The following is a 53,717-nucleotide window of genomic DNA, read 5'->3' on the forward strand; positions in this document are numbered from 1 at the left end:
GTTGATGAACTGCACAAATCACTAAAACAGTCCAATGGTTCACAAGTATCAAAGAGATCAGGGACTGGAACAGTCAAGTAACTGGGTTTTCTCCTCACTAGCAAGTCCTTGATGCCAAAGTTCTTGGGTTTTTTTTCTTACTTCCAATCCTTGTTAGCCTGACCAACAAGCAAACATTTCAATCTGTAAGTAAGAAATGCTTAGTTCCTACAAACCAGATTAATTCAGACCTGCTCAAAGAAGCACAAGAACAGTTGATCATCTCATCTCCTTTCTGGAGAAATCAAAAACCTCTTTACTTGAAACTAAATCAGACCAAATGCACTAACCATTTCATAATCTAGTAGACATGAGGGGTCACTCGCTCCTGTTCAGTTTAGCAATTTTAGAAACTGGATTTTTTATCTAATAGCAACACATTTTTCAGCCAGCTCAAATGCTTATGGAAAGAAGTAAATACCAGCCACACAGGTGTGTAGAACCTCTGCACCACCTATGCCAACAGTCACTGTCTTAATTTTCCACTATTTTTTGCCCATATTTTTCACACTGTAAGAGCTCTTGTTTACATGTAAGTGGGGTAAAACTTCCAAGGATAACCAACCAAGTTTCAAATTTTGTGGAGCCTTCCAGTCAGACACTTCTTGGAACAGTTACTTACTTTGCTGATGGATTATCTAATAGTCCATGCACTGTCAGACCTCAGCTACAATAACAGCAGCTATTTCAGAAGCTTTAAAAAGGAAGATACCAAATACCACTGACATTGATTTCAGAAAGTTTATTGCACCAAATGCTGTAAAGAAATTGACCAAAATGATAGTGTACATAAACAGCTATAGGAAAAAAACATGTAGTTTGACATTGGTGTTCAGTCATTCCTAAAAAAGCCTATGTTCTCCAAACATGCAATAGCAACACACATTTTTCTACTATGGAAAACTTGCCATGTATGTCAAATTACCTCATTTGACCTCAAAGCCCCCCACCCCCCAAAAAGAAAAATTAAAAAAAAATAAGGAAATCGTCTCGACTAAATTCAGTAGTTCAGACTTGATTTTTATTTGGGTCCTTTTAATTGAAGTAGAAGTTATCCTTTAAGGGTAAGTGGTCATTTTGCATAAACCTTATATACAAGAATTTGATGCATCTGAAAAGAGGCTTTGACTTTAAGAGTAAAGATGCTTATAACATGGAGTGGGGAAAAATCAATCAAAAATTCTGGAAGATGCCATCAGAAATGTGAATTACAGAATCAGTGTCTATTAGTTTTTTGGGAGCAAAAGAAAATTGTATAAACTAGTTCAGAGTGTACCTCATTTAAATTAAAATGTTCCAATCTTGCTATTGTTTGGGGTTAAAGAATTCATTTCAATGAAATTCTACAATTTAGCAGTTCATTCCTCCCCTATGTTTAGTCTTGCCTGAAAACAGCATACATTCTTTAAATTTCAGTGTGTAAACTGCATTTATGTGGGATTTTGGAAAGACTGTGCACTCCCACCTAACCAAGAAAGTATGTATTTAAGTTTACAAAAAACCTACATAATACTGATAAAAACAACTTTGGAATATTTGAAAATTAAGCTACATTATCAATTTTCAACACAGCTGTACATTCATATCACTTTTCATCCTATTAAAATAAAACCAGAAACATGCCCTAAAAATGTCTAAAAAACACATCTGTAAATACTTACTGCCCTGTCATGCCACACCAATTTACATAAACATCAAGATGCTACCCAAAAAAAGTTAAAGACTTCGAGTCAAAAAAAAGCCCTAGAAAGTGGAATCCTGTCAACTGAGGTAGTACATTTGGTGGAGGGGAAATATGTAATTAGCTTTCATTAGTCTAAAGCCTTTTAAAGGTAATAAAGAGCTTTTATTTTGAATTTTCTTTCCCCCAAAACTAAAACTAGAGTAAGAATAAAATAGTTCAACATGTAATTTCTGAAGAGCAGCAAAATGTTAGAGAAAGCAGCAAGAACTATAAAGTTTTAGCCTGGGCTGAAGAAAATTCAAGTGCTTTTGACCATCGGCTCACATGCCAACACAAAGCTAACTGATGTCTTGCCCAAAGGCAGATTTTTTTTTTTTAATAGTTGATGTGGTAAAATCAGGTCTATTATTGATTATGGTATTAATCTTGAAATCACTGAATGCCTGCAGATCTTTGTCCTCTTTAGTAAACCCTGTGACAACACAAGTTAGCATATATTTCTTTGAAGAACTGTCAGAGACTGTTCAGATAAAAACCCCACTTTAAAAGAACTGGACTGACTTTAAATGATGTCAGCTACTATTTAAGAGTGACATGAAATAGAGAAAGTACATGTTCTATATACACTCAGAGAAGCAGTTTCATAGTCTTACACATGCACACACACATTCTCCATCAAGAGGGTAGTTTAGGAATACGTGACTTGCTCTATGGTTCGTTCCTTGTTTTAACCTTGTGAAACAGAAAGTGATATCTGCTAAAAGCCATATGCAGAGGCAAATTTACTTTCCAGCAGATAGGATTCACAGACCAAAGATATGAGAAGTTTGCTCAGCTATAAAGCAGGAGAAAAAACCTGAACCATAGAATGATTTTAGCCTTTTTAGGCAGAATACTAGGGAGAAATATGAAAATGCAATGAAAGAAATATTTGGAATGTCAGGCCAGAAAACCAGCATAGAAGGAACAACTTTAGAAGTGTTGTATCAGAATATTAAGTATCCCTCCACGTGGAAACAACCTCTTTTCACAGTAGGCCAGTCTACCTATTTCCCTCAAAAAGCAACACAAGGTTAATCAAGACCCCATCACATTTAAACAATTCACAATAAGCACATTTCATTATTTTAAATAATTGAAAGTTTACTGTAGAAAAGTCCAAACATCAAGGTAGTAGGAAATAAAAACACTTTTAATAAAAGTGTGTCCCTTCAGTGTTAAAAATCTGTAACCACCAACAAGGAGAACTCACAACCGGTGACCAGGAGTTTCTTATTAGAATTCACTATTTTCAAGCAATTGTGTTGCCAGAAATTTGCTTGCAAGATGACAATTTCAGACACCGTATTCACAGTGGCTCACAACAGAATGGTCCAACATTGAATTTTCCATTTAAGAATGTTTTGATCCTTTGTTCTCTCCTCAGTCTGGTCCATAGTTTCATATCCAGCTTAACAGTGCTTTATGCAAAAAAGTATTTTTTACATTCATTTTAATCAACCACGTGAAAACAGTGAAGTACAAAATTTTATTTTGCTTTCTAGAAACACCAAAGGCCAGTATCAACTAGTGGACAAGTAGTTTCTGGTGTCAGAATAGATAAACTAGTAAGGAAAGGCACCTGGATGATAGTTCAAGATATCTGTAGAATCAAAAAGGGTAATTGCAAACATTCAGAGTAATATCAAATATTGGGGTTTGCCCCCACATGTCGTTTTACTTCAAACAACCTTTCTCTTTTATTCCTACTCAGAGTGATAACTCATAGCTGGAAAAAAGTAATACTTTTGACTAAAGGTTTGGTGGGGGTTGTTTGATGTCTTGTATTTCCCCAATCCGATTGTCTTCAGTTTGTGCCAATTGTTTGGTGTATGTGCACAGGGACACATGCTCACAGCACTGGCATCGTTCAGCAGTTTTTCAAATTCATACTCCTTGGAGATAGCAATACTTGATGACACCAAGACAAGTTTAGTTCCCAGGACCACAGTCATACAGCAAATCAACAGGTACTGAAGTTGCATCAGCAACGAATGTAAACTTGTAGCAGAAGTTCCATAAGGCTTTCCCACAAAATCCCTCTCTCAGAAGTCCATTCCATTCCACTTGTAGCCATGGGCCCATTTGAATGCCTCCTCATTAAAACAGAAGCAGCCACAGCTTCCAACCTCTTGTCCTTATAAAGAAAAGTCACACCCACCTTATGCACACCTCCATTCCCACATGACACCTGGCTGCTGAATCCAAGTTCCTTGTTCTGAGCCCATCACTTCTATGATACAAAACCACACGTATGATCTGCAAGAAAATCATGTCCCACCAAATACACTTTTGTATAGGAATGCTATATACAGAGTTAACAGCTACTCCTCCTCCTCCCCAGCAAAGAAACATATACCACACCACACCACACTCACAAGCATAGCATTACAAAATCCATTCTAACCCACTTGTTCTTTTAACTGGTACTTCATGGTTTTGAGCAGCGTTTTGGATGGCAGAGCCCAGTCTGCCACATAGTGTTAACTTTTGTCCTTTGAATAAAAATAAAATGCAAGGATGCAGTCTCTTGATTTAAGTCAGAAGTGAGATTGTAAGAAAAACCTGAATGCCTTTTGTGTTATGTAAACTGAAGTCCTCCGATAAAACATCCGGTTGAAATCAGAATCGGAAGGTGGCAGAATGTACAGTCATCGCCTGCTTTCATCAGTGCTCTCCTTTACCAGTGTTTGGCACCTCTGTTCTTCAGTCAACATTCCCATTTTCATAATTGTACTTTAAGGGAATGACTATCCTGAGAATTTAATTTATAAGAGTATTTGAGCAACATATGGGGAATGAGTACTTGCTATAGCAGCCAACAAAGGCAAGTCATTGGATTCAATCCTAGAAATTAAAAAAAGAGACAGACTTTAAAATAATATACAGTCACTTTCACAAGAGAAATACAAGATGATACTTTTCATCCACTTTAAAGAAACTGGAAGTGTCTTGCTATTACTAAGTTCATAGTTTAATTATTATTTACTGTCAGTAATCATGTACTACTAGTAAAGGTAGATAAATAATGCTTAAAACCAAGAACCATGTTAGCACTTAATTTAAAAGATAGCAAGTAGTATTACATTCTGTGCTATATAATCTTTTGTGGTTTAAATAAAAGATCTTTTATGTATTTGCTAAACCATAAGCCTCAGCTTGTAGTCTTACCAGTGAGTAGGCACCAATAAGCCCAGTTTAACAAAGTACTAAGTATCAGCTTATGGAAGATAAAGCATTTCAGGTTTTGAAAATGACTCAGTTTGGTATATAGCAGCACTTTCTTACCAAAAAATGACCAAAAGCTGAAATTATTAATTATTATGCAATAACAGTTCAAGGAACGTCTCTCAAGTGCAATGGTCAGTTTCCAACTATTTCCAAATGTGAAGCTGCTTAGAGGCCAGGATGTATGTACATATTTATATGTATATTTAACACGTACACACACGGAGAAAAGTGCTTATTTCACGGTTTCACTATTTACAGCTATATTTCTGAGTATGAGATCTTGAACAGTCTGGAAAAAGATAAATTAGATTTAATCTACAGTGCTAAAAAACATCTTGAGAAAGTGTATTTACTTCTTCCCTCTTTTCTGCTGTCAGCAGGCAGATCCATAAAGGTTATATGCCAATCAAGTACTATTATTAGAAGACAGCTGCTGAACAGGACACCTGTTTATTTTTCTACACCTGGTCTTTGAGACCCTCTTGCCCCTTAAGTACAAATGCACCCTTTTCATTGCAAAAATTCGGAAGTACTTGTTGGGATGAAGCTCTCATTAAGAAGATCAAAACAGAAAAGAATGTGTATGAGTGCTTGGATAACTTCCTACTGACCAAAATCCAAACTCTCTTAATTCTGAAGATTTAAAAATGACAAGTATTTTGTTGTTGCTGTATAAATGTCTCCTCCTCATTTTGAGATAGCTCAGTAGAGCCCATTTTTGCAACTTATTAGGCACATGAAAGAGGATGTTAAATATGAAGCAAATCCTCATGAGAACAAGCTGTCAACACTCAGATCAAAAGGAAAAATAACTGCCCCAGCTTTTGCCGTTGCTTAAGACTGATACCTGCAATACTCACCCCAACACAATTCCTAGTTCTTTTACATGCACTCTTGTATGTCCTCGCAGATATTCTGAAAGCATTTTGCTTTTGAGATACATCTCTTGCAGTCTATCCTCAAGATGCATTATGCACTGTAAACACAGACCACAAACCTCAGAACAGCTTTTGCAATCACATGCAAATATGACAGAAATGTAAGCACATCGCTTTACCTTCTATCTCAGAAGATAAACTAAGCCTCCACTCCAAAATCTAGAATAGGCCAATTGGATTTTTTATAATTGTGCTATAAACATAAAAAAGTTACACTACCCCACAAAGAGGAAACCCCTCATAGAGCTGGGGCATTCCAGCTCTCCTGGGAAGCAAGTTTGTTGTACAAACTGCACCTCTATTTCCACTCACGTCACTGCATTTCTGCCAACCTAAACAGTTTTAATGAGGTTCAAAACAACTCAAGATATCTTACTAAGAATTAAGGCAGTGTTCTTGGATCAAGATGTCTTTGTTATAAGTCAGTACTATTTTTCTGAAAGACATGGTTTAGACAACAGTTTCTAAAATGATCATTCTAGCTCTAAGGCTCTAGTGCCATTCAAGAAACTAAGACTCAAGAAGTGGAAGACACCAGTACCTTATTGGTAAGACAATTATAACTCTTTTGCTGACTGCTTTTCTGTGGCAACTAAGTTGCAAATCCATTTTAGGCATTTGTTTTCATAATTCCTAAGTACTTCTAGTTTAAAATTGCTTAAACATTTGATGCTGATTGCCAAAAGGTAATAGTTCAAGTTGAAACATCAGTTTAACCATTCCACTTTTCTTCCAGCAATGGAATGCTAGAAATACATATAATTTTTAAATACAGTCATGTGACTCATGGCAATTTCTCATATACCAACTACAAAAGAGCAGATGAACCTTGGCTTCAAGGAGAGAGAGGGGTTATTCTGGCAAGACAAGGTCAGCAGGCAGCATGTCTTCACAAGCTGAGTAGGTAGGAAGTCTTATCAGGTATTTTGTTGTAGGACAAAGGTACATTCAATTTGATATATTCCTTCTTTTCACAAGGATGACCACTTCAAAAAAGTTAAATTAGGTCAGCTCTCTGAAATCAGGAGATGAAAGCAGGAAGCACATACAGAACCTCACATTATCAAACATATAATCATCCAGCAGGCACAGACAGCAATTAGAAACAGTAGCAGCAAATAGCTTCAGGCCATCATCCCATGTGCTGGAGCTGAATGAAAACCCTAAGCATTAGAAGTGAGATCTGGTGAGATCAGTTTTGTTTTGTTAATTAAAAAACTAATGAGAAAAAGACTCAGGCTTGTAGGTAGCCTATTATGTATTTTTCTGATCATCTGGAGCAAGATGAAGATGTTTAACTATTCTTTCAATTAGCTAATACCGAGTCTTAATAATTGAAAATAAAGAGGCATTTTAAAAAATGTGCTTTAGTAGAGTAAGATCACTGCCACCAATGGAGGAAAGACAGAAGGTTTTTGACAATAGTTTGATCAATTTGCTTCAAGCAAATTTTCACTCAAGTCATTATAATCATAACACTTCTGATTCTGGCCAAAAGGGAAGCAAGCACTCTTATCTTTTCCATTACAGGTAACCCTCATGCAAAAAGCCTATGAGCACTTTCTCAGTGGTTATGAGGGGCATGCAGCATTCACAAAGTAGCAGCTCAATCTGTTTCAATTCCAGTATTTGTGTTAAGGATTATGGATTTTTTTAAAGTCATGAGGGAACAGTAAGGAAGAATCCCACATTATTTTAAAAGAAGGGTTGTTTACATCATATGATCTATTCCTTCTGAACACCAGCAAAGAATCAAAAGATATTTCTGCCCACAGGCTTGGTACATTAACCCATCTTGTTCAGTGTCCACAAGTATTTTCTTTTTTTTTTATTTTAATATTAGCTTTCTCTGCAGATTTTCTCATTGACCAAATGGGAAAAAAGTCAAGTAACTTCTAAAAACAGAAGAGTAGCTTAAACCAAGCTTAAAGGCACAGGTAAAACTTCTGACATATTGCTGAAATGCAGCAGTTGCAACCAGTACTTTCCTCTCACCAGGGCATACTGCAAAGCTCTCTGCAGCACGACTACCAGTCTGAAGTGGTACAACAAAGATATCACCACTTGCCTTTCACTTGGTCTCAAACTGGGTTGTTTTTTGTTGGTACCACAAAACCCCAAAAATACTTAGTCATCTGAACAGTAACTGCATGTAAAGAGAGATGCACTCCTAAAGGAAACTTCAGACATACTGCACTGTGGTCATCTCTGATTGATATGAGTACATCAATACATATGTTTCTATCCAAATTTAAATCAATAGAAATACTACTAAGAAAATGTCACACTTCTCCTAGAGTTTAGGAACACTTAGTTTCCATGCACTGATGTTGTTTCAGCAGAGTTTCAAAATCTCCTGACAGAAGGATCAATGTATTTCTAGAACAAATGATGAAAAATTTACAAACAACAAACACTGTCAGTTCACAGTTCCTTTTTGTAAGAAAAAGGAAATGAAAACCCCTGACAATCATTGTGCCTCCAGACACCTCCCAAACCACACAAGCCATATAGAAACTGCACATACAAATCCTAAGGAAATACTGGAAAGAACACTTCAGTTGCAAAATCAACTACTCAGTTTAAAAATGCCAGGATTTAAGGTGTGACTGTGCTAGTGTTAAGATACAATTTCAACCACAGTTGCATATTTTTCAATGCCCAGAAGAATCCAGAGAGTAACACCAAAATGTACCCATGTATTTTGCCTAGCATTTGACTTGAAGAACTTAGTGTAATCAACACCACCAATTTAACCCAAAAAAGTGCCAACTAATACTATTTAGAGCTATTAGTGTTTAGCTCTATCTTCCTCCTCCATCTGCTGGCACAATCAATACATGGGATTCCGACAGAATTTCTCAAAGCTATCTGCCGAAGGACAAATCAATTCTGTTTATTAGAAAAGGGGTGACTACTGAAAAAACCCTCCATCTCCCCTCACTAATAATCATGTGCTAAAAATTGAATTATAGTTATTGCACTCAGACTTGTGGGTAATTTTGTTGTAATCAGCAAAACCAGCATTACTGATTTGCTCTGATGAACTCCACTACAAATGAGGACAGGAAAGGATGCTGCGGCATAGGCAGTATACCACATGACAAAGTAACGCTCCCTGCTGCAACCCACCCATTCCCAGGTGTCTCATCCCATCAATCCTATGAAGCCATCTGCAAAGCTACCCAAGACAGCACTTGCAAAATTATGTATAAAGCAGAAGGGTCAAGTAAACAAACAGAGGCGCAGTTAGATGGAGGGGAAAGAGAAGAGGCATCGACTGCAAGGAGTTGAATAGAAACCCCAAGAATAGGAAGCTGTTTGCCAGAACCAACTTGGTTCCCATTGGTATCCATTAGTGGACTGTATCCATTACTGGACTGTAGCATGGATTCTTTTCAATATGTTGTAACAGTTCTGCATTATATCAGGCATTAGTTCATTGATATTGCAACACAGTGTACAGAACTCTATGCTTGCTATCTGAGCTAAGCAATTTTCATTAGCTTCAGGCTTCAATAAAGAAATACTTACAAAGTCAGCTGGGACGTTCAGTTTGTAAAGCTGTAAAATAGACTGCAACAGACTGGATACTTGACTCGAAACCAGAACATCCTTGCCTAACTTCACACTGTCCATCATCTTCCTCTGGCTTGTAGCTACTTGTACATTCCACTTATCTGTGTCTGCAATAATGCAGACAGCTTCTGCTATGGGCTCATCTAGCACTGGATGCTGCAACAGAAACAAAATATAATTATGTGATACTTTCATATACATTTCCACAGTTCAGTTTGAGGTTCTACTTTTATTCACACTGATGCAGCAAATAAGAAAGTGATTCAATGCATGGTTTTGTCCATTAGGGAACCAAACGCATCTCAAAAATAGACAAGGAATACCAACTTCAGTGACAAGATTTACATTCAGCATTAAGCAGCACTGCATCTGCCAATCTGAGACATTTAATTTTCATTAGTGCTTGAAAGTCATCACTCCATTTTATTTTTCTTCATGTATTGCCCCTACCCTGAAGAGATTAGTTTCTTTCAGAATGTAATAATTACACCAATCCAGTGATGGTGAAAGTACATGAAATGTTTCAGAGATATGTGAGGGATTTTGCTATGCACAATCAAGAAGGGTATAATAGAATAGCTAGGGTTGGAGGGGACCTCTGGAGATCCTCTAATCCAACTCCTTGCCCAGGCACTGTCCCCTAGAGCAGGTGACACAAGAACAAGTCCAGGTGGGTTTTAAATGTCTCTAGAAAGGAAGACTCTCCAACAGACTCCTGGGCAGCTGGTTCCAGTGCTCTGCCACCCTCAACATGAAGTTCCTCCTCAGAAGCTGAGGTGGAATTTCTTGTGTTTTAGTTTATGGCCATTGCACCTTGTCCTGCTGCTGAGCACCACTCTCTTGGCATCTGCCTTTAGGATATTTATATGCATGAATGAGATCCCCTCTCAGTCTAGTCCCCTCTGAGAAGAGAGATGTTCCAGATCCCTAATGATTTTTGGGGGTCTCCACTGGGCTCTCTCCAGTAGCTCCTCATTCTTCTTGACCTGTGGAGCCCAGAAGTGGACACAGCCTTCCAGATGTAACCTCACTAGGGCTGAGTAGAGGGGCAGGTTCACCTTCCTTGACCTGCTGCAATGCTCTTGCTATGCACCCCAAGAGAGCATTGGCTCTCCTTGCAGCAAGAGCTGCGCAGGCTCATGGCCCACTTGTCATCCACCAAAGAAGAGCCACACTATCACACCAGACCAATCTCATGTTCCTCAAGGAATAGACAGATACACACCTTACTGCTCTGGACAGTACATGCAGTCATGCCAGCAGAATCATTCTTAATTGCTACAGGGAGAAGCTGCTGACAACTACTAGATAAGCATTTTAAATTGCATACTGAGGTCACACAGTTATTTCAGTGAAAGCTTAGTTATAAATTTTATAATTTAGGAATACTTAGAGTGGAGAAAGAACACAGCAAAGTTCTTATCTGTATATACAATAACCTGCTGTAGTCAGTTATTTCTGCTACAGACTAGCATCATACAGGCCTCAACACGACTTTACCTCACCTGCAACACATGCCACTAAGTGGCAAAAATAAGATGTTTCAGCTTGCATATAATTTTTCTGAAATACAGGTAATTTTGTCTGCTATTGTGATGGAAAAGAGAAGCAGCTCAAGGGTTTTTATCCTTGTTTGTAACTTGAAGTTGCAAATCTTCCTTTGTGTTAATCTTTGAAGAGAAGCCTTAAAAGTAATAAAGGAAAGCACATGATTCTTGCATGAGCAGGCGTTGCATATAGTAAATTAAGGGCTTACATCTTTCAAAAAGGCAGACATGGCAGGTGTGGCTGTTCAGAACAGGTAAGTAAAAAAAGTAACCTACTGAAATAACCTGCTTCTGTAGATTTTAGTAACATCACAAGTCTGACTCAGCACTTTAACTCACATGCATTGCATGAAGTAGATCTGCTAGTAGACACTGCTTGAGTTTTTCATCATTATTTATTCCATGCAGCACTAGATCAGGTATATATGTATGACAGTAACCACCCAGAAGTGATCTTCCGAAGTTTTTCACACATTGACTGCTGATGGTATTTGACCTGAAATACAGAAATACAAAGCAGGTAAGACTCTTGCTTGACAACCTGCATTCAGATTTTATATGAATGCAAAGTCATGCCTCCTTCTACTGTAAATATTAATTAACAGTTGTATTACAAGTATACATAAATGTCCACACTAGTAAGTATCTACTGCTGCTCTTTGAAAAAAGAATTTTAAAAGCTAAAATTTAACAGAGTATTGATTTCTTCAAACTTGTACATAAGCAAATTTATATGCATTGGAGTTTGTGGGATGTATGGGCTTCATGTTCTGCAGCTTACAGTTTTGCTAAATTTGAGTTTTCTTCAATTCTCATGCTTAAGGTAAGTCTAGAGACTGACCTTAAGCACCATCAAGCTCCATACACACCTGGAATGCTCAAAAATTTTCAAATAGCATGCCCATGTTTATTCCAAATCTGTATTTGACTTAAGAATTATGTCAAATCTAAACAGTTTTCTTTTTAAGCAAAGTTTTGCTTGTCCTCAGATGTTCTAGCTACATGTCTACAATAAATGTTTCAGTCAGCTCACATAAAAAATTTGATCACCCTTTTTAGGCATTTGAAGTACACCTTTGACATAAAACTTTATTAAATCTGCTCTGTCTCTGTTTCCTTTTTGCCAAATCTGCTTACAAGAATTCTAACTACATCACTGTCTGCTACTGATTTGTTTTCAAGGAACTTAGTCAGGTTCCCAGAAGACTTCAGACTTGAAACTTTAAACAACTCCAAAGTAGTTCAGCTTTCGACTCCATTTAGTTCTAAATAAATCAGACTTCTTTACCTTGGCAAAGGAAGTTCCACTTCTGCAAATTCTTCAAGCCGTTTGCTGATGTTATCATGATGCACTTCATCAGGGATACAACAATCACCTTCTTCATCACTAGCTCCAAGAGCACTGTCTGAACTCTCGTTCCTTGGAATGTCCCCTTCAACTCTGAAGGAGGTTTTCCTTCCAGAATCCCCATAGGGGACATCTTTAGCACCTACTTTAGGGGAATCCTGTTTGACAGCAGAATCTGTTTCTACACAGTCAGAAGAATAGTTCTCCAGATTGCCAGAGCATAAAATTCTATTTTCTTTCATGTTTGGCAATTCTACAGTTTCTATGTTATCTGTGGGCAAAAGCAGCTCACTAGATATTGAGTTAATTAAATTCACTTCAGTTCCTTTACTTTCCCTATGTTGGTTAAGTATACTTTCCTTCTCACATGGTGGGATTTGTGCATAACAAACATTATGTTTACTGATGGGTACAAAGGCAGCTTCACAACTGTCTTGACTCTGAGAAGCACCCACGGTGAGATTTGTGGAAGTTGAGGCACAATGTATCACCTCTGGATTTTTAATTAATGCCTTCAGATTTTCTTCCATTTCTCTTCTATGAGTTTCTAAGTCTGACTCTGGTGATGCTGAACTTCCAATCTGAAACGTGACCTTTTCTAAGTGTGAACTCCTGCGGCCAGACCTTTCAGGACAAGGTACAGCAGATGACCTACTAGAAAACTGCTTCTCCACTTTTCTCTCATTCTGGTTCTTGTTCTTCTTTACATCCATTACATCCTCTAATTCAGATGATTCTTCAGAGTGGTAGGATACGATTCCTGTATCAGTGACAGTTCTTTTCCTACCATCAGCTGCTCCTTTACGGAAACTGCCAGTTAGACAGTCAACAGATGTTTCAGAGGTCTGACCAGCCTTTTCTATTGCTTCCCTCTTTTCTTTTGAAGAGACTGGGACAGCCTGAGTGCTTTCTGGTTCATGAACCCACTCTGCAGTACTGTTGTTCTTACTTCCATCATTCTTTGGAGGTAGGATTGGAGGCACAAGAGCAGGGTCATTTTTAACAGTGACAACCACATAATCAGATTCCTCTACCTCTCCCTTTTCTAGTGCAGTTGTGATCTTGCTTCCATTTAGCACCTGCTCTCCTTCCGCAGCCTTCTCACTCCACGTCAGCTGATTCTCCTGCAGCTCAGAGCACCGGATGAAGTAAGTGAGAACATAGAGCAAGCGCTGCACCAGCTCCTTGCGCTTTCCAACAATCACAGTCCGAGTCAATCTAACTGGAGAGCCTATGGCACCGTAGAGATCACCTACGCAGGGAAGCAAAAGTTTCACAGGTTTGTGTTGCATTGTAATATAACTTATACTGTTCAACACATTTTGAAACAGCATTTACTATGGACACAATCAGACAGTTAATTTCTTCCACAGTGAATTCATAAAAGTCTTAAAGAGTAACAAAGGAAGTCACCTAATGCTTCTTACACCTGGCTTTTGTCCAGAGGGACTTGTGTGAGGAATCAGCTGCAATTACTCATTTGCTTTTTGTTAAGGGCCACTAAGATTTAATTTACACAATGCTTACAAGACATTATCACCTGGAACCTGACACAAGAGGGGGCAAAGAAGACTGTAGGTCTAGCAACTCTGAAGCCAGCTATACTATTTTCTATTTTTCTACTAATTTTCTTTCACAAAGTCTTTTTGCATTAGGGAAGTGACCTTTCTGTTAAACATAGGCATTTTTACACAGATAAAATCTTAATTACATTTTTCAGGGCTAAGATATTAAAAAAGAAAAAAAGGAATAAATATTAGCTTAATAAATAAGGTTCAGAAAAGAGGCATGTGACTACCTTATTGAGCAAGGCACATGCTGTGTATGTGGGAGCCAACCTCGCTCACATAAGCATTTAACTTTGGCAGAGGGGAGTGGAGAAGCAGAAAATCAAAATACAACTGCAATATGAAAGGTAGGCAGTACTACATCATCATCTGAGTCCCCCCAATTTGCTATTTATCCTGAATAACTGCTTTTTTCACAGAACTAAGGTTGTGCATATTCACATGCCCTATTGGTAAAAGATCAGCTAACTCAAACAAGCGTCTATTCCGTGGATGAGTTAACCCAGTTGTCTTCACATGACACCCATCAGAGAACACTCACTAAGTTGTCTTTGGTTAACCAATCCATGTCTGATCCCACCAGCACATGGGAGACAGCCAGCAAATGCTCAATTTTCTTCAGCTACCTGAAGTGTGGAAAGTAGGCTTCTCTACCTTGAGGCTTGATCAGCTACCTGCTCCTTTAACAGACTGCTTTCAGGTGCTAAATCCTTCCTCTGGGCCGCTCAAATTTTGTTCTGGACAGAGCTTGCCATCAGGATTTTGTACTAGACCTCAAGAAGCAATACTATATTAAGAGTTATAAACAGAGCTTCAGAAAGGCTTCTTCCAAGGCAAGGGGGCCTCTGGTTTTGACACTAACACAGCAAACAAAAACCTCCCAAAAGCACATTTATGTCTAGCCTCCTCCTCATAATACAGAATATACAAGGAATAAGGCCCCCAGCTCCATTCCTACAAAACAAGGATCAATGAGACAGTCATTCCATGGCTCTCTTACTGTCTCCCCTGCTAACATCTTCCATTTCCCACAATGCCAGTGGATGCACTGGAGAGGCTCCTGGGTGGTGGCATCAGTGGTGCCATCCTCCTTCAGTCAGGGACACCCTTGCAACCAAGCCCAGAGCCTAACAAGCCAGCAAATTCATTCCTCAGGAACTAAAGTGGGCTTCAGACTCCTCAATTTAAATTAGTCTAATCAGACTCCTTAATCTAAAAGGCTGGTAGGCCACACAAGGACAAGCACTATGGAAATGAAGCTGGAATATATTGTTTTACTTTTGAGTTGAACACATTTGCTATGGAAATCAGATTCTGGCTTCATGTTCATTTGTACAATTGGCTTTTATATAAATACTAATAAGACAGTGCAACAAGTCAAAATTGTGATCTTCAAAATGTACTAATACTTGTTAATACCATTAAATTGAAGCTGGTGTTTAAGAGACAGAACGTCTTCATGACAGAGGGACTTACAATTGTATTAGTACATAATTGCAGTCGATATGTAATATGTAATGAAAATACAGGTCTGAAGGTGGAAAGACAGGTACATCAAAATCCTGACATTTCCATTTTTAAGCACCAAGATTTGATTTTTTTGTTTTTCTTCCCTCTTCCTAAAGAAGAGGACCAGCAGAGGGCAACATCTCCCTTTCACAATCAGCTTTTGCAACCACAACAGGAAAAGCTTTTTGGGTCTTATAAGAAAGAAAAAAATCAGAGAGCATTTTGAGTTCAGGCACTGAGAACTTGGCAAGACAAAAAGAGAAACAGACTCTTGACTAGTCACCAGTGGTGACTTCTGGGAGCAACCACAAGAGCTACTACTGAGCTTACGCCTCCAGTCCAGCTGGTTTTTGCAACTCCAGGCCTGGCTCTGTCCTCGACACCATGAAAACACTTCTAATTTCCCCTTCAGTCTAACCTCTGCACAATGTCTAAATGACATCTTAAACCAGGAAACAATTCACTACAACTACATGGCTAAAATAGCAAATCTTTCACAGAGCTTACTGAGAAAAAGAAGCTTGAGACAATCAGGAAGAGACAGCACCAGCATCACAGAGTAAGTCACATCATTGCCACAGTGTGCACATGTGTTATTTTAAGTGACAGCATAGTACATCAGCTAAAGTGAAGGGCTGTCTGATGTCAGATTTTCATCTGCTGCCAAGAAGTAGAGGCATTTTCAAATATTTACCACTGACAGAATAACTTTCTCAGCTTTCATTCACCTACTCATTTGACATCAGTTATCTAGTCCCTTGTATCAAGATAATTTACAAGCTATAAAATATTTGTCAGAGACCAGCCTGAGACACAGAGCATAGGAGCCAGTTGCCAGACTTGTAATCTATTGCCCTGCTCTCTATTGTAGCTATGTGAGAAAGAGAAAAAGAGAGGTAGCCAATTTCAACTACAAAAAGGTAACTCCTCTCAATTCAATTTATTTTGTCTTGTTTTTTTCCCAAACTGCTCAGACCATTCACAGCACTTGCACCATCTTAATACCTCTGTAATAAGTTAACCAGACAGTGTAACAGAGGATGCCAACAAGGAACAAGAATAAAAGCAGAATATCCAAAGAGGCCTCCAAATGCTCCGATTAATGAGGCAAAAGACACCTGATGGTAGCAGGAAATGTGACCTGGATTACAAGTAGCCCTTATCTAAAAGGAGTGGATGCACTAAGGTGCTTGTTATAGAAAAATCTGAAGCTTTCCAAATCATACTGACCTAGCTGTGCCCAGAGAGGGTTATATGGGTGGGATTTTGCCAGCATGTTCACAGACTGGGATGTGCGCTTCTCAGAGAAGGCCTTGAGGGGAGGATGGTCAACTGGCATCACTGTTGGGACCCACGCCAGGTGATATGTCAGCACTGCGGTCAACAAAGCAGCAAAGAACCTAGGAGGAAAAAAAAGTTCAAAAAAGCAGGTCCAAAGTAACAGCAGCAAAAGAACACCCCATTAAGTGCTTTAGCATATTCACATGCACCGGGAAGCACAAAAGCTTTTTCTTAAGAAAATGGGAGTGGGGGAAGCTTACTGATTTTTGTTGATCTGTTCTATCAGAAAGGTAAATTCTTTAAGAAAACGCTGGCATAGCTGATTCTTTTCCAGGGTGCTGGACATCATATTAAGCCACACAGGTTCTGCGATCCTTGGAACAGAATATAGGTTCCAGATGGTAACTCTGCTCAAAGAAAATTCCCAAAATGTCAGTGTTAACATGCATTTTCAATTCTGCAAATAAATATAAGTAGCCCCTTTCCTCTTCTGTTGTCCAGATTTTAATCTGCTACTTTTTTTTAGTAAGATCTAGGAGACCAAACAAACTGGAAGTGTTTCTACTCTTCCAGTAATTACTAGTGTTCAGAACATTAGTTTGTTTATTTCATATTATCAGTAACCCAGTGTCTTCCTATGAGTTACATATTTGGCTTCCCTTTTTTGCATTCCCATGTGAATTTTATTTAGAGAAACCATTCAAAAATAAATTTGAGGGGAAGAAGAACCCATTCTATTCATTGCACAGATTTGATTCCACATTCCAGATATTAGAGAACCTCTCATTCCATTAAAGCCTTCTCCCTCTCCTGGGCTGACTTTCTTAGCCTTTGACCATTCCTTCCTTTCTCAAGTACAGAAAAGAGAGCTTTTGACTGCAACTTTCTTGCCAGTCACATTGTTCAACATCTATGGCTAGGAGTAGACACATCTATCTGCATGAGTACATCAATCCACCCAACCGTACAGTCATCAGCAGAAGCCAGCTCTTGATGAGATGTTTAGACTTTAACTGACAATCCCAGGAACACGTGAGTGCAACACAACTACTTTCATTCGCATTTGGAAAACGGCTGAGCTGGTTTTGCAAAGGTTTTCTGAAAACATTTCCCCAATAACCAATGCAGAAAATTCATTCACACTAACTGCAAGACTGTCTAAAATACAAGACCTTACATTCAGTTACTTATAACTGTAAGTGACAAATATCTTTCATGGGGCATGAAAAGTGCTCTCCTTGTAATTCAGAATTCCATCAACTCACCTGAATTCTCCCAGGGCATCCATGACACGGCTGATATAAACCTGCACTCTCTGGCTGGATTCTGCTATTTTTCTACATGAGATCATGGCCTTGATTAAGAGTTAAAGACACAAAACAGCTGCTTAAAGGATTCACATTCTTCATCTTTTTAAACTTCATTAACATGTCAAAATAACTAAGATCTAGCCCCAGTCCTATACAGCCACTCAGGACAGCAACAAATGCCAACCTCCCTCCATCTCATAGGAGACCAATTCCTAATATTGGACAAGGGGAGAGAAGAGAACATTTCTGAGAGGAAGAAGACAGCAACAAATATTTTGTGTCTTTCTTTTAGACACTGCATGAAAGGACAGAGTACCATCATTTCCACAGTCTCTAGGGAGTCAAGAAAACCTCACAGCAAAATATGGCAGGAATAAAAGAAAAACCACCCATAGCCTAAAACTCTCCATTCTAACTTGTCTAGAAAAGAAACTGCACCTCTTTCAGCAAATGCTGAGTTCCTACACTGGGCTCAAGCTCAAGACTGCATGTGTAAGGAGGGAGGCAAGCTTGAAACCACGCACCTTCTCCCACTCTTCATCTATCAGATTCTAGAATACTTCATTCTGATTGACATTTTTCCACATTATGCCAAATTAGTATTCTGTACCTTTTCTATTGCATATTTCAGCTTGTTCATGTGAGACTCGAAAAGAGGAAAGTGAGAGAAAAAGAAATCCTGGAAGTTTCTCTGTGCTTCTTCTTTTTCAGGCAGAGAAAAGATGATGCTGATTGCAATTTTTTTCCTCCGAACCATTGCAGGATTGGAGCTGCAGCTTTCATCAGCCATACTAAACATTTCTTCAGTGGACCTGTAAGACAGATTTGTTAGGACAGTTACCTGTATACTGAGAGAGAATTCAGCTTCTATCCATAGCTCTATATAGTGGAAGGTAACTCATTTGTAAGACTCCTTTGACTGACCATATAAGGCTTTGCTGTCACACGTTCCCGAACAGAGGATGCCTGATATTTTGATAGATAAGTCCTGTGCTTGTTAAATAGGAAGAAGACAATCCCCAGAGAGGCCTGGTGTGAACACTTTCCCCTTGAAACGGAACTAATAGATTCCTTCCTGGATTTAACTTTGAGGGAGATGAAGAAAAGGGAACAGAGATACATCACACAAAGTCATAACCAAAAAAGTTTCAAGGTAACTTTGGAGCTGTAAACTGCATCCAGCACTCAAGCTCCTCTCTAGGTGCTCAGCTGCATATCTATGATGCTCTTGAATCTGGAGTGTTGCTCATGAGGGAAATTGGGAAACATATAACCTATACTATCTATAGTGTTCTGGCATCTTAGGATGGATGTTTGCAGTTAACCATACAAATACATGTTTGCCCAGCTCAAAATGGTGTAGACTTCAGCTTAGAAAGATTTGTTTTCTGCTTAAAACTATTAAAAAATACCAGAAAGAAAACAACCACCCATCCAGTGGCTATTTTGTAACCATTATTGTTTCCCCAAGTTCTGTTTATTTCCTTGATGGTGGTGCCACATTTCTTTCAACAATTATGTCTCTTCTCAATATTACACATGGATTGCTACTAGGATCAATACTGCTCAATGTTTTATTATGAGCCTGACCTGTGGACCAAAACACACCTTCAGTGAGTTTGCAGATAATGTCAAATGGGGGGAAAATGGTCAATCAAGGGGATGGCAGTGTCCAGAAAGGCGGTGGAATCTCTATTCTTGGAGTTTTTCAAGAGTTACTCAAGAGTCAAGTTCCACAGACATCTGATGTAAATTCCAAGCTACCGCTTTGCACAGGCAACTGTTTTGGATGATACCTGCAAGTCTCAGCCCAGCATAATTTTTACTGTAATTATACAAAAGGGTGGCAAACCTCTCACCCTGTTCTTCTATAAATACTAGCCTAGCAGTGCAGTGCTAGATATTGATACTGCTGGATTTACTATTTTTTTTTCTTGCTAAAGAGTCTTGATCAATTTCACTGAAAAAACACTATATATATATAAAATATATATATAGAATAGATATATAAAATATATATTATATACATATATATAATATACATATACATACATACATATATATAATATACATATACATACATACATATATATATAATGGGTATACATAAATAAATAAAACAGTATGGAAAAAATGTTTGTTGGAATGAACTTCACCTGAATAACGGGTTTTAATCTACTGAGAAATTATAGGAGAAAAGAGTAAGAAAGACAAAAAAAAGCCATGGAGACATTCTTAGCAGCAGCTCATCTGGAAATAGCTTGGTTTTAGTTTCTTTCAAGTTAAGACTGCAATACCAGTGAGTGGTAATTAAAAGTTTGAAGTCTTTTCATATCAGAATTATCTTGAAATGGATTCTGTCATATTTATAGAACACTATGAAGCAATTAACAAAAGGAAAGACTCAGGGCTAAGCATTCATTCTTAGTCCATTCTAAAAATAAGTGGTTTACAGTTTAATTGGTTTGACAAAGTTAAATATACAAAAAAATTCTCATCACAGAGGTATGAGTCCATGAACACAGGATAAAACACACAATTAAACCCCAGCAAAAAACAGCTTGTGGGAAAACAGAGTACAAGACAAAAACATAACCTCATTTGAACTTAGAAACTTGCATACAGAGACAGAAAAATTCCCAAGGAAGTTGGGAAAGGATGGTCAGTCAGCATCTAAGAAACATTACAAGCTTTTGTACTGCTTCCCAGGAACAGAAATTGAGGAATTTAGGTCTGAGAGAGAAGCCTTTTCAACAAAACTGCTAATCTAGCTTGCTTGCCAATCAACTATGTGGAGTTCCAACCAGACATCTCAATTTCTTTGAGCTACTGGCCTAAAACATCAGTCACAGAGACTGTTACAGCCAAGATTCTACAATCTGGGGTGCAAACTGTGTGGCACTGAAATATTCAACCACAAGCCTACTGTTTCTCTAGCAAGTAACCAGAAAACAAGTATCTGAAAAGGCTTTTTGGCTTAGAAAGAGTCCCAGTTCAAGAGTAATTCTAAACAGTAAAAATAATTACTGTTGGTGTGCTGTTTCCAGTATCTTTCCCCAGCACAGGTTCTCCAGTGGGGAAAAAAACCAACAACCCTGCTCCAGACAGCAAATAAGCAGCCCAAAGAGGCTACTTCCTTCTAGACGATTTGTAACTTTCAGAACACTTTGCAGAAATTGATATTTGTGGAAATTTGGCTACTTCCTAAACTGGGCTGAAATGATCTTATTTACCCTAGATGTTCTAAACTTTTCTACATGGGCTGCTCTCAGCCTTTTTTCTTTAGCAAACTAGACTAAAAAGTTTACTTAAAGCAAATAGCTTATTCTCAACTGCAAGTGTGATTTAGAAAGCACACTGCTACATTAGTACTATGGCACAATTCTTCATGTTAAAAATTATCCACTAAGAATATCTAGAAAAAATGCTGCAAGTGTTGGTTGACACTAGAGAAGTAAGTCTTCAAATGAGGTTTAATTTTTATTTTTACTGACTACATATTTTAACTGGCAGCTTTTATTCTTCTCTTAACTGAAAAGGGAGAGAGGCCAAATAGCATGAATTTCTTGTAGGCTCTCCACTAATTCCATTCTGTCTCTGGGTACAGGTGAATGAGTACAGAGAGAGGATAATCAAGACACATTTGCTATTTTGCAAATTACAGGGGAAGAATTTGCTTATTAGCTATGAAAAGTCTGCTGCATTCCATGCTTTGTTATGCCACTGAGCTACAAAAGCCAATAAAATTCCAAAACAGAAGCCAAGCATTTTGATCACAGCTTTTTTTTTTCTTCCTGTTTTGGCAGAAGTCACATCAGGAACATCCTGTACCAGCCAAGAGAGTCGTCATGGGCTATTACTCCAAAATTTCATTAACTGCTCACTAGTAAGACTTCATCATAGTATAAAGTCATTATGGCAGCAGTGCTGTTACAGTCCCTTTCATCTCAACAGAATGCTCTGCTCCTTCAGAAACAATTTATTTTTCAGAATATGGCTTCATACACAGCCTATACATTCACACCATATTAATACACAGCCTATGTATTCAATAATTATATTCCAAATTGGGCTTTGAAGTTCATGTTCAGCCAAAACTTCATCTTTTTTTATATTGGCAATCTTGTGTAACACGCACAGAAGATAGACTGAGTCGAGAACATTTATAACAGGGTTTGTGCTTTTAAAGAAAGGAGGCTTAAGCTCTCTAACAGTTGTTGTAAGAAGAAAGGTGCTACACTCACCACCTTGGAATAATTCCATTCTCTAAACTGGTTGTCTGACTTCGAAGCCAGCGACGTTGATAGCTGCTAGAAGATGATGATGAAGAGCTTGGAGATGGAAAAGGAGTAACCAGAAGACTGCTCAGAGATGCTATGAAGGAAGCAAGAAACCCCCCACACAATGAATGACAAAGAGTGCTGGTTAAATACTTTTCTTCATACTCTAACAATAATTTCTCACAAATATTGCTCTTGCTTGCTGATCTTTTTCACACAACTCACTTGCAACAGGAGAGACGATTATTTTAAATAAATCTTGCTGCTTGAGAACATTCATTTATTATAAAGTAGGAGATCGTCCCTACTTAAACAGACTAAAATGTATCTTATTCTCATTAAATGTGTCTTCTCCCACAAGTTGTTGCATTCCCATTATAATAGACAGGACAACTTCTCGTCATCATTTTCCTATTCAGTGTAAAAAGCTATTTCTCTTCATTTGCTCTAGTAAAGGCTCCAACCAGTTCTTCCTCCAAATTATAAACTGGTTAAGAACCGAGAACATGGTGGCTGTTAACAAAGAATATAATTGCAAATATTTTTGCATGAAGGCTTAGGGCAAATGCAGAACCTAGCAGATAAAAACAATTATGGATTTACAGGTCATAAGGTGTCTATATTTCAGGTGAATCACTGCAGCCAAGAATTGTAACAATTACAAAAGCAGGCAAACAAGATAGACAGCAGATACCTGACCGAGCAATGCCGCTGTCTCTGTCCTCGTTTTGTCCTCTACTAGGCATATCAACAGGTGTGCTGTGTGCTAAAACAAACAGAGAAGATCAATAGAAAATATTACATAATTCATCATACTACTTGTCAGCATTTTTAAAAAAGAGTTTAAGTTTAAAGGTCACACACCAAAAAAATTACATCCTGTACTGTTGCTAAAACCAGTCTGGTGGGAAGAGAGGTGGCAGCAAACAGTAGCCTATGCTGAGTATCATGTTACTACAGGAAGGTTATTTGCCCCGATGTAAATGTAAAAACATCTCTAAGGAGCTTAAGAATATGGATACAGTCTGCATTATCAGAAATCAGAACTTTGAAAGTGAGGGGTATCCTCATCACTCTTGATAAACTCTGAGTGTGCAAGATTGTCCCTTGACACAGGTTAAGATCAGAATGAAATAGTCTAGCACAACATCCATTAAAAGCTTCTGTTCCACTTGCTGAGCTGAGATTTACTGTCCACAAAACCTCACAATAAGAAATATTTAGTCTATGTCAGATTACATCGAAGTGTTAGTAGTGCAGAGTAACTCAAATTGTAGAGCATGCAAGATTTGCAAAGGCTGTGAAGAAACTACATTGGTATTTCAGTTCACATTTTTGCAATTAACAGAAGTAATTAGGCCTGAGATCTACCCACCTGCATGGATCATCCTTCTGCCTGTAAAAAGAGATTTTATGCAGCTTAAAGTTTTGAGAATTAAAGAAATTAATATTGCTTAAAGAAAAAAAAACCTTTAAGCCTCCCAGACTTAGCTCAAGAATTCTGAATGTCTACCACCAAATTTAAAAGTAGCAAGAGATCAGAGAAGAAAAAGCTGTACACCAGCAAGACACCTACACCTGCATGTTAGCAAGAAACCAGCAACAAGCCAGGAAACATAAGTTCTCTAAGAAACATAAGGGCTAATTCATCTTTAAAAGACTGCATAAAATATCTTTAAAACTAAACACGGTAATTTAGCCATCTTTTCAGAAAACATATTTTTATCAACATACACCTGTTATCACTATTTTAGCCCTCTGTTTCTAGAGACTAATTATGCATGTTCTGCAAAGATTCAGAAGGAGCTGGATTTGTGTGTGCATATGGATGGGTCACACTGTGACTGGCATTCCACACAAACCTGCAAAGAAAGAAGCACTGCGGATGAGCCGGAGGGGACCTCCTTCAGACACACCCTGCAGCAGTTTGCTGCTACACAGCTGTAACACACCTAGGAAACAAAAGCAACGTAGAGAAAATGGAAAAAAAATGAAGAAAAATAAAGTTTTTAAAAAAAAAGTAAAAATCCCAAGGAGGTGATGTACTGGGAAACAAAAAAGCCAAAACTGAATGAACAGATGGCCTTATGTTGACAGAAAAGACACAGAACCTGGAAATATTTACCTAAGTTACTTCCACTGCGACAGGTTCCCAAACCATTCTGATTGGAGCTCAGCTTCCCCAGACTAGGATCTTGGTTGATGTATTCAAAGCTATCTTGCAAGCTAAAACAGGGGGAGAAGCCAGTATTCCTTGAGAATAGGATCAATACACATTAATATTACTTTAAGAATTAGGCTCATTTTATAAAAAAAGAAGGCTGAACAGTAACTTTAAAACCTTGACGCTTTAAACCTTTAAAACCATTTGAAAAATTGAAGGACAAGTAGGCCTCTGAAACAGGAAGGAAACGGCACCTATTTTTTATATTTGAATTATTGGAAGCTTCTTTCTATGGCATTTGGGATTCAATTTATTCATATTTGCCCATTTTGGGGAGGAGGTGCACAGAACAGTGTATTTGTTGTAGGAAACAGAAGCTTAGATTATGGAGATTACTTCTAGTAATCTAGTAAACTTCTAGAAGTTTAGATTACTTCTAAACAGAAGTTCAGAACAGAAGGGATTACAGGGACAAAGCATTCTCAGCATATCCCTTCCTCACCCTTCTGACAGCAGTAAGAGATGGAGGTTTTGATTGTCCAAAGCACCTAACCTCTGAACTTTATTGCATGTCCTGGACAAATTAAGAAGCAGAAACTTGGAGATTTTTTTTTAATTAAAAACTTGCTGGCCTAACTAGGCTCTATTAAGAGACTTCTTCCCCACAGCTGCCTTCCCAATTTTCTACCAGAACTACAAAAGGAGAAAGAAAGACAGACAACTGCACTGGCTGGGAAAGGAAAGAAATTAAATATAAAAAGAGGTGTTCTTACTTATTGTTGCTTCCACTGAAGCTTCCTACCCTGGCTGAGAAGACTTTACTTATCATCAGCTGTGGGGGAGAGCTGAAAGGATAAACAGTCATTTATTTCACTGAGTCATCAATTCCAAGTGCCTGACAAGACAGTGCATCACAGAAAAGGACACTCACCGTATGTAGTGAATTTTCAAGGTGGAGCCTTTGTAACTCATTGCCACTGAGCCAAACATCATTTCTCCCAGCATATTGACATCGGAGGCTGGTCTGGTGTACTACACAGACAAGAAGATGGGAATAGCAAAGTCAAAAATAACTTGGCATACCATTTGAACTTGCCATAGTGCCACAGCGATGCATTCGGAATGGAGAACAAAGAATTTCATCTTTTTCATGCAGAGTAAGATCAGTGTGCACTCAGCGTGGGTTTAACACTGTGGATTTAGCAAGCACAGCAGGAAGAAATCCTGCATTTTGCTCACTAGATGAGCAATGCTATTCTTGTTCCAGGGGGACCTCCAAAGGCAAGAGAGAAAAAAAGATCTTCTGCATTTCCAAAGAAATAGCTGTGTCCAGCACAGAGCGATAAAAGATGTAAATGTTAACAGAACTTGGATTCTGTGGTCTGGATCCCCCAAAAATAAACTGCCTTCCTTATCCAAATGAGGAAATCCACCTTCTCTGCCCCTGTAGAAAGCTTCTTGGAAACGTTTTTTATTGGAAAATGATTTGTGATTCTACTTAAAAATGCAGTCTTCAGATCAGTTGCTTATTTTGTTTCAAAGACTGATCATCAACAGCAAATACAAAGAGAAGTTCGTTAATTCTGAAGGAAATAATCTTCCAGTTAAATATAATTATTTTCTTTTCCCACCTTAACCTATACATCCTTCAAACTTGATTTTTCTAGGTGAAATGCTAACACTTTTACTAAGAAAGAGACAGAGTACCTAAAATTTGATGTTCTAGTAAGACAGACTAAAGAGACTCTTAATAAACTATGTTCAACAGCCTCTTCAGAACTGACCTGAACCATAAGCAGACATGAACAGAGAACAGTATAGTGCTTATGACAAAATGCTATTAGATATATTTCACAGCTCCTTGAAAAGTAAGACCAAGATAGACTAAAAGGTTAAGATGCACCCACACAGATTTTTATTCTACAATACTTTAAGGATAGAGTAGATATCTCAAGGTTCAGATTAAGCTGTAATGTAATTGAAATCAAAGTAATTCAATGCATCTAAGCAAAGGCTTTAATAAACTAACTCCTTCAGTAAAATGGAAAAACAAAAGCAACAAAGTAACAAATATTACCTGATACTTCGGTATCTGTTCTTTGATATTTTGAATACAGCTTACAGAGGGACTATGGGAAGAAACATTGTTGTTCCCGTTGGTTGCTTGGCAGTTCTTGGCAGAAGTCTTTACAGAAGCCTCATCTGCCATTTTCTATGTTAAAACAAAACAATGTGATAAAAAGTAAATCTGAGAACTCCCATCTCTAAACATATCACGGCAAAACTTAAAACTACAGGAAAGAACAGAAATAAAGAACACTCTTATTTGGTTCAAAAAATATGTATCAGTTTTAAATATTTTTTAAATGCCAGCATCAGAGCAAGGGGAGAACTGCTCTCACATTCACACTGTCAGATAGGTTTTCATAGTATCACATATAATCAGAGTGATCAGTTTCACAGGAAGATCATTCCCAATTGTTATGAATTACTCTTTGTAATAGCTGCCAAAATTTATGTAAACAAAATCTCAGCTTATGGGTGCCTTACAAACCAAGTCCTGTAATCATTTGCACAATGAATCACTCAAATTGCATGTAACTTTTTCTCTCCAAATGATTAACAGATTTCTAAAACAGAAGAATGGCCAGCAAAAACTAGGGATGAATAATCCATCATTTGGTAGAATTAGCAGGTTAAAGACAAACAATGTATTTGAATACTCAAAGTGAATAAGCTTTAGTGTATTTCAGAAAAACACACAGTATACACATATACACTTCCTTGACTTCAATTTAAACAGGACTGAGTTTGAAAGTAATTCTGTCTTAATTTTAAATGAATCAAGTTTTAGTTTTGGTGTTTGATAACAAATATTCAAAATCTTTTTTAACATCCATGTGTTTGCATGGCATTCAAAGTACTTTGGCTGTTTTTAAAGGGTACTTAGATTAGTCAGTGTCTGGCTAGAAAACAGATTATAGCCTGTATCATGTGTTATGAGGGAGGTTATAATCTGTTTTATGTCAGTGTTGCACAGAGAGTTTCTGGTAGTACGTTTTGTAGTTAACTTTTAGCTAAGGTATTCAAGCAAGTAGAATAATTTGAGTATTTAAATGAAGCCAGAAATGCATTTTTTGCTAAGATGCTGCTGGTTTTAAAACAACTTTCAGATACTAAGTAATGACCTTGATTTTGAGCAGGGGGTGGGGAAGAGGGGAAACAAGATTAACAACCAGTCTGACCCATTTATGCTCTTAAGTAGATGATCAGACATCAGCTGATGATGCTCATCAGTCTTACTGATTCAGCACAATGGCATATTTACAGTGTGACTGAAATACAGAGTGTTGCTTTTAAAGCATCTTCATAACTAAGTTCTACAAGTTGTGACTGTTCTTCCATGGCTTATACAGGTATACATATAGCTCTGCACCAAACCATGTTATTCTAACAAGCTGAAGCTGCTGGTTCTAAAAAAAACTTCAAAACAAACAAAAATTTGAAATAATTCAATGTAGAAGAGAAACATAGAGGCAGTAAGAGAAAACAAGTAAAACCACCACAAAACAGAAAACACTATTGGTTTACTGATATTAAAATGACTTAAGTTTGCTGAAAGCTTTACTCCACAATTTGTGTGCTTGGAGTGAAGCAAAAAGAACTTGCATCTTGACAGCATCTGCTCTTGCTTCTATGTGTCACCAAAACTTACATGGCCGTATATACCACCATGCGTCATGCTTACACAATACAACGTGGTTAGCCAGTGAAGTTGTTTTAATTCACATAAAGACAACAGCTTTACTACTCCAAACACCAAAGGAAAAAAAGCACCTTTAGACACAAGGGGGACATCACTGAAACCAATTGCACAGCCAGGGCTAACAACAAAAAGCAAACCCAGTCAACATTAGAAAGGCTGAAAAAATACTCAGTTTAAAGGTAAATAGATTTCTCTGCCTGAAAGCAAATCTGGATTGCTAAGTTTGAATACCATATTTATATTATAAATACCAAATATCAGACATGTTCATAGGCTTGTTGGAATGATGCTTGCTGCAGCTACCACTCTGAAAGACCACAAGATTAAGAAGTTGACACTGTCTTATTAAAAAAAAAAATACTTTCGGGAAGGAAAACAAAAGAGCAGTAGGACAACAGCAAAATCAACATTTCATACCTGAACCACAGCTTCATCAATTTTGCGGACTGCTTTGGAATCAAATAAGACCTGTCTGCCTCTCCTCTCACAGTCTTGATAAACTATCAGGCGGATTTCATTCAAGTCCAACTCCGAAGAGGACCAGCTACGGATTAGAAACACAAGATATTAAAATAGTGTTTACTTTGCAGGTTCCTTTAAGTGAACAAACGGGTATTAGGCAAATATATGTTTTACTTAGCATTTACAGAATCCAGGCTGCAAATCACATAGCTCCAAGCAAAAAGAAACTCCAAAGGAGTGTCTAAGCTCAGTGTCATTGACAAAGGCAGGCACAGCCAGACCAATTTTCATCCAATTTTCTTCCAAAATTTTCCAGAAAGAGAACACAAAACTTAGTCTCAGCAATCTGCTCCAGGCTTAACTACTATTATTCTCTTCTCTGTACACAGCCTGGATCATCCCTATTATAAGGTAAGCGTACTATTTTACGCAATACTCCCAGTGGCAATAAAACACAGTGGATTACCATCCTCTCTACTGCAGCCTTGCAAAAGCACAAGGCTTACACCCTCTCTCTTCCTTCTCTAAACAACACAAACCTAATTCCTTTTGACCTATTCCTGACAATGTAAGTTAAGATTTTCCCAAAGTTTAAGTCTTGCAACTGATAGACAAGGTTTATGTTGTTCCATTCTTCTTCCCCCTTTTCTGAGACATTTCAGGGGTTACAGAACAGCCATTGATTACTGAGACTTGATGTCCAGCTACAATGAAAATAATTTAGTACATGAAACCAAGATACTTGAACTTCAACCTGAAGCAAAACAATTCTCTCAAGCCAGAATCTGCCCATTCTGTAAGGATACAACATGGCACATGACCTGCCCCGCTGCACTACCACAGAGGCTGAGGAGCCAAACTGATCATTTTGGCAATGAAAGAAACCTCATTTTCTAATTTCAAAAGGAGTCAGTCTGCACATCAGAGCATGGAGATTTGCTTGGCCTCAGCTTTAGCTACAGAAAACACTTCTCAGGTTATGTAGTTGTCAAGCTGAAATCAATGGAAAAAACCTACTGCTGCATAAAGCAGTGCCGCAGAGCACTGATGCTCAGTCACACTGCCCCAGCCCTGACCTGGATGGACTGCACCTGGGGGGTGAGAGTACAACTTTATTAATAGTTGTTGGTTTAACAAACTGCATAACAGACTTCAGTCAAGGCCACACTGATCTTCCACCCAAAAGGAGGTTTCATTTAGGAACTTCCCCAAACTGTGCTTTACAGAAATGGAAGGTAGATAACTGAGAGAAGAGCATAAAACTCCTATACAGATGAAAGACTAGAATTTATGAAGCTGTTTCTTTTATTCCACGCTCTGTCAACATCCATAAATCAATAGTGAGGTAAACACTATCAAATCCTGCTAGTGTCAGGATAACTGCTTTAGAAGTACATTTGCAGACTTGTGATTTTAAAATTATTTTAAGTAAAGCCAGCTTAATTTCTTCTTCATGCTATTTCTACATAGCTAAAAAAAAAAAAGCCTAAATTGACATCTTTTTCAAACCTGAAAGACCTCAATCTGGAGGTCTATTTTTAAACATCTTGGGACAGAATAAGCCAGATACCTATCTCCACTGTAAGGTACTCTTATATAAGTATGCTGTATGTATGTAATATACAAGGTTTCCCATCATGGAATGATGCTAAAGGCTGTTTTGCCATCCACAGTGAGGAAACTTCGACGCATATGTAACGTGTTGCCTCAAGAACTGCTGAAAGTGACAGGCAGATTTCTTTTCAAGCCTTCCCTTTCAAAGGCAGTCACAGCATCATGTTAACCTGCATGAGACCAGACATGATACCATTGTTGATAGTTGCCCAACAAAGATCCTGCACACCTTGCTTACACAGAGAGCTGCAGCTACACCATCTGTGTAAGAAGTCTGTTACTAGTTTCTCAGCCCACTGCCTGTGCAATGCTATTACAAAATCCAATTATACTGAATGCAAGAGAAGTCAGAGCCATCAATACTCTTCATCCTAGTCTGTCACATGAATCTGATCCTCTTCAGGACCAGATACCCCAATATCTCTTCAGTTACACAGCTATCTATTTACTACTTGCTGCAACAGACAACCTGAAGTAACTATGTTGTTTTCTTAAAAAGGCTGCAGGTCTTTCCTTTCTTTAACAACAAAGAAAAGTTACATCTCTATAGCTTTAGCTTAAATTCTATGCAAGAGTAAAGCCTTATTTATCTCCATGACTGGCACAGCAGCATCCATACTTCAGACCACAGTCTAAACTGGAAAGATTCATTTCAGACACAGATTGAGCCAATTTAGCCCTGCATCTGCTCACTGATGCAGGGTTGCATGCATTCAGGTTTCCTTATGAACAAATGAATTCCCTCATTACACACCAAAGCAAAACTCATGTTGTTCATGCGGTGCTGACTTCTGTATAAGACATGAACTGGATTTTATGTTAAAGTAGAAGCCAACTTAACAGCCTTTTCCACACAACATGCTACAACTAAAGATTGCAGCAATCTGCCAGAACTACGAACAGATTCTTTAATACCAGACAGCAACAAGCTAAGAAATTACACAAAATCTATCATACAGCGCTTTATGTGACTGGCAAACCAAATCTAGGGAAGTAATTTCAGATAATGCTTCTTATAGTTCTAACCAAATATGAAAATTATGTTTTAATGATGCCATTGCTTACAGATACATTTCCTGCAGCAGACCTACCCATAACAGAAGAGATCCTCATTTGATAACATCAAGCATATCTACAGGCAATTTATACAGGCATACAAGTCCCTGTAGCCTCATTAATTCCACATGGAATCCAGCAGCAGGCTCAAGACTAATCAGATGACCGGGATGTTTATGCCCATCACAAAAGCTGATGAGCACTGCTTACAGTATTTCTACCCTTTATTGTTTAAGTGAGGTTATGTAACAGTTCCCCCAAAACAGGGACAGCAGGAGTATTCAGTCATCTCCTAAAAGCAGAGTGTTCAAGAACACAGACAGTATGCAGACTCATTGGTCAGCTCTGTTTTCACACACGTAAAAACCAAAACCCAAAAATGTTACTTCTTTATCTTTATATCAGCTTATTGTTTATTTAGCAATGTCAGGTCCTGCATATTCTTAAAAACCAGCTGAATTAACTAAATTAATATGATCTTGTGTGTATGTTCACATTTCAGGTTAAATGTGGCTGTTCTGACTAAACATGTTTTCTTATTTGACCACAGAAGAGCCCCACATATCTTTTCAACCCTTTTTGTAACTATGTGACCCTTTCTGTTACTTGTGTCTGCTCTGGTAATTGTTGGACCCTCCCATAAACTGAATTCTCTGCAGCAACAGAAGATTGTCCAAGCACATGAAAGTGGATCAGAAACATGGTCGGAGAAAGGAAGAAGTAGAAAAGAAGAAGTAGCAGAACCTGCACCTCTTGGTGGCAGCATGACTTACACTAACTCACTTCGTCCATGGAACTAGATACCTTCAGGAAAGGGCACAAAGAAAATGCTTCCGATCCATTCCAAGTAAGTATTGAGGCTAGCTGGGATGTTAATTGAGTTTTGTTGTTCCCAAGTCAGTTCTCTGTCTGCTTAGTGAGCTGACTCCCTAAGGGGAGTCAGTTCCAAAAGGATTTAAAAGGCCAAGGCCAGAACAAGGGGGAAAAGGACAAGACCATGATGCCAAAAATAATGGGAGAAGTGTCTCCTTCAACACCATCAGTCAGTTTGAGCAGCACAGCTTACCTAGCCTCACCTTCAGATTGTATCTTCACCACAGGTGGAAGATGCTAGAACTAACAAACACTGTCTTCAAGTAAAAATAAATAAACCAAATCAAGCTGTGCTCATATGACAGTAGAAGCGCATCTACCACAGATACTAAAACGCTATGGATTGATTTTTTTTTTTTTTTGAAAGGAAGCCACAAGTTTGGAACAGCTTACTGTTATCCTGAAAAGCTTTGTCCCCAGAGAAGCTTAAGCTTGCTTTATTTTCTCCAACACATGCTACTTTCCTTTGTTTTTTTCAACATTTCTTCAATTACAGTCATGACACATGGAGGCAAGATCTCTCTTACTTAAGGGAAAGCAAACTTGTTTGTTTCGGGAAAAAAAAAGACAAAAATTTGCCTCATTCTGCCCTGAATAAATACTTTCAGTTAATACAGATCTCCAAACTCTAATGGTTACAAAGAAAGCTTTTGCTTCACCTTTATAATTATCAGCATGCATGCAATAACTGAAGAGTGACCTATTCATTACATTCAAAACCTACTTCTGCTGACCTTAAACTGTTTTTGAAAGTGACTAACCCCTCACTCCTCCAGTGCAACATCTACAGGCTAGAGAACCAAACATACAAATATCTATGTATATTTATCTATAGTTTTCTGCTTCTTAGGGCAGCAATCCTGAATGTAGAACATTAATTCTAAAACCCTTGGGTGCTAGAATTTGGAAAAAGCCACCCTGAATGGTATTTTTAACACAGCTACATAGCTATAAAGAGTCAGACACTGGAGACATGCTGGCACATGTCTGAAAAGGACAACACAAAAGTTAATTAAATACTATTCCTACTCCAGATAACTCTGCTGTAATGCTTGAATTAGTGGTAATTTACAAGTAAAGCAGAGGGTTCCCCTCTCAGTTCTTCCCTCACTTCACAGCATTCTCTCCTGTCAGCTCCGCACACTGTTAGTACTTGACCCACTCACTAACACAGGAGGTGGCAAAAAAAGTAAAAGAGAGGAAACTAATTAGGAAACTAGAAAGAGAAGGTAAGATTATATAACCTTAATTGAAAAGAAAGGAAATTACCCTTTATGTCTCAGTTTGCATATACATAAATCTTACACATCAGAGTCAAGTATGTCGGTTCAGTTTTGAAAAGGAAAGACTTTCTGGAGTTTCAATCATCATCATCATCATCAAGAATAAGTTTCTAACAGAATTTTTTCAATTATTTACAAAATAGCCTTTCAGCATATTATTATAAATCTAGTGTTACATAAAAATGTCCTTTCTTTGACAAAAATCATATACATCAAAAAAGTTATATGCATACCTGTTTTGCAGCAGTCTAGTCACTTTGTTGGCACAGCTGACACTTTCGTCTCTCAAAGACTTTCTAATTCTTTCATCCAATTTGGTACAAGAGAGATTATTTCCGAGTGGTACATCATTGTTGTTTCTCGTTCTTTCTATTTGTCCCCCAGTGCCATTTGCAGTTTTTGGTGTACCCCCACACATTTTCTTAGCTACAAATCCTCTTGTAAAGTTCCCTCAAAGAAACTAAATAGGGGCTGAAGAGAAACAGCCTCAAGCAAGTTTCTTCATTATCGATCAACCATTAACAACGGTAATTTACCATCAGCTTTCTTCCCTATAAAAGAACACAGTCTGCTGAATTTCCAGTTGGGGGGAAAAAAGGCAAAACGATCTTCATATATTCTATAAGCCATTAATACAAAAGGACAGCTGTAGCTAATGTACTTCTGCAATTATTCCAGACAGAACAGACATGACTTTCAGGTTTCAGAATCCATCGTGGACTTGCTCTTGCTGCTGTCTGAAGTTTTCCTACTAAGCCTGGTGCAAAGCTGTAGCAGATACAACAGCTAATATTGACTTTAGCTATGTTTGTTTCCTGGTATGTGATTTAGGTAGCTGGCAATTATGTAGTCACAAGACTGAACCATATGGCCTCTTTAAAAAAAAAAAAAGCATAGTTGCTTTTGCAGTGACTCGCCCTTAGTTGCAAGGTTGTTCTAACACTGGCTACAACACCCTGTTAATGGCTCTCATGTGAGCAAGTGTCATCTGACAACCCCTAGCAACCTCATACAGCTTAGGAGCAAGTAAGAATCTGTCATCATTGCCATATGGTTATCAGTTTAAAAAACCCAACTACCAACACCAAGAAACACACTAGATATTCTGCACTGTAATGACTTTATTTCTAAGGACAAATACCTTATACTTGGACAAGAACTTGACACTAGTACTTTGAAAAGTTTTTTTTTAAAGTATGAAAGAAAACAATAAGAAAAGGTTGCAGACGTCAAGTTCCTTGATGAAAATTTATAGTCATGTACCTCTTAAAATAATTCAATAACAGTACTGATGACAAAAATTATCTAATAAAATACTCCTGACCAAGTAAATTAAAGTTTTTGAGCAGAACAAAGGAATCAGATCACAGAAGACAGAATATCATCGAGTCCAACTCCTGAGCCCACACAGGAGCATCCCCAAGAGTCACACTTCTGGCCCAGAGTGTTGTCAAACGCTTCTTGAACTCTTGTCAGGATTGGTGCTGTGACCACTTCCCTGGGGAGCCTGTTTGAGTGCCCAAACACCCTCTAGGTATGTAACTTTTTTCTAATATTCAACCTAAACCTCCCTGGCACACCTTCAGGCCATTCTCTCAGCTCCTGTCATTGGTCACCACAGACAAGAAATCAGTGCCTGCCCCTCCTGTTCCCCACATGATGAGGTTGTAACTGCAATGAGGTCTCCTCTCAGCCTCCTGTTCTCCAGGCTCAACAAAACAAGTGGCCTCAGCCATTCCTCATACCGCTTCTCCCCAAGGCCTTCCATCATCTTTGTTGCCCTCCTCTGGGCACTCTCTGATAGCTTAAATATCTTTCTTGTATTGCAGTGACCAAAGCCGCACACAGATGTTCTGTTAGGCTCTCGTAATTCTACTGCAGAACAAAGTCCTCTTCCCCATCTTTGCTTTAAAAAAAGTTATCCAGACATACCTGTTCATACCTCATGAATTATGATGGGCTTTCTCCCCATCAGTAAAATTTTAAACATTTTATAAGATAACAGCCATACTGCCATTTCCCTTCCAGGTTAAAAAGGGAAAATAACTTTGTTAATGGTCAACCAGACCAGCAGCAGAGTTAGAAGCAAGATTTCAAAACCCAGAGCTACGTGCTACCTGCTAAATAGCACAGCACCCTTAAAATTATTTTGTAATCACAGTTAACCCCAACCTCCAAAAACTGGACAGAAGTGAAGCAAAAAATTGCAGCAAGGTTAGGTTGAACAACTTGCTCTGTTGCTTAGGGAAATTATAGCAATAAAAAAAAACCAACTCCACTTCAATCCCCAGAGAAGCGACAAGTACTGGATCACAATCACTTGTCCTCCAAAGTACAGCAATCAAGTGAAATTTTTGGCCTACTCTCAAGTGACTTAAATGATCTAGGAGCAGACAACTCTAGCCCTCACCTCGTTGAGGAAGACTACTTTAGACACCAGTGTTACCAGTCATCTTTGAAGCACAAGTGAAATAAGTGAAATAATACACTTTGACTAAGATCCAGAAATCCTAACTTTCACTTCTGTACTTCCCTTTCTCCAAACAAACCAAAATTCTGGAACATTCATCAAGCTATCAAATTCCCATTAGGCATTAGAACAAGGAACTCCTGTAAGCTCACTAAATAGATGTGCTTCACAACACCACCTCATCTGTAAATGCAATCAGCTGTAGAATAATATAAATCCTAAAGTACCCGGGGAATTAACATTGTAAATCCACAGAACAGTTTCTAAACAACTACGAAATAATACATAAATCCACACATGGAAAACACACAGAGTCCATATATAGATAACACAGAAAATGGAAGAAAGTGTCCTGCTCTGCAGATATAATCCTCTGTGAAGCAGAATTTAATCACTCTTTTTCTAGGCTATGTGACAGCATGTCACCTGCTCTGTTTGTAGGTCATTTCCTGTCCTTCATCTTCACTACGAGACAATTGCCTAAATGATTTCAACTCAAGGTAACACTTTAGCAAGAAAATTCAGGGTGGGGGAAAGAAGAAATAAATGTATGTGATGTAGTTCAAAATAATTTTTGTATAAGTTACTAATTAAGTTACTAAAACTTAAGCACTGTTTTCAAATCTAAGAGAATATTTTCAGAGACCTATGCAAGGTTTTATTTTCCAAAGAGCTTTCAGAAGCGGCTAGAGAAGCTTAGGAAAAAAGTTTGAATCACACCTGCTGTTTCAGTGAGCATTTCTTTTTGCAAAACATGCACTTAGCAAAATTGATACACAAAAAATGCCTAGACCCAGACACTCAGGATTAGTGCCAAAATACATATTTAAAGATGAAGTGGAATCTCTTTTGGATTGCTTAATGATGATTTTCCCTCTTTTAGTCTATTGAATAGCTTATGGGGAAGACCAGTTCCCATCCTCCCTCCTAATTTGCCTCATTTACCCTGCATTGTTTCTTCTCTTTCTAAAACCTCAGATATGGAAGAGTCGTGCTGATGCCACACCACATTCCTTTTCCACAATGACTTAAAGTAGTCCTAATACGGCAAAGCTCTATTAACCTCAGATGAACTACCTTGTTCAAGCATGATACATAGTTACTAGTTTCACACAAGTTAGGCGGGATACATTGCAGATTAGTCACGCAACAAGTGAAGGAAGGTATTATTTGGATCACTGCTCTCTCTCTCAAGACAGATTTTCCTGAAGAAAGAGTTCAGGTGGAGAAAAGTAAAGATCTAGGTATCAAATCACTGTACAGAATGGTCAGGTTTTTTTAGGATAATTCTACATGTTACTCTTTGAAATCCAAAACAACACTGGATATATTTGTTCATTGAAAAGCTAGAATTCCACAGATTCCCTGCTTAGGAAAGGGCAATATACTGGATTTTTGTAAGGCTGTAAGCACTTTTTCATCATCTTTGTTGCTACAAAGCAGTATCATCACAGACATGCACAAAAAATGACAACACACACACACTGCTGATAGAGGTTAACAAACAGATCTACGCAAGTTGGAGTCAGCATAAAGTGCACACATCAGCTTTCCACAAACATATAGAGCAGTCCATTAAACCAGTGCGTCACAACTCAACTTCTCTAAGTTATCAGGAATCACTGCTCACTGGCTTATCTACAAATCTGAAGTTTGGGAGCTAGCTCTCATAGAGTATCTCAGTACTAATGTAGAAATAAAAAAATAAAACCCACAATAAAACGAAGCCCTAATCAAAGAAAACACACAGCAAGTACATTGTTTGAAGTAGGACCACAAATAGCACAGAGACAGCGCTCTCAGTTGCTAGCTCCAGAAGTGGGATTCCTCATTAGCAAAGAGAAGAGCTAAAGGCTTGTAATTGCATGAAAAAAAAGGCATGCATTTAATTGTGTTTTACAATGGTTTTCTTCCTTCTTAATGAAAAAAGTGTGGTTTTTGTTAAACTAGGTCTTTAAACAAAGAAGGGTAAAGTCTGCAGTAAGGTTAGCACCCTAGGTCCACAACCTAGTTCTTTCCTCCACACAGAAAGCCGTGCTTAGTTTTATCAACTTTCCCCTTTGCATCCCACTTTCTGCCATCATCTCCATAGCTTTTAACAGTCAGGAGAGCTCAGCTGACCCAAAGTAAGTCAAGCATTTTGCAGAAGCTGTTTCAGAGCAATGATATTTATCATTTCAAAGAAGCCAAAATTTGCTTGTAATTTAACACTCTCTAGGATTTGATTCTGCTCCTTGCCCTGTTTATTTTTTCAAGGCACCTGCAATAACCAGCTTCCAGCTTTCACTGGAGCCAAACAGCTCGAGCCAAACAGCAGCGGCCATCTGGGAGCGAGCAGCGCTGGGTCCGGCGTCTGTGCTGCGTGGCCGGGCACAGGCGGCCAGGCCGGCCAGGCCACCCCACCTCCTCCGGCATGCAGCACTGGGTCTCAGCTAATGCATCATTCCCGTGTCACTTGTTCCAGCGGCGCCATGTGACTGGGCCAGCGGCCAGGAACACAGCTACTAAATACAGACACTGCCAAGGCACGTCTGGGAACTGCCTCTGCCAGAAAATGAGATTAAGAGAAATCCTTTATCCTGCCTCTGTCTTTCCCCACCTTCTCTTGAACACAAGGAAGAACTACACATTGTACATCTGTCTGAAGGAGAATTCTGAGCAACAATGCAAGGCAGAATCTGGTATTTATGGCACTGTACTAGGTCTTACCCCATTGCAATGTTGTATAAAAGTACCGACAGATCTCAGACCTTAGTATCTCCTACATAAGTGAGCAGGCCAAGACAGACATCACCACACCTTAGGGTTGGTATCCTGAGGCATGGGTTTGGTTGCCTGCTCTTTCCTGTTCCTTCTCCCTCCCCTATAAAGCCCTATATTCTATATTTTCTTCTTTTTATTTAAGGAAGATTCTGTATACAGCTTTCAAACCTCTGTAAAAAGGATTAATTTCAGAATATGAAAAAAATTACAGAGAAAAAAATGTTATTTATTGGACATATGTAAATACATAGATACGGAGACATAAACAATGCCTGGTGTTTAAATTCCCCCCCAATTTTTTCTAGTTAAATAAATTTTTCCTGCTGTAACACGTGCAAACATCTTCACTCCAAGTAGCTAAAAACACCCGCATGTTAACAGCAACCATTTCTTTAGAAATTTCCTCCACTTCTACTATGAAAAGGCTACATTCACAAGAGGGCTTTGTGAACTGCAGAGGATGTGGCACTTTCTCAAGCTCTACAGAGCTAGCTAGTTTAGGGTACTCTCTCCAGGGGCAAAGAAAGATTGCAAATCCCCAGTTCTCATCATTGTTCTGAACACGCACTCCCACTGTACAAAAGAACATGCTCAAGGAGATCTAGAGGCAAGTGCTATCCAAGGACCCCATGGCCCTCTTCCAAGGGAAATTGCTTCAGAAGGGGTCAGTTTCAACCAACCCAAAAGCACAAACTCAGCAGTACCACTTCACTTAAAAAGAAATTAATATTTACCTCCTAAATTCCTAGTCTATGAAAAGATATCGCATGCGGCTCTCTAACAGTGCTGAGAGCTGAAGCAGCCCAGTTAACACAATATTGGTAAGACCTCTGTAAATGGTTATGTTAAACTGTTGTAAGAACAAGATGTGTTTTGATCATTCTAAAACACAGATTGCAGCTGAAAAGCTAGTCTGCAATAACCAGGAAGGGAAGGCAGAAAAACTAAGTTGAATATTTATAAGAAAGTACTGATTTACCCAACTGGCAAGAATATGGAAAAGAACACATACACAAGTAGCCATGCTTGATCACCCAAAAGTTGCTGCAGCATGAACAGCAAAGTCCATTGCCTCGGTCTAGATGAATGCCAGGAAATCCTGACTGAGATTGAATGAAGCGATAACATGGACGGATATAACGTCAGCTCCGGCATTTTTCACTAGTTATAGCCAAAAATACGTTTTGCTCCTCTTGTTGTTGTTATGATAATTTGTCTATTCCATCCAAAACACTTTCCTTAACTCTCTCTTGTAGACAGCCCACAAAGTAGCTTTCGAGTAACTAGAACTGAATCTTGAAGGCTTACATAGATTTATTTTCAAGTTTCACTGGAAAGGGAAGGAGGAACGTCTTGGGATCATGTGCGGAAGATCATGGCAATCAAATCACTCATACCATATACCCTCTCAGTGAAAAAAAATACACACAACACCAACCAAACAAACCACAGTCCTGCAGCTGTCTGGCATAGGCAAACCTACCCTTGCTGCAAGCCACTATGCTAAAGACTTACGTTCTGTTTACCACCAATTGCGTAGGACTTTGCATGTATAAATAGTCATTAAGTTATGAAACAGTCTCCCTTCCTTAAAGCAGGCCAACAACTCTAAACTACTCACATAGGATCCCAAACATTTTCTCAAAAACACTGGTATTATAGTAGACTTAGAAGTTTATCCAGTCAGGTTTGTACCTAATTACGGCTGACCGCACCCAGTAGCATGCTAGCATTTGCCTGCCAAGTATCAGTCCATCAATCCTGAAACATTTGAGAGAAAAAAAAATACAAATCGCACAGAAAATTCACTCGCATCCTTGTCCTGCAATAAGAATGATTTGCTTATTGATAGATGCAAAGATGCAAACAAATTTCAGTCAGCAAGCTTATGTAGCAATTATTTAGACAAATTAGAAATCATCCTCCTCACAAGAAGGTAAAAATTGGTCAAGCTCCTTTAGTGTTCCCCCAAAAAACAGTGTACAAGAAAATCCTTTATAACAGATCTGATTTACTCCTGAGATGAAGTCTACCAGAGCAGACTCTCTAGAAGCCATCCTAACAACTACAGATTCAGGATAACTTCATTTAAATACAAACAAAACTCACTTTTCACTTTCTGTCAAAACAGGGACCGAGGATATGACTCTGATGAAGACTACAGTCAACTTTTAGTGCTTCAGTAATACAAGCAAGAAGCCAAAACCAAACCAAATTTCAATTGAATTTCTAGTTCACATGCTAAAACATTTCAATACAAATACAGAATTATCTCTTTAAGCAGTAAACAAAGTTTAATTCAGAGGTTCAAGTCATCTTTGGCATTCCATACAGACGTGTTTCGCTTAAAAATAAAGACATTGGACAGATGCATTTTCAATGTGCACATGGGTTCATTGAGTTGACTGATTGTTTCAAAAAACCCAAGTTCACTACAAAACACATTGTTCTGTTGCATACTTATCCCTGCACCCATTATCCAGTCCAGCTCTACATAAGCATTTTACAGCATTTCCAAGTGACAAACAAAAATAGATATTTTCAAATACACATTATTTCCCTAGATCCATTCAAAAGCATTCCAAAATATATCCCTGTCTGTAAGACTGCTTACAAGAACTACTGAATACAAGAAATTTAGTACCTGAACTTTTTTGAACTCAACTGTACGGTGATCCCCACAGGAGGGAACTTGCACATATCCATCCCCAAGTCTCCCAAGTACCAAAATCATTAGGTATTACTCACCCACTCCCCAAGTTAGAAATGTCTGAAATCATTTTAGTGCTTTGTAAGCATGATTTATATGCACAGGCAAATCTTATAAATACCTTTATAAGGAGAGAGGGTTAATTTTTCCAACTCTTTAACATGATGTGTTCTAGAAATGCTTTTAACAGTTGGGAGGGCAGAGATTGCACTCCTGAAGCTGTTTCAAGTGGCTAACAAGGGAGAGCAACCTTCCTCCAGGCTAAAAGCCAAGACCAAGTAGAAGCTAAGATGAATGTCACTAAGGTTGTCTACTAAATGAGCTGAAGTGGCCACCAAATCCCTGTTCTTTATTCCAGCCTTCTCAACACAGCTGAGGATTAGCCCTCCTTTACTATTCCTGCATGGTGTGACAGCTCACACAGACTACTGTAAGAAGAGCTGATTCTATCCCTGACCTTTACACAGACACAAGTGACAGCGCTTCAACACTGTTCTAGCAATGCTACTGTGGAAGTGACAAATGTCCAGGCAATACCCAATCCCAGCACAGAACAGGAGAATGCAGTAGCATCTTGTAACATTGGAGCAATTCACCAAGACCAAGCCTCCACACGCATGGACTAACCCTGCTGCTCCACAGCTGAGCAAAGCGGTTCCTGCACCAAATTTCTTCTTCCTTGTGCCTGCACCTTTCTTCACAGCAGCCTCATAGATCTCCACCCAACTTGTTCAACCCAAGCTGTTAAACAAGACAGGACACTCCAGACACAAAAGGCTCATGACATTTCCTATAGAACAATTTGTCCTCAAAAGTACAATCCATTTTAGAGTGCAAGGTGTTAAATGTGAATATTTTAAAAGGTCATTTTGGGTGAATGTGGAAAGGCAATCAAATGTGACAGACAAGCACTCAACTGTTCAGCAATAGTTGGACAAGCTCATGTGCCCATATAGAAGAACAGAAGATGCAACAAAAATTTGTCTGAACATAAACTAATTTCTGTGAATTGCAGATTTCAAAAAGTTCCAATAATTCTTTTTTCCAGATCACAGAGGGTTTTAACATTACAACATTATATTACATTCTGTAAAATTATCTACATTCAGTGAAATAATAATTTAATAATAGCTTGCTCAGAACTATGCATTCAACATTTTGTACAGCCTTCTCTCTGGGGTTTCCTTCAAAAACTTTTATCTAATGTACTCTGCTCTGCTTTTCTGTACTCCTGGAGCTGTGCATTAACAAACCCAACCCTGAGAGTTGAGCAATTTCAGGTGTTGGATAACATCCAGATTCAGAATTCAGTACAAATACTCTGCACAGAAATTCAGAGCACTGAGTTCATTCAAGCCTCTGTTTTCTTTCATGAAAGTCTGTAAACTCAGTGAAAACAAAAGCTGAGTTGTTACTGTAAGAAACTTCCCGATTCCATGATAAAAAATTAAGTATTACTGTGTTCAGATTTCTAATTTGAAAGTGCTAATACCAAATTCAGACTGCTAGCATCTCTATTAGAAAAATAAATAAATATTTTCAATTATTTACTTAATACAGTTGATTTCATTAGCACATATAAAATTTCACTGAGCACCTTGAAGGAGAAAAGTTGAGCTGTGTTGCACTGAAGTGAGAGCATCCTGCAGAGAAAGCTCCACACTGATTCAGTAATTACATCATACACAGCTCAAGTTTCACTTCAGCAAAGTCCATGGAAGCAGAATCATGACTCAGTTCTAACAGCAGCAAGTGTGATGTAAAGCCCTCATGCCCGTTTATCAGTACAATTCTAAGAATGTCACCACTATGAGAAGTGTGCTGACTGACCAGAGACTTTTCAGCTGCTGGTCAGGTAAATGCACCTGCACTTGCCCTAGTCGATGTAGGGAAGACGAGCACTGTTGCCCCAACTCCTAAGCTCCTACACTCGGTGCCTCAGAACACTTCGTCTTCTAGCCTGCACAGGAGCTTATCTTGTGACCTCAGCCTTGCACATTAAAACATGACATTACTGAGGTATTCAAGTGACAAACCCAGACAAACAGGGCAAATGGGATGACATGGGAAGGGCACTTAAAGTGGGGAGAGAGCAGAATAGAGAAGAACCTGTGCATGAAGATTAAGAAGCAGCATGGGCGGAGCACACACAGAGGAGCTGATTCATGACAGGCAAAGGTGAACTGCCCTGTCCATGTCTGTTAGTCAGATCAGCAGTAACCTGACACTATCACAGGAAGCATACTGAAAAAGTGCAGACAGATAATGGCTGTCTTCACATGAGTACCCCATTCAAAGTCCTCCTTTTCCTGCTTATTCTCTCTAGCAAGCCTGTTAACCACCACCCAACAGAATTGCATTCCTCATCTTTTGCCTAAGAAGTGTACCCATGGAAACCTTCACACAGCAAATACTGGTAATTAGGACAGCCTAAGAACATTCTTCTTAAAACGCTTCATCTAAGCTGCATACAAGACAACAGTGTGCTCTTAATCAAGGGTGCGCTTAGAAGTAACTCATGACAAATATAAAACACAACACACAACTCCAAATCTGAATTTACTCTTCAGAAGCTATCCATGAACATCACTAAGGTGCAAAGTACATGATGAAAGTACATGATTGTTAGTGTCAGAAAGAATTCTTAAAGGAACAGGTACATTACCAAGGTTTGTAGCACATTACAGTGAGTATTAATCCAAAGAATTTTTTTTGCAAAGGAGTCCTCAGCAGCTTCAATAATACTGAAATGTCAGAACAAGGAATTATCTGTATGAGAAAAATTATTCCATTTTCTGTCTGCCCTGACCCCAGCTCCTTTGTCATATCTACTTTCTCACGGCATTTGGTCTGCTGTTACTGTTCAGACCAAAGCAGCAGCTGAAGGCCCCTACCATGCACTGGAACGCAGTGGGAACATCCCACAACGTCAAAGTGGGATGACTAAAACATTTTTGTGAAAACTCTTCCATCTTCCTTCCCCCGAAATTTAATAAAGCTATTTTGCAACTTTAACTTAGTTTACATAAGAAAAGTTACAAAGTTTATGTAAGTTTACATGAAGCCACCTACTGGCAACAAAGCTCTCCATCAGTTTTTAAAATGTTTCTCTACAAATTCAGCTTTTATGAATGCTTGTCCACATTTTTCAGCCCAAATCAGCTTTATTTTCTCATTCACATCAAGCCATTTACAGCTATTCCCCTACAGCATCAGCATCACTGCATTAAATTGCAGTGTTTCCTGCTTTAAGTGCCACCAAGGAAAGGTATCTCCAAGGCTTTCTGCTGTTACTGTTCCCCAAATCACTTTCCACCAAGCACAGTACGTGGCACAGTACTCACCCAGTTTTGGACATGTCAACAGCAGAAGTGCCCTAAGAATAAGGAATCAACCATCTGCTGTTCAACTGCACACCAATTTAAGAATCAACACATGGAACTCCATGGATAAGTTACTCGTAAATCAGAAAGAAGATAACCCACAGGCAAAACCCATTTGACTGCCAAGCAATAACGCATTTTTTCATGGAATTAAATAACCAAGGTACATCCATCCCTCTCAGGATGTCAGTAGCTTGTGCATTTCCACACATTTTTTTGTCATTTGTGGCAAAGACAAAAACTAAAACAAAAACCAGGGTGTCGTCTTGCAACTTTAAGAGAGATGGAGCTAGACTCAGAGCAAAGCTAGAGGAAACCAAGAGGTTGTTCAGTGACAGCAGTGTTTAGGGGAGGGGAAATTCAACCAACTAACGCAGAAGAATGGCCTTAGCTCTTGCAAAGCTCAAAACCAGAGGACTTGGGGCTTGTTTTCCTTCAAAAAAGCCCCAGGCTGGAAGTGTGGTTTCCATGTCAAAAGATCATATTTTCAATTACTTCCTGTCTAAGCTGTTTTTTTGAGTAAGACTCTAATCAATCTCTTTCTGCAGAACTTATTCTTTAGCTCACTTTATGGATGAAAGACTAACGCCAGCACAAAGGTGTAATACTGCAGCCTAAGGCTCACCTTCAGCTGTCTGTCAAATGGTGTAAGGTTTAGATCTGCTCTTTGACCTGTCCTGCCCCCATGCTCAGGTCTGGCCCTGGGCTGGATTGCCCTTTTACAGCATGTAAGACAGCAAATTTTTTTCAAATACTTTTCAAAGGGTTTACAGCCAGATGTTTATGGATATTTCTATGTATGAAGACATACATGTATGCTCAGTAGGGTTACTGCTGTGTGGATCTCTACAAAACTGCAAGAAGCTCAAGAAAAAACCCGTATTAGGTCACAAGAACATTCTGAGGAGTGTTTCATTTGAACAAACTGACATACAAGCAGACTCCAAGCTCACTACTACTTTCTTTCCTTTTTCAGAAGGTGGAACATTGCCAGGCTGGTAATAAATGCTGTGAAATAATGCTTAGCAAGTAGGATCCCACCAAGCATTTCAGCACTATGACCAAAGGAATCACTAGTACCAGCTGCCAAACAAATGATCTCATATACCAAAGCTAACAAACTGTTACCAGATAGATATCCTGCAGCTACAGCATGACATCCGTTCCATTATAGACACCAGAAGGAGCAGCTGATACTTAAAGCTGAAGAAATAGACTGCATGCAAGTTTCAGACACAGCTGAAATAACACAACCTTTTTTTTAAAAAAACACATGAAATGAAGTTATTCCCTGCTTTACAACAGTCCTTCACTACACATACCAATATCAAAGAAATTTAATCATAGGTTGCAATGCATAAATTATATATTCAGCAGTGAAAGCAGTCTTCCAAGGACTCCAAGACATTTATCTTCATTTAAAAAACCCAAAACCAAATCTAACGATTAAAGACTGAAATTAGGTGAAGTCTGAATCCTCAGCTTAAGGACAACCTCAGACTTTATGTTGAAAAGTACAGAAAAGCAGAGATGTGAAATTTCTTCTAGAATCAGGTAAACACAATTACAGAATAACTGCTATCAATTTAAGTAAAGTCAAACTATCCACAACCCATATCAATTTCCTTAAGGCCATCCCCTGATACCTTACTCAAATATATGCTTAGCACTTGAGACATTCTAGTCTTGAGATACTATGTGCTTATACTCTATGCAATCCCTAAAACTCAATGGGCTGTTCAGTGGGCAAGGAATTGCTTGGATGGCCACATCCAGAGGGCACTGGTCAATGGCTCAGAGTCCTGATGGACATGAGTGACAAATGGTGTCCCTTGGGGAATATTGGTGATGGAATTGTGTGCACCCTCAGCAAATCTGCAGATGACATCAAGCTGTGCTTGTCTGCACACCTGAAAGATGGGATGCCAGCCCAAGGGACCTAGACAAGCTCAAGAAGTGGGCCCACGGCAATCTCATGTGTTTTAACAAGACCAAATGCAAGGTGCTGCACCAGGGTCAGGGCAAACCCTGGTATCAACCCACGCAGGGAATGGACAGATTCGGAGCCGTCCTGCCCAGAAGGACTTGGGGGTGCTGGTGGGTGAGAGGCTGGACATGACCCAGGCATGTGCACTCGCAACCCAGGAAGCCAAACATGTCCTGGACTACATTAAAAGCAGCGTGGCCAGCAGGGCCAGGGAGACTACTCTATCCTTCTACTCCGCCTTGGTGAGACCCCACCTGCAGTGCTGCATCCACCGCTGGGGGTCCTCACCAGAGGAAGGACATTGACCTGTTGGAGCAAGTCCAGAGGAGAGACACACGATTAGAGGGATGGAGCATCTCTCCTATGAGGAAAGGCTGAGAGAATTGAGACTGTTCCCACTACAAAAGAGAAGGCTTTAGGGCAACCTAATTGCTGCTTTCCAGTACCTGAAAGGAGAATAAAAAAAATATGGAGACAGAATATTTTAAAACACATGTAGTGATGGGACAAGGGGGAATGGCTTCAAACAGGTTTAGATTAGATATTAAGAAAAATTCTTTATTGTGAGGGTGGTGAAACACCATGGAAAAGTCTGCCCAGAAAAGTAGTGGATGCCCCATCCCTGTAAATGTTGAAGGCCAGGCTGGATGGGGCTCTGATCAGTCTGGTCTAGTGGAAGGTGTCCCTGTCTAAGGCAGCAGTGGTTGGAACTAGAGGATCTCTAAGGTCTCTTCCAACATGAGCTGATCTATGATTCTGCTGAATACACGACCCTGGTAGCACTCCAAAACATTGTACAAACTATGCTAAACCAATCTCGTAAGGGAAGCAACATTTGATAAGGAAATAAGAAGTTTTAGGGGAATTTAGCCACATAAATACACATTGCTTGCACACAAAGTAATTAGGGTTTTCCCAGAACCTCAGAGGCTAAGAAGAAATATATTCAATCACAGCCACTCAAGTGCCTCTGTTGAAAGGGATGTGTGTATACACACACAACTTTACATATGTATTACACATACATATATATTTTTTTTAGTTAAGGGAAGCAAGAAGCACCAGTAAAAAAAAAGAGAAGCTCAAGTTTGTATACAAAACGGCTTAGAACAAATGTAATATCTCACTAATAAACATCTGTTTTCCAGCTGGTTTATAATTTCTCTTTTTGTAAAAAATGAATTAAGCTATTCTATAATTCTAACTACTACGCTTCTACCACTTCATACTTCCATTACCTTGAAGGGAAGCCTGGGCCACTAGAAAGTCCTACTATCCCAACAGCTCTATATTAGCATCTACACCTCATGTTTACATTCTCCTCACCCTGCAGGTAAAGGTTGTGCTCATGTGAACATGTAATGCAGCCCAGACTAGCTCCACAGAGTGCATTAATTGGTGCTAAAGACCTGACACCCACACTATATGTGTTCTGGAGTTTTACTTTTGACCAGCTGTAGTATGATCCCAGGGACTGAATGCCCATTAGTGGTTGGAACACACTTTCTAATTTCATTCATTCCAACAGGAATCCAGTTTATGTACTGAAGCCACCTAGCTTTGTGAGCCAAAGTGCAGTTAGTGGGACAATTTAGAGGTTTTCTTTAAAAGAGCACTCTTGAGCCAAATTAATATGTTCATATTTATGCACCCAAGAAATCATTTCCTGTGGCTCCACATTCATCCATAGGCACCATGTCTCTTGCTCTTTTAGGCTGTGCCAGCTCATCCTGGTAAGCAGCAGGGACCTTAAAGCTTGATGCCAAAGCAGCCTTGGACCTCTGGCCAAGATTTAGCTCCCATTAAAGGAGAGAGTGCAACAGAATGAGCATATGCAGCGCTTGCTACAGGCAAAATGCAAGCCTGGTTGATAGCCCTCTGCAACAGAACTTTTTCTGGTGTTCCTGGGAAGACTAGAAAACACAAAGCTTCCCAACAACATAGTTGGGAAAATTTGTCAAATCACATTAATTTGAGGAGGCATTATCTACTAAAGAGACTTTTGGCGATTCCTCTTCTTTTCAGGGTAAGGGTGGTGTATGAATACACTTAGGCTTTCAAGGCTTTCATTACAATTGAAAGTCCAAGGATACAGATTGCTATTGGTCTCACAGGACCCCTTAACACTAAGAGCTAAACACTACCAGACATACTGAGCATGGAGGCACCTCACTAACCAAAACTTGGAAGGAATAAAGCTAACTAAAGATCCTTAGAAAGGCAGTCTTGTCATTAGAAAATGATTCTGCCACTTTGCATCCAACACTGACCAGCAGTATGTGCTTAATACAGAAGCTACCAAAGGATTATGTTTCCTACTTTACTTAGATCAAACCACATCTCTCCACTCAAACAGAGATTACTGTTGAACAAAAAGTCTCCTAAAAGCACTGCAGCAAAGCTTCTCAGACCCTGTAAGTATGCTCTTGCAGATCATGAACAGATCACTGGAAAGAAAGAAAAAGCATTACAGCATACTTAAAAGTTGTAAGGAAGAAGCTCAATATTAACAAGGAAAAAAACCCCTCCATTCACATGTAAAATACTTTAAAAAATTTTATTAACTTTAGGTATATAAAAAAAAAAGTCAGACAGAAAAGGAATGAGGAAAAATAGGGTATAAAAAGAGTGAAGGGTACCTACACAAGTATTTTCATTATAATAGCTCTTATGTGAAACATCACATAATTTACATGTTACTCAAACTGAAAACCAAGTGTGGAATATCTTACCCAAAAAACAGGAAGAAGGAGAAAGTATAATCCCTAACTTCACTAAATACTCCAGATGGAATAATCTTACTGGTTTTAGGGGGAAACATACTGTGCAAGGAATCTGCCTTTGTGGAGACACTTGATAATCCAGTAACAATCCAATAATACAGAACTAACAACACTGGTCTCTGACACAGAATATTTTTAAGTATAATGCAAAATAATAGAGTTAGTCTGGAACTGTCAGTTTCAATGAAGAAAACTGTTTTCTTCCACATTAAAGGAAATATTTAACTCATAAGGTGAATAAGTGCTAAAAGAAGTAAGTAGCAGTTACACAAAAATAATCTAAAGTTACAAGTGCAACATACAGATTCTGCAATTTCACAAAATTCACCAGATTTGTTCTCTAATATGAATGCAGCTCCAAGACTATGTCCAATCACTTTCAAAGGAATCACCTTGTAACCCAAATATATTGCCATTTTCATCTTACACTATTGATCTCCATGATCTTGTAACTTTAGCCATACAAATGGCAATATACTGCACAGACCATCTTCGGAATTATAATGGTTCCACAACTGTGGTCTTTCATACTTGGCACGATGGCATTTTGTGGATCAAAATATTGTCCACTGCTCTCCCTTACCATCTTTAGTAGTTTCAGCAGTTAAAGCCCAGATTCCAATTCAACCCCGTGTACCATCTGATCACAAGACCAGCCAACTCATGCCGCACAGAAAAACAGGCACAGAGGTTACCGGGCACGCATGTGATTGTCACTGTGCTCACCGGGCCGCTCGGTCTTGTGAGCAGCACAGATGTCACACGAACAAAGCTCCAAAGCACCGGCCTGAACAAAATGCTGTCCCCGAAGGGTCACAGAACATTAAAAGTTCAATATTACACAGAGAATCGATATTATAGAGAGGTTATACACATAAACCCCGAAGCAGCGATAGCTACTGAACCTCACCTTTCAGCACGCACGGTATGAAAAGCAGGGGGCAGTGAAAGGTGCCTAATGCTTAGCGGGTCACCAGACCGCGCACGTGTATTTAGGTCACAACAATTAAGCCGTATCTTAATTTTCCTGCGCTGATGAGACTCGGGCACGAGCGATCACATCAACCGCACACAAAACACCAGACAGGGGACCCGGCCTCTCCCCCACCGCTGCCGAGGGGCGAGGGCCCCAGGGGCGTGCCACCGCCAACTCGAGCAGAAAATGGCTGAGAGCTCCAACGAGAGGGAAAGGCGGGAGAAGGGCCACCCCGGCGCGGCCGTGCCTCCCGCCGCACCCCCTTTTCCCCGGCCGCTCCCCCGGCAACTCTGCGGCGGGGGACCCCGCGGGGCTGCGGCACACCTGCGCCCCGCGCCGGCCTCTCTGCCGCCTCGCCCGCTGCCCCGCGGGGGCAGCCCCCGGGGCCCGCCGCCGCCCGCCCCGGCTCACCTGAAGGCGGGCCCCTCCCCCGGAGCCCGGCCGTGGGGGGCCGCCGCGCCGCCGCCCCTTTTGTTGAAGAGCTTCTGGAGCAGGGTTGGGGCCATGCCGCCGCCCCGCCCGGCGGCGGCCCCGCCGCGCCCCTCGCAGCGGCTCAGCGGGCGGCGAGCGGCGGCGGCCGCGGCAGCATCCCCGGAGCCGCCGCGGAGCCGCCCAGCATTCCGCGGAGGCGAGGAGAGGCGAAAGGAGCGCCGGGCCGCTCAGCCGCGCCGCTCCCGGCGGGCACCCGTCACCTGACCGAGGGGCCGGGCGCTCCCGGCCGGCGGCGCCGACACCGGCCGCGCACCGGGCAGGGCAGAGCAGAGCAAGGCAGCGCTCCCCGCGCCGCCGGCAGACGGAGATGGGGACGGGGCCGCGGTGGCGCCGCGCCCCTCTGGCGGCCCCCATTGGCTGCGCGGCGCCCCCGCCCAGCCCCCAGCACGTGGTAGGGCGCGGAGGCGGCCTTAAAGGGACAGGGCCCGGCCGGGCCGCGTGTGCGGCGTGCGCGGGGATGACGGACCCGAGAATCCGTGCGAAGGGGCCGGAAGGGGCCTTAAAGGTCATCTAGCCACAGACTGCACTCCCATGGGCAGGGACACCTCCCGCTAGACCAAATTCTCAAGGGCTTATCCAGTCTGGCTTTGAATATCTCCAAGGTTGGGGCATCCGCAACCTCCATGAACAACCTGTTCCAGCTTGTCACCACCCTCACAGTGAAGGATTTCTTTCTAATATCTAACCTAAATTTCCTCTGTTTCAGTTTGAACCCATTAGTTCATGTCCCATCACTACAGTTCCTGACAGAGATTCCTTCTCCAGCTTCCATGTAGTCCCCTTACGATACTGGAAGGTTGCAAAGAGGTCTCCACACAACCTTCTGTCTCCAGGCTGAACAGCCCCAGCTCACTCATCCTGTCTCTGTATGGGAGGTGCTCCAGTCCTCTTAAACTTGTGGTTCTGCTCTGGACTTGCTCCAATGGTTACAACTCCTTATGTTGGGGGCATCAGAACTGCATGCTGTTAGTTCTCCAAGTGTGGTCTCACAAGAGCAGAGCAGAGGGGGAAAATCACCTCCCTCGACCTGCAGGCCACTCTGCTTTTGATGTAGCCCAGGATTTTGGTCGGCTGCAAGCACACATTGCCAGCATATGTTGAGTTTTTCATCCACATCCACGCATGAATAATGTGTCTTTTACAATACATTTCTCTACAGATAGAAAAGTGTTTGTATACGTATGTGTGCACACACGTGAATGATGCGTTTGTGATTTACAACACTATATTTGTGCAGTGAAGCAAGAACAAAGCACTGCCTGTATCAGGAAGGGCTCCCTGCTTGGGCTGACAGCAGAATGTGGTGTCCAAGTGTCCTCCCATCCTTCTCACACCAGCCGAACCCACAGACTGACAAAAATCCACTGGGTTTCAGGAAGCTCACATCCCTTGTTTTGCTCCGTACACCAATCTGTCACTGGTCCAGGAAGACTTCAATGGAATTTTCTCCCTAGACAGAACTAGAATATCTGTAATGGAGAAATCCCTGTATATAGTTGTAGAAGCACTGTGATTCCCTTGAAGAATCTGAACTTTTACTTTAGTATTTGACCAAGTAAGCAGCAATATTTTTGCAGGATTAGGTCTGCTGGAATGGTGCCTATTTTCACACTGATTTGTTCTATTCACAAATAATTAGATGAGGCTACAGTATTTAGGTATCATTTGGAGCTTTATGTTTGTTTAATTTGAGGGAAAGGATTGTTTTTGTGGCTTTGCCCAGCAGCAGGATGACACCTTGATGTACCTAGCAAGAGAACATGACTTCAAATGCTTGTTTTCAATGAGCTAAGTTATTTCATACTGTGGTGGAACAAAAACCAAACAAACAAATGCCCCCAAAACCCCAAGAAAAGCAGAATCACAGTTACTTCCTGCTCTTTTTAGGAAACTGGAAGATAAGACATGGAGAATAGTGGTTATTATAATAGTTGTAAAGAATCATTACAATACTTGTCTGCAAACTCAGCATCCAGTTGTGGTAGAAGAGGAGGTGAACCTATTTTGGAGTCAGCCTTTCACTGTCTGGAGAAGCTGATTTCTCTTTAAAATGAGGTGATGTCTACTGGCCTGATAATCTGATCAGCTGCACCCTTGATAATACCCGACTGAATCTTGTAAGGCTCAACTGATCCTGTATGGAGGTCCATTCTCAGAAGGGCTTTCATCACTTCCTCTGTGAGACTGAACACCCAATGTAAATCTTTCAGCCTGGATGTTGTTACTGCCCCCAGTTATTAGAGTCAATCTACCCGAACAAAGCTGAAGGACAGAAAAGAGAGCGTGTGATGATGACAGCACACAGAAAGGTGAATAGCAGGGTGTGGCTGGAGAAGATGAAAGACATCATGGTTGACACAGTAATCAACACAAATGAGAATCTAGGCATTCAGCTCCAGAAACAATCACTGGACTGCATTTCTCAAGGAACAGTCCTGAGAAACTTTAAAGTTGCAAACACTGTGGCTGCCCCTCTAATATTCATCAGTGTTAGCAAGGAGTGCTGACCAGTGGGGATGGAATCAGAGGCTAACAACCAGTCATCTCCCAATGTCCACACCACAAACATTTTACCAGTCCAT

At 39.7% G+C, this 53,717-nt stretch overlaps 1 protein-coding gene across 7 annotated transcripts; it reads right to left on the reverse strand.

Moving 5' to 3' along the window:
• Window positions 1-768: 768 nt before the first annotated feature.
• On the reverse strand, window positions 769-51,481 carry FNIP2 (folliculin interacting protein 2). 7 transcript variants are annotated; one of them, XM_038134834.1, is made up of 18 exons: window positions 51,055-51,481; window positions 28,701-28,827; window positions 26,595-26,729; window positions 25,449-25,549; window positions 25,291-25,362; window positions 24,479-24,579; window positions 24,216-24,305; window positions 23,048-23,119; window positions 22,318-22,447; window positions 18,684-18,885; window positions 18,029-18,117; window positions 17,024-17,170; window positions 16,713-16,882; window positions 12,346-13,657; window positions 11,397-11,553; window positions 9,466-9,666; window positions 5,854-5,969; window positions 769-4,609 (listed from the first exon to the last, which is right to left on the reverse strand). In XM_038134834.1, the coding sequence occupies exons 1-18, from the start codon at window positions 51,147-51,149 to the stop codon at window positions 4,531-4,533; spliced, it is 3,396 nt and encodes a 1,131-aa protein (XP_037990762.1). In that variant the 5' UTR covers window positions 51,150-51,481; the 3' UTR covers window positions 769-4,530. The 7 variants fall into 7 exon arrangements, with proteins under 7 accessions (XP_037990762.1, XP_037990760.1, XP_037990759.1 ...); XM_038134832.1 differs by lacking the exon at window positions 51,055-51,481 and adding an exon at window positions 44,180-44,449; XM_038134831.1 differs by lacking the exon at window positions 51,055-51,481 and adding an exon at window positions 33,805-44,164.
• Between the last annotated feature and the right edge of the window lie 2,236 nt (window positions 51,482-53,717).

Source organism: Motacilla alba, chromosome 4 (assembly GCF_015832195.1).
Source record: "Motacilla alba alba isolate MOTALB_02 chromosome 4, Motacilla_alba_V1.0_pri, whole genome shotgun sequence".
Taxonomy (NCBI): domain Eukaryota; kingdom Metazoa; phylum Chordata; class Aves; order Passeriformes; family Motacillidae; genus Motacilla; species Motacilla alba.

Excerpts from the sequence above, each read along its gene's own strand:
- FNIP2 (XM_038134831.1), bottom strand. The coding sequence starts at position 33,989 with ATGTGTGGGGGTACACCAAAAACTGCAAATGGCACTGGGGGACAAATA. Across the intron at positions 23,120-24,215 it reads CAGTGCTTCTTTCTTTGCAG|CACACAGCACACCTGTTGAT; the intron begins GTTTGTGTGGAA and ends TGTTTGTTTTAG. Across the intron at positions 5,970-9,465 it reads TGAACGTCCCAGCTGACTTT|TGCATAATGCATCTTGAGGA; the intron begins GTAAGTATTTCT and ends CTGTGTTTACAG.